At 39.5% G+C, this 72,089-nt stretch overlaps 1 protein-coding gene across 1 annotated transcript; it reads right to left on the reverse strand.

Moving 5' to 3' along the window:
- Positions 1–5,875: 5,875 nt before the first annotated feature.
- Positions 5,876–56,478, reverse strand: RP2 (RP2 activator of ARL3 GTPase). Its single transcript, XM_004754970.3, has 5 exons — positions 56,182–56,478; positions 36,203–36,868; positions 31,589–31,703; positions 9,677–9,762; positions 5,876–7,832 (listed from the first exon to the last, which is right to left on the reverse strand). Exons 1-5 carry the CDS (start codon positions 56,281–56,283, stop codon positions 7,749–7,751), a joined length of 1,053 nt encoding a protein of 350 aa, XP_004755027.1. The 5' UTR covers positions 56,284–56,478; the 3' UTR covers positions 5,876–7,748.
- Positions 56,479–72,089: the final 15,611 nt, after the last annotated feature.

Below are 72,089 nucleotides of genomic sequence, written 5' to 3' on the forward strand. Positions count from 1 at the left end.
TTCAAATATAGTGGGAGGTACTACTTCCCACAAATTTGAGGTGTGGGGGAGGGTGGAGAGAGGATGCAACCTTTTCCCATAAAAATGCACTCATTTAAAACCTAAGAGGGTAGCTCTCATGCTGTGTTCTTTCTCACAGCTTAAAAAAGCTCACTCGGGGCGGGGGGGGGGGGGCACCTGGGTGGCTCAGTTGTTGAGTGTCTGCCTTTGGCTCAGGTCATGGTCCCAAGGTCCTGGGATTGAGCCCTGCATTGAGCCTTACATCGGGCTCCCCGCTCTGCGGGAAGCCTGTTTCTCCCTCTCCTACTCCCCCTGCTTGTGTTCCCTCCCTTGCTATGTCTCTATCAAATAAATAAATAAAATCTTTTTTAAAAAACTCACTCAGAGAAACGAGTTTTATAAGGGTGAAGGAAGGGCACTGTAACATTCTGAGCATCTGTTTACTACATGTCCTGTGGTTTACATTTTTCCTTATGCAGCAGACCCCTGAACATTGGAGGGATTAGGGATGCTGACCCCCCCCCACCTAGTGTAACTTTTGACTCCCCAAAAACATAACTACTAATAATCTTAACTGTTGACCGGAAGCCTTACTGATAACACAGTAGATTAACACATGTTTTATATGTTTTATGTATTATATACTATATTCCTACAATAAAGTAAGCTAGAGAAAAAAATTAAGGAAGAGAAAATACATTTAGAGTACTATACTGTATTTATTTTTTTAAAAAGTCAGCAGAGTACTGGACCTGCACAGTTCAAAGCCACACTGTTCAAGGGTCAACCGTACTTTCTGCTAATATAACCATAACCAGGACAGTGCCTATACGTAGTGTTGCTGGATTCAGTACATAGCATACCATATAGGCCTCAAATGCTGCCCTATTTGGGGGCCTTCAATCATTTAAATTTGCTATACAAGTACATGTTAGCACCAAAGGATTTATAATGCAGTATTATTTTTTTAAAGATTTTATTTATTTGACAGAGAGAGAGAGAGAGATCACAAGTAGGCAGAGAGGCAGGCAGAGAGGGGGGGGAAGCAGGCTGTCCACTGAGCAGAGAGCCCAATGTGGGGCTCGATCCCAGGACCCTGGGATCATGACCTGAGCCAAAGGCAGAGGCTTAACCCACTGAGCCACCCAGGCATCCCTATAATGCAATATTCTTGAACAAAGATGTATTAAGAAGATCAGCATTTTTTTTTTTTTAATTTCGAGCTGAGCCCTGGTTCAAGTTGGAAACCTCTGACTTTTCAATCCTGAGCATCACATTTCTGCACATTTCCTTCTTTTCTGTGTCATATCACCTTTAGAACAGTAATAGGAAGGGAGCGATTGTATGCCACCTGAATCCTGCTCTCCACCGACTAAATGCAAAGAAAGATTTCCTACATAAGAAATTACCATTAAGTTTCATACGAAGACATCGATAGAGTTCTCCCGAGCAAACAGAAAGAAAAATCACTTGAAGCAGATGGTGGGCCGAGTGTGCCATTTAGGGTTTTACCTTTCTTTCAAATTTCACATTTATAATTAAGCCTTTGTTCCAGGAAAGAAACAAGTCATCGTCATCACCCTATTTCCCCCCAGAATTTGGAGCAATACTGATCATTCCCCTGAACAGTCCTGCACGTGACTGGATGATGATGGCCAAGCTCATCCCTGAATGCTAGAAGTGGGAAGATGTCAAGAGATAAAGATCCCAGAGACACTAAGGGACTAACTTTCCACATAAACCCAAAGCAAGTAGTTGATTGCTTTTTTTTTTTTCTTTTAACTCAGCCCTGGGCATCAACAAGTGGCCACGCTGGCTTTATGCAACACGTTGCCTAACTGAATAGGACCCGCTTGAATAGGAAAACGCGTCAGAGGAAAATTGCAGTCAGAAATTGCTGTGCTCTTATCTGCTTCCAGTGAATACTGCTGATGCTCTCAGAGCTCCCCCAGGAGCCTCAGTGGGCAGAGGCCGTGGTTACTATTTCAACACAGACAGTGGGAGAGGGGGGAGTAAGCCCTGTGGAATGTTTTTTATTCCAAAGCCATACAAGGAGAGTAGAACAAGGCACTGGATTGTATCATTCAATTAAAAACGTTTATTAAATATAGATCATCTTACTGGACCCTAAGCTACTTTCTAGGAATACAAGGATTTCTAAGCCTTGGTTCTAGTGCTTGAGGAACTACGTCTCGAGGGCCGAGCGTCCCTTTATTTTCTTTTAAGATTTTATTTATTTATTTATTTGTCAGAGAGAGAGAGAGCAAGCGAGCGAGCACAAGCACGGGGAGCAGCAGAGGGAGAGGGAGAAGCAGGATCCCCACTGAGCAGAGACGGGGCAGAGCTTCTCAAACTTTAATGTGGCGTCTGAGTCCCCCGAACACATTGTTAAAATGTAGAAGCTTATTCAACAGATCTGGAGTAGGGCCCGAGAGTCTACTAAGCTCTAGGTGATGCTGTTACTGCTGGACCACAGATCGCACTTGGAAGAGCAAGGAAGCATGGGGAGAGAACTAGTAGAAGATGTTAGAAGCACCTGGACACCTATACGGCGTACTGTGTGAGCACCGAGGATGAAATGCACCCGAGAGTTCGAAAAGGCTTCATGTGGAAGAGGGGTGAGCTGAGTCTCGTTCTCCTGGTGATCCCAGGGGAAAGTCAAGGGGCCCACACTGTAGTTCAGTGATGAAACTTTCTGACCCTCAGTTTTCTCATCTGTTAGATGAGGGATTGAAAATGTCCAGACCCTTCCAAGTCCTAAAACCAGATCACTCTACTGAGATAAGCTTTAAAACTGCTGAACATATGATCTGTATGGAAGTTAAGGTGAAATAGTAGGAAAGGTTTGACTCTATTTTACTCGGCAAAGGACTTAGTTAACCTGGCTTCAGACTTTCTTTCCTGGCTACTTCAGCTGCAAGAATGAAGCGAGTATAAGCAAAAACTGAAAAGCGGGAAGTTCAAGGGGCTTGGGCTTCAAAATATCCGAGATCTAGGTCTTATCAGATCCAGGAACAACATTTTACACAGCAGTCGTAATATCAAAGAGCAGCTCCCAGTAACTTCCTCAAGTTTTATCTTCTTCAGAAGTGGACTGGGTTTGGTTTGCTTTGTTCTTGGAAGCCTCCTCAAAATTCTCCACAAGATCTGGGAGATAATCTTTATGATCATCCTCCTCTCCGGCAGTGAGGGGTGCTTTTCCATGCACAGATGACCTGGGCAAGGCCTCAGCCAGTCTTCTTCAACCAGTCAGACGGCTGGCACCACGCTGGCTGAAGACCCGGCTTGCACTTCTGTCAGCTGCTTTGTGTCAGCGTGGCCTCTGAGGGCGCAGGCATTTGCTGCCCGGGATGGCCACACGTTAGGGCTTCGAGAGTGGACCACTCACTGTTCCTTGGCTCAGGAACACATTCAGCTCTTCGATATGATCTTGTTTACCCCTAACTTCTTGAAGGAGAGTTGAAATTTTGGTTTGTTTGTTTTTTTTTAACCATCTGCTGTAGTTGTTCCATGAAGCGTCTCCTTTAGGCGAGCAGTTGTCTTCCCACCAATGCGCACTTGTGCCTGCCCAACACGTTCGTGCTAGTTTCTTTGCTCTTGTTGAAGTGGAACTGGGACCGTGTTGGGGACTAGGGCTGCTGCTCAGGGGGTCTCTGGCAGACCAGCTGGGATTAGGTGCACACACACAAGGACACCTATAAAAGGTTTTCCTAATGAGCCTAACAAACTCACCTACATTTTGGTAGGTCATTCCTACTTTACTTACTTATGTTACTACATTACTTTCGTGTGTCAATCATAAGAAAAAAGCACTTAAGTCTTAAGAGACTCTTATACTTGTTTTCTCCCATTCAGTTGCCTCTTTGTAGGTGTGTGTACGGCTCCCCAGCTGAACTCCTTTAAAAGAACGCCATACTCACTTTATGAATACTCAACACTCTGTGTAATAAAATACATTTCAGTGTATTTTATTTTCAAGGTATACTTTATAAACATCATTTCATTACCTGTCATAAATATGCCAGTTACTTTGCATTAGGACAATTACAAGTGGACCTGATTCAACTTAAATGGAGGGGGGTGGCAGGCCCCCGCCCCCAGGGAGGATCCGAGCCCAGCTGACAATGCCGGGGCTCTCACCCACCTGTGCTCCTGCTCTCTCACCATCTCTTGGTAGGTGAGAACCTGCCCTCCCCAGGAAGGCTCCAAACACTGGAAAAGGAAGAGACTGCTTAATGGAACATCTTGCTGAAGTTTGCCACTAAAAGCCAAAATGTCAAAGAGAAAAATGGGGTTTAAGGGCTTACTCCTTTCCCTCCTGTGTAGGACTGATTGCTGACTCCCTCCAACAATATCTACCAAAAGCAAAAACCAAGTCAACAGTGAATTACTCCATTTTCGCCAAAAAAAAAAAAAAAAAAAGGAAAAAAAGGCTTTCATGATTAAAAATTCAAATTTTTTAGTGTTAGGCTTTTAAAGGATAAAGTATTTTCTAGAATGGATTTTGAATGAGTAATCATACCCTAATTACAAAATTACAATATCATTTCTTTCTACAGAGAACAAAGTTAAATATGTCCCTTTTAAATGAGAAAAATAAATTTTAAACTCAGCACAGCAAGAATTATCCAATAAATAGAAAGTAATTTTTCTATTGTCTTATACATTTCTATTTCCCTCTCATGCTCTAAATGTACATGGAAATTCTTCATACATAGAAAAAAATAATAGCAAATGTTATTTAAAAACTAACCAATTTGTAGTTTCAGTATTTCTGATTTTATTTAAAAAACTAACCAAGCTGCAGTTTCAGTACTTCTGATTTATGGGCTAGTAGATGGAGAGGTTGGGTACAAATGGCTGGTAAATTTGGTAAATAAGGGCCATTTGTATATACCTGCAAGAAATTATATCATAAAAAACTCATTATTAAATATGGGAGAAATGTCTAATCTTAGTAAATAAGATTAGCATCCAATATAATTAGCATTATATTGGAAATTCCTTAGATTAAAAACAAGTTTTCTACTACCTTTGCATTACTCTAGAGTGTTTTTGTATACACACACACAAACGCACACATGCACGCACACACAGACACACAGCTCACGTCTCATTAACATAAGAGAGATTAGAAATTTCTATTTTACTTTTGTCATTAAAAATTTTGTGCCACGATCAAATCTTGGCACATGTATGAGTAGCTGAGTGTTATAGAAGTGTACCTCAAAAATTAAGTGATAAGCCATTTTCATTTTATTTATTTATTTTTTAAAGTAAACTACCCCCCAGCGTGGTGCTTGAACGCACAACCCTGAGATCAAGAGTCGCGTGCTCTACCGACTGAGCCAGCCAGGCGTCCCAGCCATTTTTGTTTTAACAACATTTATTACAAATCACGTTTTATAAACACTAAATATAAATTACATACAAAAGCTAGACAGAAATATACAGAAGCAAAAACAGCAGTACTAATAACACAAGAGAAATAAGCTAATGTTTAAACATGTATAACTTAATAAAATTACTAATTTGTCCTTGCTAATAAATGTTCATGATTTCAAAAGCTACAAAAATTCATTTTTTTAAAATGAAATGTAGTACAATTACTATCAAAGTTTGGAATTATAGAAACAACAACCATAGCACTACTTAGTTTTAAAAATCTTTTCAAACATTCAGAAGCCAAATGACTATCCTTAAAGACAAATCAAACTCGGGTAAAAGCTCTTATCCAACTGAAGAATATAAAAGTTTAGGCTTTGGTTGGTTAATAGATACTAAACTTAGTGGGTATTTTAAAATTAACATCTCCCTTATATGTTGTATTCCTGAGTTTTTTGCTAAAATACTATAGATAAAATAAAGAACTCGGTTTACAGTTTTGTGTAATATTGTATTTATTTTTGAAAAACATAAAGTACAGCAATTACTTTTAGTGTGAATAATGGGGTTTAATAATGTAATCAAAACCAGAAGGAATATATTTAATTTAGCTTAACGGTGGGAAAAATCAATGCCCTCTGACCACTAATTGCAAAGCTTATTTGTAAATCATGATTAAAATTATGTTAAATCTGTCACCAAGTTTTATTTGCATCTCATGAAACCATTCTGATTTAAAGAAGAGGTTGATTATGTAGTATAGAGTGCTCTTACAAAAGACTGAAATGATACAAAGCTAATGGTTAGCACGAGGCCAGACACAGGGTAGGTAGTCAATTTTCCTTATTAAAGTGAAAAGTCTTTGAATGCATTATTTCTGAACATTAACACACAGTTCAATATCGTAGTTATAAATTAATCTGATATATTCAAAAGCAGTTTACACATGAAAATACATTTTCAGTAACAATCATAAGAGGGATTTCTATAAGTGGCTATCTTCAGTCTTGGTTTTACCAAAATAGATTTAAATTTAAGGTTCCTTTAAAAAATAGACCTATGAAAGCTAATTTCCTATTAGCTGCTACATACGATGTACATGGCAGGTTCAGTCCCTTCTCTCCAGATCGCCCAATGAACATCTTCTGAGCTGATTACTTTAGGTTACAACAAACTCCTCACAACCGGGTTCCCCCTGGAGAATGAATCAGTGTATCTGGGGACTGGGTCCAAGGATGTGGATTTTTAAATAAATAGCTCTCCCTTGATTCCTGGCAAATTATTACAGTCAGCTTGATTTGGGAAATAATGCTTTAAAGCAGCCAAAAACAATTTCGTCACGCTTGAACATTACTTGATGAATGGTATATCTGCTGGAAATCAAATTTCTCTAGTTTTTAAAAAAAATATCTGCCTAGCTTATCATCATGCCTAAGCATTTCATGACATTTAAATGTCACAAGATTTTGTCCTCATTCTCCTGATAAACCACAAGAGCTAGTGATTTCACTTTTCTGAAACCTGCCGGTGATCAGGTTTCTATACTTTTAAGTACTGCATACACCTTTTCTTACCAGGAAGCAGAAGAGTCACCTAGCAGTTGCATTAAAAAAACTAAACGGTGTGGAATTTATTCACATAATCATACTACTCACAAAGTAGTCTTTAAACAGCTATACCAACATCAGTTAGTAGAGTTAATTGCTGGTTATCAAATCCCTATTAATTAAAAAAAATTCAATTTACAAAGTATTATATCAATTCTGCATACAAAATCTCATTTGCCACATTATGCAACTAGGAAGCAATTACTTAATTGGCTATGTATACACAAAAAAAATGTGTAGAGGTTCATTCTAAATGATCAGCTAGTAACAAATCTCTCGATAAAAAAAGAAAAGAAGCAATGAAATGTATTCTCAAACAATATGGAGCACTGAGGAAAGTTTAAATTCTTAGAGAATTGAAAGAAAAATTAGGATTAAAATCATGACCTGCAAGCCACTTCTATGTTCTAATAATGATCATAAGCAGAGAAACAAAACCACAACCTTATTGAAGTAGGTTAAATAGTTTCTAAGCTGATTAAAACCACTGAATTTAAAATGAACTTTTTTTTTTTTTTTTTGGTAGGCTCCACGCCCAACACAGAGCTTGAACTCACAACCCTGAGATCAAGAACTCTATGCTCTGCCGACTGAGCCAACCACGTATCCCAAAACAATTTTTGAACCTGAAGTAAACGATGCGGTATTCAATCATTTACTAAAAAAGTCATTAACAGTTTCATCATTAGTAAAATTCGTTGCTAATACACAAATTAAAAAGGGCTTAATACCAAGTCCTTGGTTCCATATTGCACTTCATATTCCCATCTGTATGTCAGCAAAGTTGTAGAAGCTGTCTACATCTCCAGATGCTGTCTCCTTGCTTTCTGATACAAACATCTATTTTAAATACAAAAGAAGCAAAAAATAAATACCAGTAATCCCCAAATTTCAAAGCCCGCATTGTCCACAGAATAATGACAAGCTTCCTATTAAAAGAAATTCAAGTATACCATTTATATAATATTTAATCATATTCTGTAGAATCTATACAATATAGTTTCAGTAGCCATAATGTAAACTGAGCTCATTTAAAAGAACTTAGGATATAATCAAGGTCTTTGCTTTCATAATATTTCTGTTACACTTAATCACACTTGGACTTTTACTGTCTTTTAAGTATATGAGAGTCAATATTATGAAAGCTACTGAATAGAGAAGTTTATTTAAAGACTTCTTAGTTTCTTCTACTTCCTAATAACAATCTCATTAGGCTGAGAAGCAAGACTTGAGGTTATCATTTTTAAAGCTGCTAAAGATGTATTACTAGTTTTAAATGAACTATCTGCTAAACATGAAAGCAGTACTCAGTAGAACCCTTCAAAAATCATTTTTACACATGTCAGCCACGAATTAGAGGAGACCTGGACTCTCTTCTAGCTTTATCATAATCTAGCTGTATGATGCTGACAGTTCATTCAATAAACCTCTCTGGGCTCACTTTCCACACCTGTAAAATGAGAACATTGGATTAGATCATCTTTGACTCATTCAGATTTAAAATCTCCAAATCACAGAACCGTTTTCTCTTTGCTCCCTTTTCTATTCAACCTATCATATTTGCCCTTTCCCTTAGTACTGCTGTGATGATAAAATGAGACAAAAGGCAAAGTACTTTAAATTATGCAAATTTAAGAAACTATTAGCCAAGTCAGACAACAAAACCAGATATTTTATCTCAGATATTTATCCAAAAAACTATTAGTTATATCTATACTCACTCAGTACTCCTATGTTTGGTTTTTAAGTTATATTAAGTTATTTAAGTCTGAAATTCTTAGATACACCAACCCCAACATATCTAGAAACGACCTATATGTAATGACTTCTAGATACAGCTCAAATTCATTTTTTTTTTAATGGGCTCTGTGCTGTTCTCAAAACCGTGAGATCAAGACCTGAGCTGAGATCAAGAACTGGACGCTCAACTGACTGAGCCACCCAGGCGCCCCCCCACCCAGCTTCAATGTTTGATGAAGCATTACTGAAGCAAATAAAAATGAACAGTGGGCACGAGGATCATCCATCTAAGGTACATAATCTTAGAAATATGACATTTTTCAACATACACTAGTTTTCAAAAAAGGAAGAACTTAGACATTTAATGAGACTTTTTACTTTCGAAACTCATGTCTTATTGGAGGTTTTTAAATGAACAGATTCTTGGGACACGTGGGTGGTTCAGTGAGTAAAAAGTGCCTGCCTTCAGCTCAGGTCGTAACCTTGGGGTCCTGGGATCAAGCCCCACATGGGGCTCCTTGCTTAGTGGGGAGCCTGCTTCTCCCTCTGCCTGCCATTCCCTCTGCTTGTGCTCTCTCTCTCTCTCTGACAAATAATAAAAAAATAAACCTGGTGATTCACAGACCTGTACCCCTGGGGATAAAAATATATGTTTATAAAAAATAAAAAAATAAAATAAAAAAAAAAATAAAGCACAACAAAACCCCCCCCAAAAAAAAAATTTAAATTAGTAGATTCTTATTTTGTAAATTTTTAAGCAATTAAAATCTTAATTTGGCAAGGAAAAACCAAAGCTTAGCTCCCAACTGTTTACCACAGATTCTAAAATCATGGTCTGTTTAATTCCAAGCAACTACAGGGATAAAAGTACTATTTAATTGTAAAGAAAAGGAAATGACCTGAAAGGTCTGATTGAAATAACAATAATCAATAAAATCTTGTACCTTGGTTCCATTGAATATCTCATTGACGATAAGTTGGCATCCTTCTACAGCTCCATCTCCATTAAACTCCAAGGCAATAACGGGACCTATAAGCAAACCCAAGAAGTGTTGTCTGAATATGAATACAAATTATTTACTTATTTATTTAGGAAAGCGTGGGGAGGGGCAGAAGGAGAGGGACAATCTTAAGCAGGCTCCACACCCACTGCAGAGCCCGAACTAGGGCTCAATCTCACCACCCTGAGATGAAATCAAGAGTCAGATGCTTAACCAACTGAGCCACCCACATGCCCCCAAATCTATTTTGAAATTTATCTTTTTATTCTTTATATTGTAAAGAATCTCTAGTCTCTTCCCTGGGGTGTAAGAGGAAAAGAAGAAGGAAGTAGAAAAAAGACAGTCTCTTCAATAAATGGTGCTGGGAAAACTGGACAGCTGTATGTAGAAGAATGAAACTTGACCATTCTCTTACACTGTACACAAAGATAAACTCAAAATGGATAAAAGACCTCAACGTGAGACAGAAATCCATCAGAATCCTAGAGGAGAACATAGGCAGTAATCTCTTCGATATCAGCCACAGCAACTTCTTTCAAGATATGTCTCCAAAGGCAAAGGAAACAAAAGTGAAAATAAACTTTTGGGACTTCATCAAAATCAAAAGCTTCTGCATAGCAAAGGAAACAGTCAAAAAAAAAAAACACAAAAAACAAACAAACAAAAAAACCAAAGAGGCAACCCACGGAATGGGAGAAGATATTTGCAAATGACAGTACAGACAAAAGGTTGATATCCAGGATCTATAATGAACTCCTCAAACTCAACACACACAAAACAGCCATCATATAAAAAAATGGGCAGAAGATATGAACAGAGACTTCTCCAATGAAGACATACAAATGGCTATCAGACACATGAAAAAATGTTCATCATCACTAGCCCTCAGGGAGATTCAAATTAAAACCACATTGAGATATCACCTTACACCAGTTAGAATAGCCAAAATTAGCAAGACAGGAAACAACATGTGTTGGAGAGGATGTGGAGAAAGGGGAACCCTCTTACACTGTTCATGGGAATGCAGGTTGGTGCAGCCTCTTTGGAGAACAGTGTGGAGATTCCTCAAGAAATTAAAAATAGAGCTTCCCTATGACCCTGCAATTTCACTCCTGGGTATTTACCCCAAAGATACAGATGTAGTGAAAAGAAGGGCCATCTGTATCCCAATGTTTATAGCAGCAATGGCCACGGTCACCAAACTGTGGAAAGAACCAAGATGCCCTTCAATGGATGAATGGATAAGGAAGATGTGGTCCACATACACTATGGAGTATTATGCCTCCATCAGAAAGGACGAATACCCAACTTTTGTAGCAACATGGACGGGACTCGAAGAGATTATGCTGAGTGAAATAAGTCAAGCAGAGAGTCAATTATCATATGGTTTCACTTATTTGTGGAGCATAACAAATAGCATGGAGGACATGGGGAGTTAGAGAGGAGAAGGGAGTTGGGGGAAATGAATCATGAGAGACTATGGACTCTGAAAAACAATTTGAGGGGTGTGAAGTGGCAGGGGGGTGGGAGGTCGGGGTACCAGGTGGTGGGTATTATAGAGGTCACGGATTGCATGGAGCACTGGGTGTGGTGAAAAAATAATGAATACTGTTATGCTGAAAATAAATAAATTTAATTTTTAAAAAAAAAGAAGGAAGTAGACGGATGGGATATGTCACTTTTTTTTGATGTTTCACTTTCTTTTATTAATTTTTTATTTTTTATAAACATAGATTTTGTCACTTTTGCTACTTCTTCCAACTGTAATCATGCAATAAATGAACACAGTCTTATCTTATGATGTGTAGTTTGAGTGCTATTACAGGACTACGGTCACATTTTTAAGTGTTGTAAATAGTCTGACTTTTCTGGTTTTCATTCTATAAAAACCATAAAAAGTCCACTCACTTAGCAGTACCAAAAAATCGCTGATAAGATGACAAATAAGATCAAAAGCAATTCAAGTCACCATAAGTAGGTTTTGCCAGGCAGCCCATCTTCCTTGCAATTCTCCTACTTATCAGCCAAGTTCTGGGTCACCGATAATGAAGCTAAACCGAGCAGGAATTGAAGCCAGGCACCAGAGGTAATGACCATCTGAAAGTAGTTTTCCTGAGTGTGCCTTACAGCAAATTCTAGAACCAAAGACTAAGTTTTTATTCTCTGAATAGGATATTTGTGCCTTCTTTCCTATACATTAATTTGAATACTTTTAAACCACCTGTACTTTAAATTCTAGTGTAAAGATTTATGATTAAGTTCGGCTTAGATTTAAATATAGCATTGCTACTACTGGTGTCAAGTTGTTGGTAAATGTGGCCATAAGTTAGCCAAGCAAAATATGTCCTTCAATTCAATTAATATTTCAGTTATCACTATATTCCTTAATAGATTTGCTTTTTTTTTAAGATTTTATTTTTATTTGTCAGAGAGAGAGACAGAGAGCGAGCATAGGCAGACAGAGTGGTAGGCAGAGACAGAGGGAGAAGCAGGCTCCCTGCCTAGCAAGGAGCCCGATGTGGGACTCGATCCCAGGACGCTGGGATCATGACCTGAGCCGAAGGCAGCTGCTTAACCAACTGAGCCACCCAGGTGCCCCAGATTTGCTTTTTAACTTCTAAAGTAATGCATATATCCTAACCTCTAGAAAATGATTAATTTCTTGAAAAAGACATAAGCCCAGGGGTGCCTGGGTGGCTCAGTGTGTTGAAGCCTCTGCCTTCAGCTCGGGTCAGATCCCAGGGTCCTGGGATTGAGCCCCACATTGGACTCTCTGCTCCGCAGGGAGCCTGCTTCCTCCTCTCCCACTTTCTGCCTGCCTCTCTTCCTACTTGTGATCTCTCTCTGTGAAATAAATAAATAAAATCTTAAAAAAAAAAGACATAAGCCCATTAAACAAACATGAGCAACAGAGACTAAGAAGTAGGAATGAAATTCTAAGGTTAAGGAATACGAAATACTAAGTTGAATGTAGGCATGTGCCATAGGACAAGACACAAGAACAAGGGAGAAGATCACTCTGCACTGGGTACCAAAAGAACTGAGGGTTTGTGATTTAATATAAACAACAAATACAGAAAAGGCATGACATGTAACAGTAAATTATACAATTAGATACAGAGAACAAAGTGTGAGTTTTTCAGGATCACAGTGTACAGATCAAGATAGGTGCTGTATAAAGAAAAGAAGATAACTAGGGAACATTTTCTCAGAAAAATGCATGATTCTCTGTCTGGGGCAAGAAATGGATAAGATTATCCTGTAATATCTTGTTGAGCCAAAAAGCAAGGAAGTTATCAAAGGCCGATACAATTGTACCAAAAGGACATAGGATCCAGTTTGAAGAGGTTCCCAATGGCCAAAGATGAGACATGGTCTCAGAAGGAATAATGACCGCAGTTTATTAAAACATACTGAATATATAAAAAGTCATGGGCTTAAAATGATATTTAGAAGAAAGAAACAAAATTCACTGGACACCACTGCAGGTTGCTAATGCATCAATTCACTATTCTGAAAACTGATAATTATTTTGTTTATTTATTCGGCTTTTCTGATATGAAGCATATTTCAAGTTAACTGAAGAGCTCTGGTATATAAGAGAAGTTCTGTTAACATCCATTAACATATACAGAGGTAGTGACATGGTTAGAAAATGATCATTTTGCAACTCCTAATAAAACAGTTGGATCCTGGGGTGCCTGGGTGGCTCAGTTGGTTAAGCAGCTGCCTTTGGCTCAAGTCAAGATCCCAGGTTCTGGGATCGAACCCCACATCAGGCTCTCTGCTCAGCAGGGAGCCTGCTTCTCCCTCTCCTACTTCCCCTGTTTGTGTTCTCTTTCTCTACCAAATAAAGAAAAGAAAAAAGTAAATAAAATGAGCAAGGGACAGAAGATTAAGACTGGAATTAAAAAAAAAAGAAAAAGTTGCTAATAAAAGTAGGGTTTTCAGTTTTTATGAAAGTGGAAAGTTTAAGGTAGAATATAGCATGCTTTTATTCAGGATCACTACAAGGAAATACAACAGATAAATTTTTTAAAGTCAAACAGCCAAACATTTATTACTGAAAGTTCCTGTATTCTATAGAGAGAACATAATATAGAATTCAGGAACACAATTTGGTGGAATTACCCATGCATGTAACTTGGTTGATAGTCATCTTTGTTTGTTCGCTTGTTTAAGTAAGCTCTATGCTCAATATGGGGCTTGAACTCAGGACCCTGAGATCAGGTGTCACATGTTCCACCAACTGAGCCAGCCAGATGCCCCAACTTGGTTGTTATTCTTTAAATAGAATATGATGAACTTCCAGGAATTGACCTAATAATTTACCAATATAGAAACACCAACAAAAAAGGCAGACAAGGGGGCACCTGGGTGGCTCAGTGGGTTAAAGCCTCTGCCTTTGGCTCAGGTCATGATCCCGGGATCCTGGGATCCAGCCCCACGTCGAGCTCTCTGCTCAGCAGGGAGCCTGCTTCCTCCTCTCTCTCTCTGCCTCTCTGCCTACTTGTGATCTCTGTCTGTCAAATAAATAAATAAAATCTTTAAAAAAAAAGGCAGACAAGTGCATCAGTTTTGATTAACATGTGTAGATAGTCCTAAATTTAAAAAAAACCTACAGTAGCTGACAATGCATGTTTTAAGCAGTCCTACTTGTATAATGATGCTGACTACAATTACTGTGATTATTTCAAGCTGAACTATGAGGTCAATAAAGATCACTGGTTAACTTTTTTAGAAGTATTTTGGCATGATCATCTTATCAAATAGTTTGCAGTAGCTTTGGGGCACATGTACCCCAATGTTTACAGCATCAATATTCACAACAGCCAAAATATAGAAAGAACCCAGATGTCTATGAATGGATGAATGGATAAAGAAGATGAGGTATGGAATATTAGTCAGCCATCAAAACTGAATGAAATCTTGCTATTTCCCACAGTGTGGCTGGAACTAGAGGCTGCTATGCTAAGTGAAATAAGTCAGTCAGAGAAAGACAAATGTCGTATGATTTCACTTACATGTGGAATTTAAGAAACAAAGCTGATGAACATAGGGGAAGGGAAGGAAAAATAAAGTAAGGTGAAAATGGAAAGAGGCAAACCATAAGAGACTCTTGACAATAGGGAACAAATAGAGGGTTGCTGGAGGAGAGATGGGTAGGGGCATGGGGAAACTGAGGAATGGGCATTAAAGAGGGCACTTGATGGGATGAGCACTGGGTGTTGTATGCCACCCATGAATCACTAAATTTACTCCCAAAACTAATACACTATATGTTAACTAAACTGAATTTAAATTTAAAAAAATCTAAATATTTGAGTTGTCATGAAAAACTGAAATTTTGAAGTAAACAAAAAAGATTCCTGGATGTCCTAATACCCTCGTTCTAGATTATCTAACGTGACCTCGGAATAAGTCACTATCACATTTCAATTAGAGGACAGCAAAAGCCTCCCAGGTAGTCTCTCTGCTTCCCCTTAGTAAAAGTTACATTTTAAATGGACCATGACATTCCTCTGCTCTAAAACCTCTAGTAAAATATGATCTATATTTTTAATTGTTCTAAAATAAATGAGTTTTTCAGATTTTTATTTTCATTGATGTATAGTTTACATATAGTATTTTATTCATTTCAGGTATAAAAAATAGTGATTCAGCAATCATACACATTATAAAATGCTCACCATAAGTGTAGTTACCATCTGTCACCTTACAAAGTTATTATAATATTAGTGACTATATTCCCTATGCTATACTGCTTTTCATGTCTGTGATTATTTTATAACTCAAAGTTTGTACCTCTTTATCCCCTTAAAAATAACTATTTTATTTTTTTAAAGATTTATTTATTTTTGAGAGAGAGAGAGAGAGAGAGCAAGTGAGTGCAGGAGTGGGGTAAGGGACAGAGGGAGAGGGAGAGCATCTCAAGCAGACTCTCTGCTAAGCACGAAGCCTGACACAGGGCTCGATCACACAACCCCAAGACCATGACCCGAGCTGAAATCAAGAGCTGGACACTCAATAACTTTGCCCCGAAAATAACAGATAGTTTAAAACATTAACAAAGCTATAACAAACTAACAAGGTATTTAGGTGTTTATAGCATATATAATAGTAAAATATACAACAATACAGGAATGGGATGAAAGACTTGAGAATATGTTATTAAGTCCTTATATGCAACAGATAAAGTGTTATTCTTAGAAGATGGATTCAAATTATTTAAACATGCATACTGCAAAACCTAAGGTGACCATTAAATAAGTTTTAGAAATAGTATAAATAATAATAGAGGAGATTAAATGGAATAATAAAAAATGCCCGATTAAACAGTAGAAGAGGTAACAAGAAACAAAGAACAAATGGAACAAAAAGCAGCAAGATGGTAGATGTTTGTCAAGGCATATCATAGTCAAATTCACAAAATACACAGACAAGGAAAGAATCCTACAAATAGCAAGCAAGGGAAAAAAGGGAAGACAGATCAGGTTCTCAGCACACCTGTCCACAGATAAGTAGGCCAGAAGATAATGGCAGGAAATATTCAACGGGCTCAATGGTAAAAAATATGCAGCCCAAAATTCTTTATCCAGCAAGGCCGTCATTCAGATAAGAGAGATAAAGTTTCCCAAATAAAAACTAAAGGAGTTTGTGACCACTAAACCAACTCTATGAGAAATTTTAAGGGGGAACTCTTCGAGTGGAGGGGAAAAAAACCCCTAAAAGCAACAAAGACTAGAAAGGACCAGAGAATAACACCAGAAACACCAACTCTACAGGTAACACAGTGACACTAAATTCATATCTTTCAACAATCACTCTGAATGAAAATGGATTAAATGGTCCAATCCAAATATATAGGGTATCAGAATGGATAGAAAAACAAGATCCATCTATATGCTGCCTACAAGAGACTCATTTTAGACCTAAAAACACTTGCAGATGGAAAGTGAGGAGATGGAGAACCATCTATCATGCTAACGGATGTCAAAAGAAAGCTGGAGTAATCATACTTAGATCAAACTAGATTTTTAAATTTTTTTTTAGATTATTTATTTATTTATTTCTCAGAGTGAGCACAGGCAGAGTGGCAGGCAGAGGCAGAGGGAGAAGCAGGCTCCCCTCCGAGCAAGGAGCCGGATGCGGGACTCGATCCCAGGACGCTGGGATCATGACCTGAGCTGAAGGCAGCCGCTTAACCAACTGAGCTACCCGGGGTCCCTAAAACTAGACTTTAAAACAAAGACTGTACCGGGTGCTTCAGTGGCTCAGTGGGTTAAAGCCTCTGCCTTCGGCTCAGGTCATGGCCCCAGGATCCTGGGATCGAGCCCCGCACCAGGCTCTCTGCTCAGCGGGGAGCCTGCTTCCCTTCCTCTCTCTCTGCCTGCCTCTCTGCCTACTTGCGATCTCTGTCTGTTGAATAAATAAATAAAATCTTTAAAAAAAATTAAAAATTAGAAAAATAAAACAAAGTCTGTAACAAGAGATGAAGAAAGGCATTATACCATAATTACGGGGTCTATCCATCAAGAAGATCTAACAATTGTAAATATTTATACCCCCAACTTGGGGGCACCCAAATATGTAAACCAATTAATAATAAACATAAAGAAACTCATTGGTAATAATACAGTAACAGTAGGGGACTTCAAGATAAAAAGCTTCTGCAGAGTGAAGGAGACAATCAACAAACTAAATGGCAGCCTACAGAATGGGAGAAGATATTTGCAAATGACATACCTGATAAAGAGTTAGTATCTAAAATCTATAAAGAACTTAATCAAACTCAACACCCAAAAACCAAGTAGTCCGCTAAGAAATGGGCAGAAGACATGAATAGACACTTTTCCAAAGAAGACATCCAGATGGCTAACAGAAACATGAAAAGATGCTCAACATCACTCATCATCAGGAAAGTGCAAATCAAAATCATGATGAGATACCACCTTACACCTGTCAGAATGGCTAAGGTTAATACAAGAAACAACAGGTATTGGTGAGGATGCAAAGAAAGGGGAACCCTCTGGTACTGCTGGGAAAGCAAACTGGGGCAGCCACTCTGGAAAACAGTATGGAGGTTCCTTAAAAAGTTAAAAATAGAGCTACCCTATGATCCAGCATTTGCACTACTAGGTATTTACCCAAAGAATACAAAAATACAAATTTGAAGGGGTACATTCACCCTGATGTTTATAGCAGCATCATCAACAAGAGCCATACTATGGAGAGAGACCAAATGTCCAATGACTGATGAATGGAAAAAGAAGAGTGGTATATGTATACAGTGGAATATTACTCAGTGATCAAAAATGAAATCTTGCCATCTGTACTGATGTGGATGGAGCTAGAATGTATTATGCTAAGTGAAGTAAGTCAGAGAAAGACAAATACCATATCTCACTCAAATGTGGAATTTAAGAAAGGAAACAGATGAACATACAGGAAGGGAGAAAAAGGAGAGAGGGAAACAAACCATAAGAGACTCTTAACAATAGAGAACAAACTGAGGGTTGATGGAGAGGTGTGGGTGGCGGATGAGCTAGATGGGTGATGGGTTATTAAAGAGGACACTTGTGATAAGCACTGGGTGTTGAATATAAGTGATGAATCACTGATTTCCACCCCAGAAACCAATACTGCACTCTATGTTAACTAAAATTTAAAATTAAAAAAAGATGGTAGATGCTGATCCAAGTATATCCGTCTCTTTTCATGTGAATGGACTAAACACAACTGTTAAAAGACAGGGATTATCAGACTGAATTGAAAAGGAAGAACCAAGTATATGCTATCTACAAAAACTCACTTCAAAATTAAAAAAAAATTTTTTAATTAAATATTGTGTGTGTGCGTGTGCGTGTGTGTGTGTGTGTGTGTGTGTGTCAGAGAGAGAGAGGAGGAAGAGGAGGAAGAGGAGAGGGAGACGAGAGAATCTTAAGCAGGCTCTCCACAGAGCATGGAGCCTGATGTGGGGCTCAATCTCATGACCCTAAGATCACAACATGAGCTGAAATCAGGAGTCAGAGGTTTAACCGACTGAGCTGCCCAGGCACCGCTAAAAACTTACTATAGATATACAGAAATCAGTAAATTAAAAGAAAGGGGATAAGGATATATGAGACACTAAAGAACCAAATGAAAGCTGGAATGGCTCTATTTCAGACAAAGTAGATTTCAGAACAAGTAAGATTATCAGACGAAGAGAGACATTACATAATGATAAAGGATTCTCCAAGAAGGCATAACAATCCTAAATATGTATGCATCTAACAACTGTGTTTGACAATTTTCAAGACAAAATCTAATAGGATCTGACAAGAGAAATAGACAAATCCAGTTAACGTTGAAAACTTTAACACGCCTTTCATTAATTCACAGAAGAACTAGGCAAAAAAAAATCAGTAAAGACACAGAAGCACTGACAAGCAGTATGAACCAAATTGCCCTAGGGGACATTTATAGAATATTCCACCAAACAACAACAACAAAACAGGTTATACATTCTTCTTGCATGCAAATAGAATAGTCACCAAGATGGGCTACATCTAATTAAAGAAAAGAGAAATTATACGTGTGTTTACTGGGCCATAACAGTTTTAATTTAGAAATAACAGAAATACATCTGGACAAAGTCCAAATGTTTGGAAATTAAACATATACCTCTAAATCAGTGAATCAAGTAAAAAGACTCAAGGGAAACCAAAAAAATATTCAGTGGTCAGCACACTTTTTTTGGAAAGGGCCAGATAAGAAATCTTGGGCTTTGTTGGCCATATGGTGTCTATCACAAGTAATCAACTCTGCTGTTGTAGTACAAACAGCAAAACACGATAGATAAAAAGAATGATCCAATAAAACTTCACTTATAAAACACAGTGAGCTGGGCGCCTGGGTGGTTCAGTGGGTTAAGCCTCTGTCTTCGGCTCAGATCATGATCTCAGGGTCCTGGGATCGAGTCCTGCATCGGGCTCTCTGCACAGCAGGGAGCCTGCTTCCCACCCCCACCCCCGCCCCACCTGCCTCTCTGTCTACTTGTGATCTCTCTCTGTCAAATAAATAAAATCTTAAAAAAAAAACCCACAGTGAGCCATATTTTGCCAAAGCCTGAATTAAATAAAAATACATGTCAAAATGTTCAGGATGCAGCTAAAGTAGTCCTTAAAGGAAAATTTTTAACAATGAATATATATACAGTTGATTCTCATTATTCACAGATTCCTTATTTGCAAATCTGCCAACTTGGTAAAACTTATCTGTAACCCCAAATGAATATTTGCAGTCTTCTCATGGTCATTCACAGAGAAACACAGAACATTCAAAAATTTGAGTTGCCTGACACACACACTCCTAGGTGAAGTTGAACAAAGTGATCCTGTGCATTCTTGTTTCAGCCCTCATACTGTAAGCAAGCATCCTTTGTACAGTTTTAGTGCCACGTTTTCCACATTTTGTGGGTTTTGTTAGTGGTTCTGCTATTTAAAATGGCCCCCAAACATAGTGCAATAATGCTGTCTAATGTTCCTAAGTTTAGGAAGGCTGTGATAGGCCTTTCAGAGAAAATACCTGTTAGATAAGTTTCATTTAGGCGAGAGTTATGTGCTCTTGGCTCTGAGTTCAATGTTAATGAATCAATAATATATACTGAGTAAGATGTCTTTAAGCAGAAACAAACAGGCATGCCTGGGTGGCTCAGTCGGTTAAGCATCTGACTCTTGGTATCAGCTCAGGTCATGATCTAAGAGTTCTAAGATCGAGCCCCGAGTCAGGCTCTGTGCTCAGTGAGAAGTCTACCTGAGATTCCTTCCCCTTCTCTTTCCCTTCCCCTCTGCTCCCCCGCCCCAGCTCGTGTGTGTGGGCTCTTTTTCTCTAAAATAAGTAAATAAATAAATAGAATCTTTAGAAAAAGAAAATAAATAAACAGAAACAAACATACAAAAGATTATGTATGGACTGATTGACAAAAATGTTATGACCAGAGACTTGCAGGAACTTAACTCTGTATTTCTCCTAGGAGCAGGAGTTCAGGACTCATTAATTCAGTGTTCACAGTGACTTTACAGAATTTAATAACTGTGAATAATGAAAAGAAACTACATTAGAAAAGAAGATATATTTAAAATCAGTAACCTAATCTTAAGAAACTAGAGAGAGAAAGCAAATCAAATGTAAAGCAAGTAAAGGAAGGAATAATAATTAGTTGAGCAGAAAATAATAAAACTGAAAAGAGAAAAATAGAGAAAATCAATGAAACAAAGAGCTGCTTCTCTGAAATTATCAATAAAACAATACACCTTTATCCAAGCTGATAGGAGAAGGAGAGGACTCAAATTACCAATAGCAAGGATATTAGTGGGACATCACTACTGATCCACAGATTAGTAGAACTCTATGTCCATAAATTTGGTAACTTAGATGAAATGAAACCATTTCCTAAAAGACAAAAACTATTAAAATTCATTCAAAAAGAGAGCCTTAAGTGCCCTATGAGTAAATAATTTAACAAGTAAATTAAACATACAGCTAAAAATCTTTCTCCTTGAATCTCCAGGCCCAGATGTTTCATTGGTAAATTCTACCACACATTTAAAGAAGAACTGATACCCATTCTCTAAAATTTATTTAAGACCACTGAAGAGGAAGGATACATCCCAACTCATTTTATGAGACCAGCATTACCCTAATAGCAAAGCCAGACAAAGATATGATGAAAAAACTACAGACCAATATTCTTCGTGAACAAAGGTGCAAAAATCTTCAATAAAATATTTGTGAATTGAATTTGGCAATATATTAGATAATATATCATGATCAAGGGGTCATCTCAGGAATACAAGGCTGGTTCAACATTCAAAATTAACAAGTCATTCACCAGATTAAATGACATACCCAGATTTTTAAAAAACATATTATCTCAATAAATTCAGAAAAAAATTCAACAAAATTCAATATCTATGCATAATAAAAAGTCAACAAACTAGGGACAGAATGGAAATCCCTTAGCCTAATAAAAGGCATATATGAGAATCCTATAACCAACATCATTCTTTACAGTGAGACTGAACACTTTATGGTGAGACTGAAATCAGTAACAGGACAAGAATGTCCTCTCCTCATTATTCTATACAAAATGATACTGGAAATCCTATCTAGCATAATGCAAAAAATAGAAATAAATAAATACAAGGCATGTCAAAATGAGAGAGGAACCAACCTAAAAGAACTTTCTCAATGGCTACAACTGGAACAATTTGATAGTACTGGATTATAACCCAAAGAATAAAATCCATATTCATGAGTCTCTACTGATAGAAATAAATGATTCAGTAAGTAAATGGGGGAGAAGGGCCAAATATTTCTTACAAAAGAATTCCAAATAATGTGAGTAGATACTACCCTCTCCAGGAAGTGTAGCTTAATTCTCCTTGCCTTGAGTGTAAGCTGGTCTTAGTGACTCAACTTCCAAAGAACAAACTATGAAAAGGAAAAAGCAGGAACTTTACAGTGTTTGGGAAACTGGGCAGATAATACCTGAACCAAACCACTAAGGTCAATGCCCCAGTGATAAGTCATGTTGATATCCTGTACCCCCAGATATGATGTGATGAGAAGAGCATTTCACCTCTTCCCCCAAAACCTCAATTGAACCAGAGAAACATCAGAGAAACCCAAATTAGGGTACATTCTACAAAACAACTTACCATACAGTGAAAAATTTCAAGGTCATGAAAAAGAAGGAAAAACTAAGGAAGTATCACAGATTAGAGGAGATTAAAGAGACATGACAATTAAATGCAATGTGGGGTTTTAAATTGAATTCAGGAATAGAAAAAGGACATACCTGTAAAAACTGGTGAAATTGGAATAAGGACTACAGTGTAAGTTAATAGTATTTTACCAGTGTATATTTCTTAGTTTTGATAAATGTATCATACACTAACATTAGGGGATGCTGGATAAAGGGTATATGGAAGCTTTCTGTACTACTTTTGCAAGTCTTGTATAAAACTATAACTAAAATTATTCCAATAATACAAACTGATTCCAATATAAGAAGTTTATTTAAAAAAAACAACTGAGGGGCACCTGCCTGGCTCAGTTGAAAGAGCATTTAACTCTTGATCTTGGGGTCATGAGTTCAAGCCCCACGTTGGCTCAGAGCTTAAAAAAATGGGGAACCTGGGTGTCTCAGTCTTAACCATCCAATTTTTGGTTTTGGCTCAGGTAGTGATCTCATGGGTCATGAGACTGAACCGTGCATTGGGCTCTGCACTCACTGGGGAGTCTGCTTTAGATTTTCTCCCTCTGCCCCTCCTCCCACTGGTGTGTGCACTCTCTCTCTCCTAAAATTAATAAATACATCTTTAAAAAACACAAATGGGAGAACATATTTATAAGTCTTATATCTGGTAGGGGGTTAATATTCAAAATATATAAAGAACAGATATAACTCGGGGCACCTGGGTGGCTCAGTGGGTTATGTCTCTGCCTTTGGCTCAGGTCATGATCTCGGGGTCCTGGGGTTGAGCCCCGCATCAGGCTCTCTGCTCAGCAGGGAACTTGCTTCTCCCTCTCTCTGCCTGCCTCTCTGCCTACTTGTGATCTCTCTCTGTCAAATAAATAAATAAAATTTATATAATAAAAAAAGAACACACATGTAACTCGATAGGAAAAAAAAACACCAAACAATCTGATTAAAAAATGGGCTTGGGGTGCCTGGGTGGCTCAGTGGGTTAAAGCCTCTGCCTTCGGCTCGGGTCATGATCCCAGGGTCCTGGGATCGAGCCCTGCTTTGGGCTCACCGTTCGGCAGGGAGCCTGCTTCCCCCTCTTTCTTCCTGCCTGCCTCTCTTCCTACTTGTGGTCTCTGTCAAATAAATTAATATAATCTTTTTAAAAAAATGGGCTTAGAGGGTGTCCAGATGGCTCAATCAGTTAAGCGTCCAACTCTTGATCTCAGCTCAGGTCTTGTTCTCACAGTCATGAGTTTGAACCCTGTGTCGGGCTCTGTGAAGCCCGTTTAAAAAAAATGGGTAGAGGATATATGAACAGACATTTTTCCAAAGACATACAGATAGACAACAGGTATATGAAAAGGGGCTCAACATCACTACTTATTAGGGAAATGAAAATCAAAACCATGATAAGACTGATCATCTCACACCTGTTAGAATGGCTATCATCAAAAAGATAGAAACAACAAATGTTGGCAAGGATGTGGAAAAAAAGGGAAACCTTGTGCATTCTAGCTAGGAATGCAAATTGGTGCATCTACTATGGAAAACGGTATGGAAGTGCCTCAAAAAATTAAAAACAGGAGGGGGTGGTGGCGTTATGGTCATTAGGGAGGGCATGTGCTATGGTGAGTGCTGTGAAGTGTGTAAACCTGGCAATTCACAGACCTGTACCCCTGGGGCTAAAAATACATTATATGTTTATAAAAGAAAGAAAAGAAAAAGAAAAAGAAACATTTCCTAAACTTAAAAAATTTTTTTTTAAAAATAGAACTACAGTATGATCCAGCAATTCCACTTCTGGGTATCCATCTGAAGAAAATGAAAATACTAACTGAAAAGATATATGTAATTTCATCATCACTGCAGCATTATTTACAGTAGCCAAGATACAGAAACAACCACTGATGTCCATGAGTGGTTAATGAAAATGTGTCATATTTATACACAGAGACAATGGACTATTACTCAACCATAAAAAGGAAACTTTTCCTTTTGCAACAAGGCCCATGGATGGCCCTTGAAGGCATAATACTAGGTGAAGTAAGTGACGGGAAAATAAAATTCCACATGATCTCATTTATACTTGGAATCTGAAAAAACAGAAACAAAAAACCCTAAACTTACAGGTAACAGAGACTTACAGGTAAGTTATAGAGAACCTAAACCTGTAAGTACCTTATAGGGAACAGAATGGTAGCTGCCAGAGAGGTCTAGGGTGAGGGGTGGGCAAAATGGCTGAGGGGGGTCAAAAGGTATAAGCTTCCACTTATAAAATACATAAATCATAGGGATATAATGCATAGCATGGTGACTACAGTTAATAATACTGTAGCACATATTTGAAAGTTGCTAAGAAAGTAGACTGTAAAAGTCCTCCTCATAAGAAAAAGAATTTTATAACTATATATGGTGACAGATGTTAACTAGATTTATTGTGGTGATAATTTCACAATATGCACAAATATTGAATCATTATGTTACACATCTGAAACTAGTATGTTATCTGTGAACTATACTGCAAAAAAACATCTAGTAGCTTCTCATCTCAGACTAGAAGCCAGTCTCTACAATGGCCTACAAGGCCCTCTGTCATTGGACTCTTCTCAGACTTTATGTATGCTTATTGAATAAATGAATAGATGACCCTCTAAAACAAAGGAACACAAGTCTGACTAATCATCAGAACCATCTGGAACTTTTTAAAAAGCAGATTCCAGCAACATTGAGGACATTAGGAGAAGGAAGGGAAAAATGAAGGGAGGGAAATCGGAGGGGGAGATGAACCATGAGAGACTATGGACTCTGAGAAACAAACTGAGGGTTTTAGAGGGGAGGGGGGTGTGGGGAGGTTAGCCCAGTGATGGGTATTAAGGAGGGCATGTCCTGCATGGTGCACTGAGTGTTGTATGCAAACAATGAATCATGGAACATTACATCGAAAACTAATGACATACTGTATGGTGACCAATATAACATAACTTAAAGAAAAAGCAGATTCCAGGGGTGTATCTCAGAAACTTTTTAGTCAGTCTTTCTGGGGTAGGAGATGGAAATTTGTATTTTTAAAAGCACCCTAGGGGCACCTCAGTGGCTCAGTGGATTGAGCCTCTGCCTTCGGCTCAGGTCATGATCCCAGGATCCTGGGATTGAGCCCCGCATTGGGCTCTCTGCTCAGCGGGGAGCCTGCCTCTCTGCCTACTTGTGATCACTGTCAAATAAATAAATAAAGTCTTTAAAAAAAAATAAAAGCACCCTAGATGGGGTGAATCTTAGAAGATTCTCAAGATGGAAAATACAATGAATTTTCTCACCAAGCAGACAAAAAGCTTTACTAACTGCAAGCAAGTAACTGCATGCAACTGCTTTAACTGAAGAGGAAAATTTAGAGACTCTGAGGTGCAAAGTATTCGACATAAAAGTGAAGTTTTGAAAGAAAAAGTACACCCTTGGCTCAGAACAGTGGCTTGCAACGAGGAGCAATTTTGCCTCCAAGTGGGTATTTGGCAATATCTAGAAACATTTTTGGTTGCCACCACTGGGGGTGTTTGCTACTGGCATCTGGGGGACAGAAGCTAGGGATGCTGCTAAACATCCTGTAATGCATGGGACAGCCTCCTCCATCACAATTATCTGTCCTAAAATGTCAATAGTGCTGAGGTTGAGAAACCCTCCTTAGAATAACTGATGGCCATTTTTAGATAAGGTCCCAATGGACCCAAGTCCTGTTACAATATTTTCACTGAGAGCCTACTCACTATTCCATATCAGTCAATGCAATATTGGACAGCTAAAAAATTGTCCCCTATTTTTTATTTTGAAAAATTCCAAACATTATAGAAAAGTTGAGGGGCCGCTGTGTGGCTCAGTCGGTTAAGCCTCTGCCTTTGGATGGGGTCATGATGGGACAGAGCCCCACACTGGGCTCCCTGCTCAGTAGGGAGTCTGCTTCTCCTTCTCCCTCTGCTCCTTCCCCCCAACTTTGTGTTCTCTCTCTCTCTCTCTCCCAAATAATACACAAAATCTTTAAAAAAAGAAAAGTTGAAAGACTAACATTAACATCCATTTGCCCTTCACCTACACCCATCAAATGTTACCATTTGACCCCATTTGCTTTATTCCACACTACACATACTTTTGTTTTGGTTTTGCTGAGTCATTTGAAAGTAGCAGACTTTATGACACTTCAGCACGAATCTCCTACATAACCATAATACCATTATCATACCTAAGGATACTAACAGTCATTCCCTAACATCATCTCCAAACTTCCCAAATTTTCCCCCCAAATGTTGTACAGCTTTAGAGTTCACCACATCCTAATCCAATAAAGGTTCATTCATTGTGCCTAGTTGTTATGCTTCTTTTAATCCACAATAGTCTCCTGTCATTTTTGTCTGTTTTCCAGGACACTGTCTAAAGAGTCCTAGCCAGTTGTCTTGTCGAATGTCTTCTTTTTGGATCTGAGTCATCATTTCTTCATAGTGTGTTCAACATGTCCCTAAATTTCCTTTCTTTCTGATAAACTAGAAGTGAAGTCTTAGCTTGATTAGATTCAAATTAAGTATTTTGGGGAAGAATTCTTCACAGGTGATGTTGTGTATTTCTTACCACAGTGCATCAGGAGGAACATAATGTCAGGCTGTCCTGCCTTCAGTGATGCTATGTTTGAGGAGAATGATCACCAAATCTCTGCTGCAAAGGTACATTTCCCCCTTGAAAGAGAATGTACAAATATCCTATTTCTTAGCAACTTTTACCCCAGTAGTTTTAGCATCCACTCATAATCTTTACCTGAATTAATGATTACTGTGGATTGGATTGGATTTGGAAATCACAAATTTGGGTTTTTCCAAAGTCTATCATTCCTTCTACATTTATTAGCTCACAGTATTCTGTAAAGAGCAAAAGATCTTTCCTTTATTTCCTCCTCCCCCCTTTTTTATTATCACTATCGATGCATGGATTTCTGTTGTTAAATCAATTCTCTTCATTATTCTCTGTGATGCCTAAATTATCCCAAATTTGGCCAAGGGATAGGATTTAAGCCTGCTCCTTGTGACCTTTTGGTATGACCTCCTTAGTTTTTGAGTACTTCCTATGGATATCTCTGGTTTTAAAAATTAATTATATGATGTTTATTTGCTGAAATTCCTGTAACATCTGCCCATTGGTTTTAGTTCTATTTTTAAAAAATTTTTTAAATGTTATTTATTTATTTGACAAAGAGAGCGAGAGAACCCAAATAGGCAGAGCAACAGGCAGAGGGAGAGGGAGAAGCAGGCTCCCTGCTGAGCAAAGAGCCCAATGCGGGGCTCCATCCCTGGGACCATGACCTGAGCCGAAAGCAGACACTTAACCGTCTGAGCCATCCAGGCGCCCCTACTTTTTTTTTTAGTTCTACTTTTACTTCCTCCATGTGGAATGTTGTGTTACTTAAACAAAGGTATTATATTTGGCGTTGGAGCATTTCTATGAAATCACTCCACTAACATTGCATGAGCCCATAAATCATTAATTCACACCTACTCATATACCTATTTCCCTAATCACACACATTAGGATGTCCATTACATCCTAATTTTACTGGATTCAATTTCTGAAACCTGTTGAGAGTTTAAAGGCTTGGTTTTTGTTTTGTTTTTTAAAGATTTTATTTATTTATTTGACAGACAGAGATCACAAGTAGGCAGAGAGGCAGGCAGAGAGAGAGAGGAGGAAGGAGGCTCCCTGCTGAGCAGAGAGCCTGATGCGGGACTCGATCCCAGGACCCTGAGATCATGACCTGAGCCGAAGGCAGCGGCTTACCCCACTGAGCCACCCAGGCGCCCCTAAAGGCTTGTTTTCAAGGATCCATCAGAAGGCTCCCATGTCAAAACAGCTGTATCAAAGGAGCCAGGACATCTGTACTCTGGAAACTAAAATACCGATGAAAGAAACTGAAGATGAAACAAACAAATGGAAAGATATGCCATGCTCCTGGATTGTTAAAATGTTCATACTACTCAAAGCAATCTACAGATTTCGTGTAGTCCCTATCAAAATACTAACAACATTTTTCACAGAACTAGAACAAATAACCTTAAAATTTGTATGAAACCACAAAAGACCTTGAGTAGCCAAAGCAATCTTGAAGAAGAAGAATAAAGCTGGAGGTATCTCAATCTCAGATTTCAAGATACCTTACAAAGCTGCAGCTAACCAAAACGGTATGGTACTGGCCCCAAAACAGACACATAGAGCAATAAAACAGAATAGATTCCAGAAATGAACTCACACTAACAAAGTCCACTAATCTGTGACAGAGGAAGCAAGAATATACAATGGGGAAAAGACAGTCTCTTCAACAACGGGTGTTGGGAAAACTGGTCAGCTACCTTCGAAAGAATAAAACTGGACCACTGTTTTACACCACACACAAAAATAAATTCAAAATGGATGGAAGGTCTAAAGGTGAGACCTGAAGCCATAAAAGTAGTAGAAGATATATGCTGTAATTTCCTTGACATTGGCCACAGAAACATTTTTCTAGGCATGTTTCCTCGGCCAAGAAAAACAATAGCAACAAAGTAAAAAGGCAACCTCTGAATTGGAGAAGAAATTTGCAAATGAATATCTGATAAGGGGTTAATATCCAAAATATATAAAGCTCTTATGCAACTCAGCAGCAAAAAACCAAATAATCCAATTAAAAATGGCAGAGGATGCTCAGCGGGGAGCCTGCTTCCCTCTCTCTCTCTCTCTCTCTGCCTGCCTCTCTGTCTACTGTGATCCCTCTCTGCCAAATAAATAAATAAAATCTTTTAAAAAAATAAATAAAAAATAAATAAATAAAAATGGCAGAGGACCTGAAGAGACATTTTCCCAAAGAAGACATACAGGTGGCCAACAGACAGACGAAAAGATATTCAATATCACTCATCATCAGGGAAATGCAAATTAAAACCACAATGAGATATCACCTCATATCGGTCAGAATGGCTAAAATCAAAAACAAGAAAAAGGAACGAACCCTCACGCACTGTTGGTGGGAAAGCAAACTGGTACAGCCACTGTGGAAGACCATATAGAGGGTCCTCAGAAAGTTAAAAGTACAACTACCCTACAACCAGAAATTGCAGTACTGGATATTTACCTGAAAAATACAGAAACACTAATTCAAAGGGATACTTGCATATCTATGTTTATAGCAGCATTATTTACAACAGGCATATTATGGAATCAGCCCAAGTGTCCATCAATAGATGAATGGATAAATAAGATGTGGGGTGTGTGTGTGTGTGTGTGTGTGTGTGTAAAATGGAGTATTATTCAGCCATAGAAAAGAATGAAATCTTACCATTTGCAACAACATGTATGGTGCTAAAGCGTATAATGCTAAGTGAAACAAGTCAGAGAAAGACAAATACTGGAGTGAAATCACTAACTTGAAAAGATATATATATATACACCACTAAGTGTACTGCAGCATTATTTATAAAACTCAAGTTTTGGAGTCAAGCCATGTCCAGCTACAGATGAATGGATAAAGAAGGTGTGTGTGTGTGTGTGTGTGTGTGTGTGTATACACACACAATGGAATATTACTCAACCATAAAAAAGAATGAAATTTTAACATCTGCAACATGGATGACACTAGACGGTATAATACTAAGTGAAATAAGTCAGTCAGAGAGAGACAACTACTATCTGATATCACTCAATATGTGGCATTTAGGAAACAAAACAAAGAAAAAAAAAGACAAAAAAGTCAGACTCTTAAATACAGAAAACTGGTGGTTGCCAGAGAGGAGGTGGGTGGGGAGAGGGTTGAAATAGATGAAAGGGACTAAGAGTACATTTATCTTGATGATCCCTGAGAAATGTATAGAATTGTTGAATCATAACATTGTATACCTGAAACTAATTATAACACTGTATGTTAATTATACTTCAATTTAAACAAAGGAGCCAGGTCAAAATTTCCAGTATATATTCTAGAGGAGATTCACTTACTGGGTTAGAGCAAGTCCTTCATACTGCTGCAATAATCACAAAGGTATATGAAATACTGTATGAAGGCTGAGTCATACCCAGCATTAGTTATTAAAATGATCCCAACAAGCCTCCAATGTTTTCTCTTTTTTTCTTAAGACATATTTACTTATTTTAGAGAGAGAAAGCATAGGGGAGTAGAGGGACAGGGAGAGAATTTCAGGCAGGCTCCCCAGTGAGCACAGAGCTGGACATGGGGCTCGATCTCACAACCCTGGGATCATGACCTGAGCCAAAATCAAGAGTCTGATGCTTAACTGACTGAGCCACCCAGGTGCCCCTCCTCCACCACTTTCATATAGGTTTTACAGTGATTATAATTCACACATAAAAAGCGTGTAAATGCAGAGGTGCCACCTTTTTAGGGTATACTCAATCAGCATTGTGTATTACTCTATGTATTTGTTCAGGCCAGTAAAGAAAAGCCTGGTGAACCTTGAGCAAACAATGTCCCTGCTCTGACATAACCAGAACTTTATCCTCTAGAATCAGTAGACCTTCAAACACATACAGACAGATGTAACCCTTCCAGAGGGCACATGAATTCCAGTTCCTCTTTTTGCAGATGTATTTCCAGTATCTCAAATTTGTTGGTGGCATTTGCCCACTGGGGAAAACAATTCTAATTATGTGTGAGAAGTTAATCAATCACATTCAATACATAAAATAGTATACCATTTTATTTATATTTCTTATTTCCTTTCCAGTATGGTCAAAACCCACTGAAGGCAGAAAGAATCCTTATGAAGTGCTTTGTAACTCTCTCTGGGCAGGGAGAATGGAACACTCATTATAGTATAATAATATAACAACAATAAAATAATAATTAAAATAACAAAAATACATAATAATCGAGTGTGACTTTTAAGTATTAAGATGACAAAATAGGAAAGAAAACCTAATGCCTAGTTATGTAGGAATTTTTGAATGATATGAAATTTTGACATTTTTGAATAGTAACAGGAAAAAAACATAAAACAAGCAAGAAAGAGAAAGCAAGGTAAGAGAAATGTTAAAGGCAAGAGCAGATCGAATCACATGTCAAGAGGATAAACACACAAGTACACCAATCATCCAGAATGTACCTTTGTTCAGAAGAGGAAGGAAGTCAGGTGCTTTTTCCCCAAAAACCCTTTGAGCATCCTCAGCTTTCATTGATACTTCCTTTGTCTGAACTAGGAAAAAGCCTTTACCGACCATCTGTGGAAAATAAAATTTCATTTAGAGTTTAAAATGAACTTCTGAGATTAAAACAGTATTTTTTTTTCTAGTATTTTTCTGTATACAATGAGACGCAGCATGCTGATTTTTGTTTGAATCATCCCTCTAATTCAAGGCTTTTGCTCTGACAAGTTTTCACATACACAAGATTTTTCCAGAAGGGTGGTTCTGGGTAAGAATTAGTGTGCACTGCCTAGTTTGTTTGTCCAACGAGAAGGGAATGGTTAAGGAGGTAAACTAGGGGACATTTATCACATGATGAAATAGCACAGTTCATTAAACATAACAAATAATACAATGGGGAAAAGCTTACATAATAATTTTGAAAAGCATGATACAAATATATATAGTATAGCCCAATAGTCATAGTCCATATTTATGAAGCCCTGCTGTGCGCCACGCAGTTTTATGCACTTAACGTGGATAGCACATTTAACCCTCTCATGAGGTAGGTACTATTATTACCCTCATTTTACAGGTGAGGAAATGAAGGCACAGAGTGGTAAAGAAACTCAGTCAAGGTCAGACAACTATCAAGTAACAGAACTGTGACTGGAACCCAGTTAATCTGATAATAGACAAAATAAATGAAAGAGTATTCCTAAAAAGACTTTTCAAGATATACTATGTTATGGAGGATTTTTTTTTTGTTATGGAGGATTTTTTTTTTGTTATGGAGGATTTTTAAACACTTCCATTCTTTATTTCTACAATTCTATATGATAAGTATACATTAATTTTTAAAATAATGATGAAAGTCATTTTTAAAAATGCGAAGTATTCAACCACTTGATTTTTTTTTTTAGCACACCTATTGGATTTTTACGTATAACCATGACAGACTATGGACTCTGGGAAACAAACTGAGGGTTTTAGAGGGGAGGGGGGAGGGGGTGGGGAATGGGTGAGCCGGGTGATTGGTATTAAGGAGGGCACGGATTGCATGGAGTGCGGGGTGTTCCATGCAAACAATGCATCAGGGAACAAGACATCAAAAACTAATGATGGACTGTATAGTGACTAACATAACACAATACAAAATAAATGAATAAAAGTAACAAACATATAGGCTCAACACAGAGCACCTGAAAAATGAAAAAACACAAACAAATATGAACCAAGGTGCTACCACTCAAAGGTGCCACTGCCATTTGGTTATATGTCCTTTTACCCTCCCAGTTGTCTTTTTCCCCCACTACAGAAATAACAAATGTTCATTGTAAAATCCATATAACCACAAAAAGAAAAGAAAATCCTGCTCTTAATCCAACTCCTAAGAATAACCACAACTGCTAACATTTTAGTATATATATCTTTCCAGACTTAGATCTCGTAAAAAAAAAAATTTGGATACTTATATAATATTCTAAAAATTTCACTTACTTGACTGTGAATATTTCCCAGCTATTCCACTATAAAATTATTTTTAATGGCTGATAGTATTTCGTCCAATCAGCTACGTTATCCCATACCATTCCTTCAAATTGGATTCAAACTCAAATCCTTTCTCAGAGGCCTCAGTGCTGCCTCAGAAAAAAGAAACATATGTACAAAGGTAGCAAAAAATTGCATGGACATCCACTGCCAGGTGATGACTATGAAGTTACTTAAAATATCAGAAATAATCCTTTACCTGTTTCTAATTTTCTAGATGGCTCACTACCTCTGATTTTATAGTTAGACACATAAACTGACAAAAGGTGATTAATTCAGAATACGGTTACCTAAAAACAAATACTGAATTATAAAACTTGATCGATTTTGATATCCCACTGCAGCTATCTGGAGACTCCTTTTTCATGGAAATTCTTCTACTTCTAAAGACTTGAAAATAGCAGTAACTACCCAACTTAAATTATGCAATATGTTACTTCCGACCAATTCAAACTACTTTTACTCTAATTTATCCTGTGCATATCTGTGATGTAGCTAAGAGGAAGCAAGAAATCTGATTTTCAGGAGAGAAAACTGAGGCCCAGTAACTTCTCTTGATTCCCTTTGGACTGTGTTTTCTGCTTTATCCAGCTTTTCCGGACTTCCTACCTAAAAACTATTATGATACATTTAGTTTATAAAAACAATGGGAAACAAAATTCTATGATACTCCTAGGGTTTAACAAAACCAGAGTCAGCAATCACAGTTCCAGTCGAAGCTGTCTTAAGGTATTCAGGTTGTGATATGAGAAAGACTTGAGTTTTGGGTGGGGTTTTCTTTCTTTTTTTTCCCCACTTCAGTATTAAATAGCTCCTATGCATCTTTTCCTGGGAACGTGAGCTTCATTTTTTTGAAAACACAGGTAAGCTCTCCTTTAATATGTGTGTAAGAGAGTGATCTTTTAGCATGTTTTGATACCCTCTTCATGTGCACTTGCATTTTCTTCTTTTTGTTCTCTGTCATTCCTGCTCCCCCAGGCCCTCATCAACCTTCCTTTCCCATTGAGGCAGATTAGCATCATGCTTAAGGGCTCAGACTGTGGTTTAAAGCCAGACTGCCTGGATTTAAATCATGGCTCTGCTGTTTACGCTGAGTGACCTTTCGCAAATTGCTTACTCTCTCCGTGGCTCATTTTCCTCTGTAAAAAGGGGAATAAATGCACCTACTGCATAGGTTCTTCTAAATTGAGTTACTTCATTTAAATCCCTTATAAGAATGCCTGGTACACAGTTAACACTACGTAAGTGTTAGCTATTACTATTGCTGTCATTACATTTTTGTTATACAATGTCTTGTAATCCGGAAGGACGTCTAAAGACCATCATTCTTCCTGCTCATGTTGTTTTTAAGTGCACACAACGCTGCCATTTCACGCATCAGACACCAAAAATTAAAAGATTAAGAACATGTGATGACCCACAAAGAAAGAGTGCTCATTTTGATGCCTTTTTAAAACATTTAAACATGTTATATACTCTTTATGTCCACTTCTCAATTCCTACCAAAAAGGAGTTTAACCTGAATAATTATATCACCTGAATACTGTACATAGATTTTTTTCTAAGTCACCATGATGTAAAATGAAAATGCTGACCTTTCAGATGTTGGATTAACATGTGATTAGATAGCTCAAAGGCCAGAAGTGCTTTTTCTATATCTTACCAATGTGTTCAGCAGATTAGCATGAACAACAACAACAAAAATACCACAGTCTTCAAATTATACTTTGGCTTCTGTTGTTTTGAAAACTAGACTTCAGATATACTTTGTAGATTTCAGACATGGGTTTTCGACATTGTAGGATATATAGCTACAGAGAGGAGATCATTTTTAGTTTTTTCTCCCCCTATAATCTTCCTTTGGCAGAACAGTTACAATTTTTTAAAAAATCCATTCAAAAGGAGACTTGAGGAGTTTTCCATTCACTTTTTCATTTCTGGAAGCCTGACTTTCTTTTTTTCTTTTTTTTTTTTTTATTGTGTTATGTTAGCCACCATAGTTTTTTGATGCAGTGTTCCAAGATTCATTGTTTATGCACCACACCCAGTGCTCCATGCAATCCTTGCCCTCCTTAATACCCACCACTGGGGTTACCCATCCCCCCCACTCCCCTCTAAAACCCCCATTTTGTTCCTCAGAGTCCACAGGCTACTCCTTCTGAAGAACATCTGATTAATGGGTGACCAATACATCCCACCACCGCCTCCCCACTGGAGTGCCCTCCAACATAGGAACTGGTGCTTCTGGAATGCCTCATCTCTATGTCCCCAGTTATTTTTCCAGTGGAAGCTGCTTCTGCTAGAAGAACTCTTCTCTAGTCCCAAACTCACCGAGTCCCTGCTCCTGAGTCCACCACCTCTGCTATTCCAGCTCCCACCTCATTCTTACGCACCAATCTCCCCTTCATGTAGCAACAGAGCAAAGGGAAATACTGCGGAGGGGGATCTCACAGTTGCCCCAGTGGCCGAAAGCTGCACTCCTAAATGTCTTTCCCACTGCCCTCCAACCAATTAAAACTCCAAATAAGTATTCCCAACTAAATAAGCTCATGCTTTACTGTGCAATACTACTTTTGTAAGCTTCCTTGGAAATCACTCATTAGAAAGAATGGAAGTTCTCTGAGGGCAGAGAATTTTGCCCATGTATCTCCATCTCCAGCATATACCCTAGGTCATCAGCTTTAAGTTGCCATCACTTTTAAGACACATTTCGGATGAGCAAAAATGTGCAAAACAAATGTGCATCCTACAGTCGATGAAATATGGCAACAGAAGTAACTCTTCACATAGTAAGTGCTTAATAAACGCTTACTGACTTATATTTTTTGAAGTTTCTGTGGGAAAATCTTTTGAGGGCCAAACAATTAGCTTACAGATATATCTGCAGGGGGCAAGGGACTAGAACTTGAGGATTGCCTATATTCCTAATAGCCAATTGTGAATTGTGAATAGCCAATTGCCAATTGTGAAAAGAACAGAAGTTCTCCAGACAATGATGTGTTCCTATCTGTGTGTGTGTCTGTCTCTCTTCTCTCTCTCCTTACCTCATCAATTAGTTTTCTGGCATTTGCGATAGTGTAATCACCAGCAAATAATACCACTAAGCATGACTCATCACTGCTCTTCTGCCTCTGACCCCGAGATACTGGAACGATACTTCTATTGGCTTCTGTGGAAACGCGGACAGCTTTGAGCTCTTCGGTAGTAGGCAGAGGAACATGGTCTTGAACTACAGCATCCTCAGGAAGAAGGCTCCAGTTGAGCTCTCCTGACACGGGTGTAAAGTCATGAATGTTGCTCCAGGTATTATTGAAGATACTCAGCCCCGCATCCTTGAACTGGAACGCTAACTCGGGGTAGTACCATTGGAAGCAGCCAAACTTGATGTTTGTGGAAGACTCAATGATGGGTTGAGTGGCACAGCACAGAAAGACTTCCAGCTTTCTACAATCCCGCACACGAAACTGTTGGCAGGCTAGCGTACACTTGCAATCTCTGCAATTCCGAAAAAACACACTGCCTTTCACAGGTCCCAGAAAAATCACACAATTAGTACAGTCATCGATAGTAATCGTAGCAGAGTGATCAAAGATATAGATGTTACAGTTCTCACAGTCTTGAATGAGAAACTGTTGTCCCGCCACTTGGCCAGGTAGGCGACCTACTGTTTCATCCTTCAGGCCACTGAACATGTAGTCTTTTGGATCAACCTGCAGGGACAAAACACAGGCCTTGAGTATTACTAACATCATTCAACAACTATTAGTCAAGTGTCTACTGGGTACCAGGCCCAATTCTTGGTGCTAAAATAATAAGTTCCTACTCTCACCGACTTTGCAACATAGTAAGAAAATGAAAAGCACAAATTATTTCTTCCAGTAGTTAAGAAGAATGCGGGCAGGGAAAGGGAGAGGAAACTGTGATAAAGAAAGGCTCAAGGACGTATCAACCAAACAATGTGTGGACATTGTGTGGATCCTGTTTCAACACACCAACTATAGAAACACATTTTTGAAACAGTTGGGGACATTCTCACGCACACAACATTTTGGATGATATTAAGGAATATTTCAGCTCGGACCCTTTTTCTGATGTTTCACTTTTTAAAATTTCTTAATTCAAGTATAATTAACATTACAGTTTTATATTAGTTTCAGGTGTACAGTGTAGTGATTTAGTAATTCCATACATCACCTGGTGCTCATCACAAGTGCCCTCCTTAATCCCTGTCACCTATTTCACCCATCCCCCTACCTACCTCCAGTTTGTTCTCTATATTTAAGTGTCCAGTCTTCTGACTGCCTTTTTCCTTTGTTCATTTGTGTTGCTTCTTAAATTCTACGAGTGAAAAATTTTAAACCTTCTGAAATTGGAAATACACCCAGATTGAAATATATTTCTTTATCCTTCAATAAACGGATGTGTGGGTCTTGGTTTCTAAGCCCCGACTGATTTCTGCAATATGCTACAGAAAATGGAAGAACCTGAAGGCACAAGAATTACTATATGGCATAACTCCCATCTGCAAATTTGATTTGAATATTTATTAAGCTCTTCCTACAAGGCAATTCTTCAAATGCCACCATTCCCAACCTTAGATATTCTAAACTAAAGCACACATAACCTTTTAAACACTATGCCTGTAATTTGTCACATTATATATTTTAAAATTCTAACTGACCTCTAAGAGTCACAGAAAGGCCGTTTTAATTTTTCCAAATTAGTCTACTTGCATTGTTCTACCTCTTTGCAAATACTATATTTCATATAAAACTATTTGTGTGCCAGAAACAGACTCCCATATAGTAGGTAAATTTTTGATTACTCACAAAGGATAATTTATGCATCCCAACCATCACTAACTTAAAGTGGCTTATTCAGTAATGTACAATAAATGTTGTACTTAACCAGTTTTACATAATGTACTAGAAGGAGTACTGGTCTGTAGCATGAAGCGATAAAAGAGGCACTTTGTTTCCCAGTCTTAATTCTGTCACCTATGAGCAACATGATCTTGGAAAGGCAATTGAACTTTCCAGATCTTCAGTCATTCAACCAACATCTGAACACCCAATATGAGCCAGATAATCTCTCAGGCACTAACGTGAGTATGACCAGCTTTTCCCATAAAAAAGTAAACACTAACCTAAACAGATGATTTAAAAACAACTCGGCTGTATAATGCAAGATGCCTAGAATATTCTGGAAACAAAGAGGAAGGAAACCTGGGGTGGAGGAGGTAGGGTGTAAGAATTTACTAACAAAGTGAGAATGAACCAGCTGGAGTTCACCACATAAAACAGGTAGGAGTAAAAGATCCTCTTTTTCCACACCAGGCAAAAGTGAAAGAATTAACAAAATAAAACTCTTCAGAGAACATGAGGAAAACCAAACTTGGTTTGGTGTTTACCAGTGATACTAGAATGGGAGCAGATGAAGCTAGAGAGATAGGCAGGGGCCATATTACAAAGCCTGGAAGTTATCCGTGGGCAATAGGGTACCACAGGAGGGTTTTAAATAAGAGAAATTTACATTTCAGGAAGTTTACTCTGTAAGAATAAGGAGGTGGGCATGGATCTGAGACTCTTGCTGTCAGCAGTGGCTAGAAGAGTAAGATGGGATAAATTTGAGAAATACTGAGGAAGTAGAATCCATCAATTCGGTAATTCAACAGCTGTTGGCAGAAGGGTGGGTCCAAAATGATTCTTAGTTCTCTCGTCAGTGTTTTCCGACTGTTTTGGACTATAACGTGCATTAGCAGATTCTTCAACACAGCCCAGTACCACTACTGGTGAGTATTTTTGCACATGTACACACACCAAAGAAATGAAAGCTTCACGAATAACATTTACCCTGATTTTGTGGCAAGCCCCCCAGCACACACAAAATTTTCTATTATGCCCTGAAGGGTTTGAAAAAACACTACTCTGATTTATATGATTGGATGTTAGAGCGCCATACCTCAGAAAAAGTGAAAAATACAGGGGGCAGCACAGGTTTAATGTGGAAAGTATTATTCAAGCAATTGTTTCTAGGATTTTACAGTGATGCATGTATATAAAGGTACTGGGGCGCCTGGGTGCCTCAGTCAGTTGGGCAACCCTTGGTTTCGGTTCAGGTCGTGATCTCATGGGTTGTGAGATTGTGCACCGTGTCAGGCTCCGCACGTGTGGAGTCTGCTTGAAGATTTTCTCCCTCTGACCGTCCCCTCAAATAAATGAACATACCTTAAAAAAAAAAGTACAGTATTCCAGTTTGGTCTCTAAAAAGAAACCCAATCAGCATAGTTGCTGGTTCTCTATTGCCTAAGCTCAACCCCAAAGGGACCATGTAAGGAAAACACCAAGAAAAGGGGAAACTATGAGAAGTCCCTGTGGGGGCGTGTGGGAGGATAAAACAAAAAAGGAACCTCTGGGATTTCTGCTCTTGCTTCTCCCCCACCCTAAATCTTGAGACAACTGTGCTTCTCCCACAACTGCTGGGACTCAGATCTCTGGTCCAGACTTCCTTTGAGTAAATTTAGGGCAGGACAGAAACCTTGTGCTGGTGAAGAGGTGGGAAAAAACAGGGGGGACTAACTCTGACAGTTGCTCTGGACTTCTCCAAACCCTTGTAACTGGCGGATTAAAATCTAAGCAGTATCTTCTAATGCTGCTTCTCCCAACTACTAATTGGTCAAGTAGACCAAAAAAATTAACAAAATACAGAAGCACTGAACCACACAATGAGAACAAGCTTAAGTTCTGCATCCAGGAAGTAGAGTGCACTCACAATTTTCTTAAGGACACCCTAAAGCTTTTTAAAAAATCATATAGTAGATCCTAAGGCCTAAACAAATTTTAAATAATAGGTAACATACAGACCATGATATGAGACTAACATGTAATTAGGTTAAAAGTTAATAACAAAGGACACTTTTAAAAATTCTTGCCTACTTGAACATTTTAAAAACACACTGCTAAATAACTCATGGGTTAAAGAAGAAATCATAATCAAATCTAAAAATACTTGAATTAAATGTTAAGGCACCACATTTGGGATGCAGCAAAGACAGTGCTTTGAAGGAAATCTCTAACCTTAAATAGCTATAGTAAAAACACTCAAAATCAGTTAAATGTCCATCTTAAGAAATTAGACAATAAACAATAAACCTGCAGAAAGTAGGAGAAAAAAGATAAATAGTAGAAATGAGTAACTTAAGTATTAAATATATAAAACAAAACATCAGCAAAGCTAAAAATATGCTTTGGGGGGCAAAAAAGAGGCAAACTTCTGGCAAGAATGACCAGGGAAAGAAGAACAAAACACGAACAGTATGAATAAAAAGGGGGATATTACCATAAATAGAGGTTAAAGGAGAATAGTATCAGTAACCATATACCAACAAGTTTTAAGAGATTTTTTCTATGAAATGAACAAATCTCTTAAAAAAATAACTTAAAAAAAAAAAAAAAACCACAACTCACTCCAGAGGAAGTTAAATGCTTAAATAAAATGCTATTACTACTAAAGAAATACAACCAGTGGGCTAAGTGTTCCCACAAAGAAAACACCAGGCCCAGATGGTTTTATAAGCAGATTCCAATTTTATTTATCCCAGGTTCATGCAAACCCATAAAGGCAATAGAAGAAGAAGGAACAGTCCTAACTCATGCTATTAGCCTGTCTGGCTAGACCCTAGTAAGAAAAACAAAGACATAACGAAAGAAGATTTTAGGTTCATTTCACCCACATCTATAGATAGGGGAAAGAAAAAAAAAAACCCTGCAAATTAAATCAATCCTATAAAAAGAGAAAGCACCACAACCAAGTTGAGTGCAAATGGTTCAGTATTAGAAAATCTTTCAGTGTAAGTCACTATTATGTGATAACAGCTTACATTTTACTCCTAAGTCCTATTGATCTCCTATGGGAATTTATTCTTCAGTAAACTGGAAGCACTTGCTGTGACCTATGTCCTCCAATTCCCCTTTGCCCAGATGGCCTTCCTTCTCCTAGTTCTTGTCCACCTGTCAAACTTCTGTGAAGTTTTCCAGTTTCCTCAATCAGAAGCCTGCTCTCCCTTTTCAGAGTACCTATATTACATTAAATACCAGTGTCCGTCCCTTCCTGTAACCAATCTATTTAAAACTGAAACACCTCCTCCAATACTACCTCTTTACCCTTCTTTATTTTTCTCCAAAGCACTTAGCTTCCTTTTAATGCACTATGGATGCATCATATTTATCGTCTTTATTCTACCAATCCTCCATTATGGATGTAAGCTCCATGAAGAAAAGGATTATCTGTTTTGCCCACCCATTTCCCCCGAACCCAGAACAGTGCCTGGCAGCCAGAGGCACTCCACACACCAATAGTGAATCCATTTTAACTACTTAATCTTGATTACCTCAGCGTGTGTAATCTAAGGTAGGTGGTCCCCACGTGTCTCTTTAATAAACAAACGTGAAGAGTTAACTAGGTTTGGTCATCACACACTTCTCCACTGCCCATTCTCCAGAAGAGAGACCCTGATAATGATCAAGAACAACATGATATTCTCAGGGACATTCAGTCAGGTCACTGATCGAGTTGGCCAACTTCTAAGTAGAAAGATAATTACACAGAAGGAGGTGGAGGCACTCTTAATATCAGGGCTGGGGTTCTCCTTTTTACATTCTCTTCTCTCCCATACCTGTGGTAAAAGCAAGCTGCAGCTGCCTTCCACTTGGAAGAGCCAGTGAAGGGAATGGGAATGTGGGCATGGAGCAGGCTAATGGGATCTGGATCTAATCCAGGCCTTAAAGTGGAGAAAAGGGAACATCCGAGAGTTCTGCTTTAGGCCTTATGGAGCGTAAGAACATTGTCTGGTCTTCTTCAGCCTGTCACCTTGGCACCAGTCCACCCCCCACAGTGGGGCTGAGAAGATCAAGAGCACCAGGATTAGGTGTAGGCAAAAGGGGCCCAGGAGTTGGCCTGTCTCTACCAAAGCCTCAAACCCACTGGGCAAGTAGAATCTTCAAGGTTCAGCTTATGGTTTATCTTACTGTACCAGAAACTCCTTAAAACTCTGATGTAAAACTTTGTGTGTATTCTCCTGGGGAATTAATTTAGGGTTCAAGATTCTGGCCAAATCATCTTTGCTTGAGATATGGATAACAAGTTCAAACATTTGCAAGCACATTTATCTGAGAGTTAAGTAGGGAACAAACCAGTGTTTGGATAAAAATTTAAAAAAAATAATGAAACAGTAGGGGCGCCTGGGTGGCTGAGCTGGTTAAGCATCTGCCTTTGGCTCAGGTCTTGATCTTGGGGTCCTGGGATCCGCAGATCAGGCTCCTGGCTCAGTGAGGAGTCTGCTCTGCTTTTCTCATTCTCTCTGCCGCCACCCCCATGTGTGCTCTTTCAAATAAGTAAAATTAAAAAAAAAAAAACAGTTAATACCTGTTACTTAAAGGAATTTAGTGAATTTGTTTTGCATGGAAATGATACATAAGATGTATAGCATTTGAGAAATTTCAACTAGGTTGTTTATAATACAATTAGTACTCTATCAGAAGTTGCAGTTAAGACTTGTTGCAAATGCTGAAATAATAGCCACTTTTACCTTCGAAATCACTGAGCTGCTACCTGAGTCGGCACCTTAAGTGTTATGTACAGAATACCTATAGCTTCTCCAAATTCAAACGCTGAAGCCCTAGCCCAGGAAGTGATGGTAATGGGGTACTGGGGAGTTAGTCCGCTCAGGTTTAAAAGAAGTCACAAGGGCAGGGCCTCATGATGAGATTAGTGCTCTTAGAAGAAAAGACCTCCCTCTCTTCCTCCCTCTTTCTCATCTCCCTCCCTCCCTGCGCACACAATAGAGGAAAGGCTGTTGAATGCAGCAGAATATGAGCCAGAGAGCAGGCCCTCACCAGTGAGAACTGCAGAACTCTGGGCACATTACAATTCTGTCCAAATCCCTGCTGTAAGAGACTTGACCAAACTCCAGCATGGCTTCTAGCAGCACAAGCCATGTCTCTAGAAGGACTCTACCCCCCTACCCCTGGGGGGTAAAATTTTCCTGCCAGGGAAATTTACTATGTGTTCTAGCTAATACCAGATAATAGGCCCCTGACCTTCCTTTCTTAGAGCATTGATTAAAAAGGGCTCCACAGTTGTGAATATGTAAATCTTAAAACACAGAAATATCTTTTCCAAGGACCTGAGAGTCATTCCTTTGAAATATAACTACCAGGAAGGACAGGGCCTCTGTCTACCAGTCTCTGTGGGAGGATAGAATTCTAACTTTGATAACTGTGAGTGAACAAACACAGCTGGTGTAATCACATTTACACTGACCAACTTTGTAATTTTCACTACTCTGACTCTCCCTGCTCCCTCATTTTCCTGATAAAATTGCTGAAATCACCTCTCCACAAACTGGAACGCAGCTCAGCTCTGTCCCCTACTGTCAGCAGTTACTGAATAAAATCTCTTTTCAATGCTTTAACTAATGTCCAGCAGTATTTACCTTTGACACCAGATGCTCCATCTGCTAGTACCTTGATCTTGGACTTCTCAAGTCTCTAGAACCATCTAATAAATAAATGTCTGCTGTTTAAGCCACCTAGTCTATGCTATTTTGTTATGGCAGCCTGAGACAGACTAAGAATGGTTGCCACAACAAAATAACAGACCAGATGGCTTAAACAACAGAAATTTATGTCTCTCAGTCTGGAGGCTGGGAAGTCCAAGATTAAGGTGCCATCACAGTTGGTTTCCTGTGAGACCTCTCTCTCTGGCTGGCAGACAGCAAACAGCTGCCTTCTCCCTTATATCCTCCTCACATGGCTTCCCTGGTGAGTGCAGGGCAAGCTCTCTGCTGTCACCTCTCATAAGGACACTAATCCTATCAGATAAGGACCCCAACCTATGATCTCCTTTAACCGTAATTACTTCCTTGGAGGCCCCATCTCCAAACACAGCCACACAGAGAGTTAGGGCTCCAACATGGGAATTTTGGAGGGACACAAATACTCAGGCTTTAACAACTGCCAATGATGACAAGTTAAATGTAATTTTACTATTCTTCTAAGTACTTTATCTGGACACCTCAGTTCTTCTAGTTATGGGGAGAAATTCATGCTATAGTTAAAGATCCTCTAAGCAAAAGAGTTCTAAAGTATAAAATTATTTGGACTGTCAATGCGGTCTACAAAGGAGAAATTTAGGATTTATGTTGCTGTACTTTCTCAACAAATCCTGAAAGTTCTTCAAAACAAAAAGTAATAATAAATAATCTGAAGCTTAGTACCATAGTCATTTTGCAAGAGTTACTAGTTCTCAAGTAAAATGCCCCAAATCACAAACATGGAAAGGTCATATTCCAAGCTACCTTTTCACGAGAGCCACTTATGAAGTGAGCTTAGTTTAGGCTGTATTTCTTACTATAATCCATAAAAGACAGTAGATACACTTTCAGAATCAAAGAAAACACTTCAACAGCTGCAATTCACCTGAGACAGCTAATAAACTAAGTTAAGCAGTATTTTCCTAACAGAAAATGAAAGTAAACATCTTATTGTTTTACTGAGTAGCAATCCGAATTTTCCATTAAAATTCATCTCCACGGGTAAACTTCCATAATGATAATCTGAGATGAAATGATGAATTTGTCAATTTCAGTGGAAAGCCTGTCTGCAAAGAAGTCCAACATAAAGCTCTGGAGTGTAAGAAGCACTGTTATAGGTATGAGATACCATTCTCACTGCTTTATAATCATTCACTCAGTATCACAAAAACCCCGGGACATGATGGGTTTTAGTTGATTGAGCACCTGACTCCTGATTTCAGCTCAGGTCATGATCTCAAGGTGGCGAGATCCAGGGCAATGGGCTCCGCCCGCTCCTTCCCCCTTTGCCGCTCCATCCTCCCAGCACACAGACGCTCTCTCTCTCTCAAATAAATAAAGAACATCTCTTTAAAAATACTCATAAAAATCCCCGTAAGAGTTGTGTACTATTATTTCTGTTTTACAGATGAGAAAATTTAGCTATTCAGAGGCTAAATGACTTGGCCTAAGTTACACAGTTAGTAAGTGCTTGAGCTCAGTCTCAGACCTAGGCAGTCTGGCTCCTAAGTATATTTTCTCGGTTGCTTCTTCACATTTAACCATATTCAAACAGAAACCAATGTTTACTGGCACTTAAATCAATGGAACAGAGTAGAGAGTTCAAAAATAGACTTATGTTACATTGGCAAAGGTGCAAAGGCAATTCAATACAGAAAGGATAGTCTTTTCAACAAATGTTATTGGAACAACTGGAAATCTGTATGTAAAAAAAGAAAAAGAATCTCTCATATTTTGCACCATATATAGCAATTAACTCAAAATGGATCACAGAACCCAACTGTAAAACCAAAACTCTACAACTTCTAGAAGAAAGCAGAGGAGAAAATTGTTGTAATCTTGGTTAGGCAAAGATTTTCTAGATGTGAAACCAAAAACACAATCCACAAAAGAAAAAATTGAAAACTGGAGTTTTATCAAAATAGAAAATTTTGGGGGGTGCCCGGGTGCCTCAGTCATTAAGCATCTGCCTTCAGCTCAGGTCATGATCCCAGGATCCTGGGATCGAGCCCCACATTGGGCTCCCTGCTCAGCAGGAAGCCTGCTTCTCCCTCTCCCACTCTCCCTGCTTGTGTTCCCTCTCTTGCTGTGTCTCTCTGTAAAATAAATAAATAAAATCATTTTTTAAAAAAGAAAATTTTTATTCTTCAAAAGACACTGTTAAAGAGAAGACAAACCATTAATTGGGGTAAAAATCTGCAAAACACACATATGACAAAGGATTTGTATCCAGGATATATTAAAAAAAAAGCCATTAAAAATGTCATTTAACATTTAAGAAAACAAACTAGTAAAAAAGGGGCAAAAGATTTTAATAAGCACTTCACCAAAGTAAATATATGGACGGCGGGGCACCTGGGTGGCTCAGTGGGTTAAAGCCTCTGCTTTCGGCTCAGGTCATGATCCCAGGGTCCTGGGATCAAGCCCCGCATCGGGCTCTCTGCTCAGCGGGGAGCCTGCTTCCTCCTCTCTCTCTGCCTGCCTCTCTGCCTACTTGTGATCTCTGTCTGTCAAAGAAATAAATAAAATCTTAAATATATATATATATATATATGGATGGCAAATAAGTACATGGAAAAATCCTCAACATCATTAGTCATCAGCGATATGCAAGTTAAACGACAATGGAATACCACTACATGCCTATTAGAATGCCTAAAATTAAAAAAAAACAAAAACAAAAACCTTGACCATACCAAGTGCTGGTGGCATAGCAACTGCCACCATAGCATCTCGTATGTTGCTTGTAAGAATGCAAACTGGCATAGCCACTTTGGAAAATAGTTTGGCAGTTTCTTATAAAGTTCAATATAAAATGTCCATGTGAGTCAGTAATCCCACTCCTAGGTATTCACCCAAATGAAGTGAAAAATTATGTTCACTCAAAAACTGCATGCAAATGTTTATGGTAGCTTAATTCATCATTACCCAGACTGAAAACAACCCCAATGTTCCTCAACTGGTGAATGGATAAACAAACATGGTATACCCATATAATGCAATACTACTCAACAGTAAAAGGGAACTCCTGATACATGCAACAACATGGCTGAATTTTAAAATTATCATGCTAAGTGAAAGGAGGCAGACTCAAAAGGTTACACACTACATGATCCCACTTATATGACATTCTCAAAAGACAGAACTATAGGGATAAGGATGCCCGGCAGGTTTAGTTGGTAGAGGGTATAACTCTTGATCACCAGGTCAAGAGTTTGAGTCCCACGTGGGATGGTAGAGATTACTTAAATAAATAAAACTTTTTGAAAAAAGACAAAACTGTAAGGATAAAAAACTGATCAGAATAACTCAATCAAAGAAAGACAGCTATCATATGATTTCTCTGGTATGAGGGAATTTAAGAGGCAGAGCAGGGGTCATGGGGGTAGGGAAGGAAAAAATGAAACATGATGGGATAAATAAAAAAACTGATCAGAAGCTGGGGGCAGAGTTGACTATAAAAGGAACACAAGGAAATTTGGAGGTATGACGGAACTGTTCTATATCTCCATTGTGGTGATCAGTTACTCAACTACTTTCATTTGCCAAAACTCATAGCTGTACACTTTATTTTTTTAATTAAAATTTTTAAAAATTAATATATACTATACTATTAGCCCCAGGGGTACAGGTCTGTGAATCGCCAGGTTTACACACTTCACAGCACTCACCATAGCACACACCTTCCCCAGTGTCCATAACCCAACCACCCTCACCCTACCCCCTTCCCCCCGGCAACCCTCAGTTTGTTTTGTGAGATTAAGAGTCTCTTATGGTTTGTCTCCCTCCCAATCCCATCTTGTTTCATTTACTCTTTTCCTACCCCCCCCAAACCCCCAATGTTGCCTCTCAACTTCTTCATATCAGGAAGATCATATGATAATTGTCTTTCTCTGATTGATTTATTTCGCTAAGCATAATACCCTCTAGTTCCATCCACATCATTGCAAATGGCAAGATTTCATTTCTTTTGATGGCTGCATAGTATTCCATTGTGTATATATACCACATCTTCTTTATCCATTCATCTGCTGATGGACATCTAGGTTCTTTCCATAGTTTAGCTATTGTGGACATTGCTGTTATAAACATTCGGGTGCACGTGCCCCTTCGGATCACTACATTTGTATCTTTAGGGTAAATACCCAGTAGTGCGATTGCTGGGTCATAGGGTAGCTCTATTTTCAACTTTTTGAGGAACCTCCATGCTTTTCATGAGCGTTTTCCAGAATGGTTGTACCAGCTTGCATTCCCACCAACAGTGTAGGAGGGTTTCCCTTTCTCCACATCCTCGCCAGCATCTGGCATTTCCTGACTTGTTAATTTTAACCATTCTGACTGGTGTGAAGTGGTATCTCACTGAGGTTTTGATTTTCATAACTGTATATTTTAAAAGGGTAAATTTCACTGTATGTAAGTTATACTGCTTTTAAAATAAAATTACTTAAAATTTCAACATTGTGGGGCACCTGGGTGGCTCAGTGGGTTAAGCCTCTGCTTTTGGCTCAGGTCATGATCTTGGGGTCCTGGGATCAAGCCCTGCATTGGGCTCTCTGCTCAGCAGGGAGCCTGCTTCCCCCTCTCTCTCTGCCTGCCTCTCTGCCTACTTGTGATCTCTCTGTCAAATAAATAAATAAAATCTTTAAAAAAAATTTCAACATCGTTAAATCAGTTTTAGGACTACACAGTTACATAGCTGAAAGGTTATTTCATAAATGAAAGTGGCAGTGCCATGAAATTATAGAAATAATAATAGGGGCACCTGGGTGGCTCAGTGGGTTGAGCCTCTGCCTTCGGCTCAGGTCATGATCTCAGGGTCCTGGGATCGAGCCCCGCATCAGACTCTCTGCTCAGCGGGGAGCCTGCTTCCCCCTCTCTCTGCCTACCTCTCTGCCTACTTGTGATCTCTGTTAAATAAATAAATAAAATCTTCTAAAAAAAAGAAATAATAATAAATACCAGTACCTTGATCTTACGTACACTGAGGACAAAGAAGGTGAAACACTGTATATTAGTTCACTGTGTTGCTAAATTCATAACCACAAAATAGAATTATGAAATTTTAGGTTTGAAAAGGATTTTCCATACCATCTAACCTAATCTTAACCTAATTTTACACCCTATCACATTCCCTTTCTTCACCCTGATTTGCCTGAATGCATCTAGCCATGCTTACCCTCCCTGCGCAGAGACGCTCAAAGAATTCGAGAACTGGAGTGGATGTTAAGAAATTGAGGGCTGGAAAAGCTAAAAGCCTTCCCCAATAAGGTATACTGGTGAATAGAATACAAATTAAAACCCCAGTCCCATATACTTTTCACTCTCTGTGCTTTTCCCCTTTACCAAAACTTTATGTAAGTGAAGAAATTTGAACCCTCTGCACACTCTTGGTAGAAATATAAAATGGTGCAGACACTTTAAAAAAGTTCAGCAGATCTTCAAAAAGTTAAACATAGAATTACTATATGACTCAGGAATACCATGCCTAGGTATATTCCCAAGAGAAATATTATGTCCACATAAAAAATTGTACACAAATATTCATAGCAGCATTATTTGTAATGGCCAAAAAGTGAAAACAACCCAAATGTCCATCAATTGATGAATGGATAAATAAATTGGACAAGTAAAATTTATAAGTAAATATCTATTCTGTGGAATAGTATTCACTAATAAAAAGGAATACTGCACTGATGATTGTTACAATATGCATGACTCTCAAAGACATGCTAAGTGAAAAAAGCCAGTTAACAAAAGGCCAAATACTGTGTGATTCCATTTATATGAAATGTGTAAAATAGGCAAATCTGCAGAGATAGAAAGTAAAATTGTGGTTTCCCAAGGCTGGTGGGGGGGGTGGAGAGGGAAGTGGGAAGAACTACTAATAGGTATGGGTTTCTTTTGTGGGGAATGAAAATGTTCTAAAATTTTAGTGATGGTATCATAACCCTGTGAACTTACTAAAACTACTGAACTATATACTTTAAGTGAGTAAACTGTATGGTAGATATATGTCAATAAAGCTATTTTTTATATTAAAACTGTTCAATTTTATTAGTTTCATACTTCCATGTGCCTCAATTTTTCTTTTTATTTAATCACTTTAGGATGGTGTAAACATATGGGATTTATGCCTGGCTTCATGCTTATACAAATTCGAATAGTATTATAATAAAATAAGAGTCAAGCAGAAATCTGTATTAGTCTTTTATAGGTATCCATTCATTAATCACATATTTTCCCCCAGAGATCACATTTTTATTAATATTTCTATTTACATACACTGCAAGTATATCTGATTATAAAAATAAGGTGTGCTTCTTACCAAAACTTTAGATAATTTAGACATTTATTTCTAGTCCTTTTTAGGACACCAAGATACATTTTTCTGGTTTTCAAATTTTCATTCCAGTGTAGTTAACATACAATGTTATGTTTCAGGTGTACAATATAGTGATTCAGCAGTTCCATACGTTAGCCAGTGCTCACCAAGGTAAGTATATTCTTGATCCCCTTTACCTGTTTTACCCATGCCCGCCCACCCAACCTCCCCTCTGGTAACCACCAGTTTGTTCTTTACAGTTACAAGTCTGTTTTCTGGTTTGTCTTTTTTTTCCTTTGTTCATTTGTTTCTTAAACTCTACATAAGTGAAATCATATGCTATTCGTCTTTCTTTGACTGGCTTATTTCGTTTAGCATTATACTCTCTAGCTCCATCCATGTTTTTGCAAATGGCAAGATTTCATTTTTTCTGTGGCTGAGTATTATTCCATTACATGGACACCACATCTTCTTTATCCATTCATCTATTGATGGGACACTTGGGCTGCTTCCATAATTTGGCTATTGTGAATGATGCTGCAATAAACACGGGGGTGCAAATTAGTGTTTCGCATTTTTTGGGCAACTACCCAGTAGTGTGATTACGGATAGTGGGGTAGTTCCACTTTTTATTTTTTGAGGAGCTTCCACCTTGTATTCCACCCCAGTGCACGTTTCCACCAACAGCAACGGTGCAAGAGGATGCCTTATGCTCCACATCCTCGCCAACACTTGTTTCTTGAGTTTTTTATTTTAGCCATTCTGGCAGGTGTGAGGTGATATTTCATTGTATTTTTTTTAACGATTTATTTATTTATTTGAGAAAGAAAGACCACGCTCTCAAGCAGGGGGAGGAGCAAAGTGAGAGGGAGAGAATCTCAAGCAGACTCCCTGCTGAGTGCCAAGCCCAACATGGGGCTCTATCTCATGACACTGAGATCATGACCTGAGCCTGAAATCAAGACTCCTGAGGCTTAATGCACTGAGCCACCCAGGCACCCCTCACTGTGGTTTTAATCTGCACTTCCCTGATGATTAGTGATAAAGCTGTTCATAAAATGAATAAACAAAGAGCTACTTACCACCTTTAAAAAACAAAGTAACCAAGTAACAACAACTTTATGTAAAAGATTTAAAAACCTGTAGACAAATTCTTTGATCCTCCTCCCATGGAGGAGGGCCACAAATGGGTGGGCATTTGTGACTACCTCAACCAAGAGAATGTGGCAAAGTAAGGTACATCACTTAAGAGGCTAGTTTGAAAAGCCATGCAGCTTCTCCTGGTCTCTCTTAGAGGACACCTGCCCTTGGAACCCAGCCATCATGCTGTGCAGAAGCTTAGACTGCATGAAGAGGCCACTGGCCCTCAGCCTAGCCAAACTCCAGGATCGACTTGCCAGCCAGCACTGCCATTAAGCCGTATTGAAAGGAGATCCTTGGGCCCCCAGTCGAACTGCTGCATCTGATATGGCAGAGAGCCAACCTTGCTATACCCTACCCAAATTGCCAAGTTGTGAACAAAATAAATACTTGCCATTAGTCTAAGCCACTGAGTTTTAGAGCAGTTTGGTTTGGTAGGCAGCAATGGATACCTAGAATATGTACTTTACAGATTTAAAAGGCTAAAAACAGCATTTAGCCCCCTACTCAGAGCAGATACTTCTTTCTAATAAGTGGCCATCGAACCACTGTCTGAATCTTTTGACTAATGTGGATATCAGTTCCTCACAAAGCCATGCCTTCCACTGAGGAACAACACCAAGAATTATGATCTGCTTTTATAATAAGACCAGTTGTGTCCTGTCCAATCTCTGGTCTGAGTTCTATCTTCACAGGTGATTATTACTGTCTAACCCCCTTTTGTCAGGACAGTGCTTCACCCTGTAAAACAGTAGAGAAATCTTGGGCACGGTCGCATTTTATAGCCAAGAACCTGAAATGTATGAATGGACTGCTTTATCCAAAGTCATGAAACAGACACCAAATAAAATGCAGTTACTTGAATCTCTGGTATAAAGCTTTTGTTCAGTTTTATTTCTATCAAATATGAGACAAATGTAATGGATACATGATGTGTTGCCCATACTCAAATTCACAATTTTCATACTTATGCCATCATTGTTTAGAGGACTAATCCTCATTGCTATTACCTAGGAGAAGTAATGGTATGAATAACTGGAAAATGAAAACTACTTTTCTGTACCACTCATATTTTCCTTGTTTGCACTTAAATATTTCCTGTTTTAACTCAATAAAAGCAGTCAGCTCTTTAAGAGCAGGGATAATTTTTATAATTTTGAGTCTTCCTTGGTGTTTGAGTACCTATATATTGAATAATTTGCCTAGCCATGAGAGGCAGCATACAGATAAAAAGGATAAAAGCATTTCTTTCCAAGTAATTTAAAAATGGATGGAACTAGAGTAATACCCTCTATGCTAAATGAACTAAGTCAGAGAAAGACAAATACCAAATGGTTTCACTTATATGTGGAACTTAAGAAACAAAACAGATTAACACAGGGGAAGGGAAGGAAAAATAAAATAAGGTAAAAATGGAGAGAGAGGTAAACCATAAGAGACTCTTGACAATAGTGAATGAACAGAGGGCTACTGGAGGGGAGGAGGGAGACGGGATGAGGTAATTGGGGAATGGGCATTAAGAAGGGCCCTTAATGGAATTAAGCACAGGGTGTTATATGCAACTGATGAATCACTAAATTCTACCCCTGACACTAATAACACACTATATGTTAGGACTTTTTAAAAAAGATTGTATTTATTTATTTGACACAGAGAGAGAGATCACAAGTAGGCGGGGGGGGGGGGAAGCAGGATCCCTGCTGAGCAGAGAGCCCGATGTGGGGCTCAATCCCAGGACCCTGAGATCATGACCTGAGCCGAAGGCAGAGGCTTAACCCACTGAGCCACCCAGGCGCCCCATATGTTATGACGTTTTAAAAAATCTTACAATCTAAAAATATTTCTCATGCCAATGTAGTAGTTGTACAGTAAGCTTTTCACTTTTTCAAAGTTAGCAGCGATAGAACATAAGCTTCATATACTGTTGATGACAGTATATCAGTCGCCATGACAACACTTAGTCTCCAAACATTCTAATTGAGACAATTGCTCCTAGCTTCAGTCCCCCAAGACTGACCCAATTACACAACTCAAAACCCAAAGCCCAGAGGGTGCCTCTTGACAAAGATACTCTGATTACACAACCTAAGGAAAAATTTAAACACCACTTTTCCAAATTGCAAGGAAACTTTTCAGGCAATGGATTATGTTTTTAAGTTGAATGGTAATTATCTGATGTAAATTTAAAACATATCTCACTTACATTCTCTGGGCTGTATTTGCATTCTGTTCCTTTTAAGGTACAACTAAGATCTTTTAGGACCAAGCAAGACTGTGCTAAACTCAGTAGAAGTATCCCTGGACTAATACAGAGCATTCGTACACTAGCCTAAATTGGCCTCATGAGAGATGAAGAACTAGAAAAAATATCTTTAAAAATCATATAAAATGAGGCACCCTAGGGTATGCTCCTAATAATTCCAAAGGAAGGGATGCCTGGGTCACTCATTCGGTTAAGCGTCTGCCTCTGGCTCAGGTGATCCCAGGGTCCCACATCGGGCTCCTTGTTCAGCGGGGAGCCTGCTTCTCCCTCTGCCTGCTGTTCCCTCTGCTTGTGCTAGTGTTCTCTCTCTCTGACAAATCAAACCAAATCAAATCAAAGTAAAATAGAATACTCCTAAAGAAAAATCCCCAAAAGGAAAAGCAATGTTGGGTAATGTGGTACCTCCACGGTCTCAAAATGTAAACTAGTAATTCTCTTTCTCCAATGATCCAATAGATTTTTTTTAATTGGGTTGTTTTCAAAATATAATAATGTTCATTTAGTTAGAAAAATTCTGACTAGGTGAGTTGATCAATACTTTAACTTTTATTATGCACAGTATCAGAAGCATGAACTTATTTTACATACCCAGTAATATGTCTTACACCTCTACAACTACAGTACCTACTAGTATTCTCCAAAAATGTTCCCTGTAAGCTCAAAACTGTCTACAAATGAAAGTTTACTATATGCTCATATGTAAAAAGTTTAGAAGTTGGTAAAAGAAAAAAAAATCACAGAATACATCCATGTAACTAAAAGGAGAAAGCGGAGCCTGGGTGGCTCAGTCAGTTGGGTCTCTGGCTCTAGATTTTGGCTCAGGTCATGATCTTAAGCTGGTGGAAGAGCTCTGCATTGGCCTGTGCGCTCAGCCCAGAGTCTGCTCGTCCCTCTCCATCTCTTTATCTCAAATAAATAAATAAATAAATAAAATCTAAAAAAAAAAATACAAGGAGAAAGATTAACATGAGATTCTAACCAACCTGAACATTATGTTAATAAAGGTTAACTGTAAGACCATCTTTATGAAGTAATGAGTCAAAGGCAACTGAGACTACTCGAAATAAGTAAATAAATAAAAGCACTTTCGTTTTAGCCTATGGTTTCAAAACAAAAAGCTAAAGTAAAAATCAAATACACAAGCCTCTCTATGACAGAGAATTCAAGGTTAAAGAGTATTGTTAGAAATACTAAGGTTGAGGGTGCCTGGGTGGCTCAGTGGGTTAAGCCGCTGCCTTCGGCTCAGGTCATGATCTCAGGGTCCTGGGATCGAGTCCCGCATCGGGCTCCCTGCTCAGCAGGGAGCCTGCTTTCTCCCCTCTCTCTCTCTGCCTGCCTCTCTGCCTACTTGTGATCTCTCTCTGTCAAATAAATAAATAAAATCTTTTAAAAAAAAAAAGAAATACTAAGGTTGAGGAAATCAATCTTTTAAAAACTGTCTGCCAAGTAACTTCGAATGATAGGTGCAATCTTCTATGACAGAGAGCATAGTTCTTTCCATTCTTATGCAGTAAAATGATGCTATCAAGTACAGATAAGAGAATTAATATACCATGCAACCCAAGAAAGATCTGAGAAACCGGGTAGAAAGATGCAGTTCAGAATTCTGCAAAAAGCTTCCCATTGCTTAAATCTGACACTTGGAGAACTGAGTTTCCATGAATAAATCATTCTGGCGACTGAAAATCATGCAGGAAGATCTATGAAATCATAACATGAATATGAACTTCACTATAAAGTATCCATGGGTCAACATATGTTGCATCAAGCAAGGAGGTAATTGTTCATAACGTTTATTTAAACATCCTTTTGCAGTCAAATGCTCTACCACTGAGCTATACCCCCTAAACATCCTTTTGTTTGGAAAAGAAAAGTAATTGCCAAACCTATCAAAGTATTTTACTAAGCACAAAATGCAGAACTATGAGGAAAGAGGAAACATTATGAAATTTATGACTAAGTGTGTTTTGTGCAACACTAGGGGACGTTTCAAAGCTGTCTCATTGCTGGCTATAATACAAAAGTGAAAAGAAGGGCGTTTTCATTCATTGAAAACAATAGCAAAATATTGCTTGGTTTATGCTGGTTATTTTCACCATACAGTCCTGACATTCGTGTCAAGACTGACTTTGATTTTCATTATTCCTTTTGGGTAACTGGAAGAGGAGGAAAAAGCAAAGCCATACGTTCAAGAGTCCACTTTGTTAACTGAGAAAATTCAGCAGTGGAATATACCATTAGGCACCAAAGAGATTTACCGGCTAGGGCAGACAAAAGAGAAAACAGTCACAGACGAACATGAGCTGCGAATAAAGATGAGAATCGGTCCCACGCGTAACTCGAGGACTGGACAAAACCCCGCTGGGCGCTGCGGGTGAAATGAGCAGATTTGAGATTCGGGGCATTCACGACCTCTTTCCCTGGAGTCCATCCTGGGACCGCAGGGAAAGCCCCCAGGGCTCTGACAATGAGCTCTAAGGCCCCCTGCACCGCTTCACAATTCCCCGTGACGCCCCCTCCAGCGGGGTATTGCACCGCACCCCAAAAAGTCACTCCCCCCGACTTCAACTACTCGCGTGGGAGAGGAGAGCGCACGCAAGAGAGCTGCAGCTGCTGGGTCGGCCCCCTCCGCGCTCCCGGGCCGCAAGGGACCCTCGCCGAGCGGCTCTGGAAGGGCTGAGACCAGGGGCCACCGGACTTTGGTTACCTTCTCGCGCTGGTCCCAGCTGTACTGCTTCGGCCGCCCCTCCCCGCCCTCGGGCTGCGACTCCTTCTCAGCCTTCCGCCTGTTGGAGAAGAAGCACCCCATGGTCCCGGACACTCCCCGCCGGCCCTCTCGTTCAGGTATCCCCTGGGAGTGTGGTGTGAACCCCGGGCGCCCGGGCCCCGTAGCTCTCCGGACACCGCCCAGCGAAACGGCCCAGCCGTCCCCAGCCCGGGTTAGCCCGCCAGGCCCAACACCCCCTTCTTTTTTTCCTCTCAGTCGCCCAGACGACCCATTGCAGCCAATGACCATTCAGCGCCCAGTGAGCCAATCAAAGCCCCGAGAGCAGTCCTGCGCTGCCTATGAGGAGAGGTCGACGTACGCACACAACCAATCCACGCCCCGCTCCGGCGCCAGCCCCCAGTGGCGGGTCCTGGGGGCTCTGGCGCACGCACAGCCGACCCCGCCCCCTAGTCCGGCCCCGCCCCTCCGAGGACACCGTGGGGCTCTCTAGCTGCTCAGGGTCCGGCTTTGGCAGGCTTGTCTTTTTGCCCTTGGTTCTCAGTTACCAAGTTCTAGGCGCGGGAAGGTTCCCTAGTTGAACATTAAGCTTCAGTTTTATGATGCAAGTGGTGAGGGAACAGGAATTGCGGCTGACACAGGAAGAGGCCCTGAAATTCGTAGTTTTCTCCCCTCCCTCCCGCCACATCGTTTGAGTAGTGTCGCCCCTCCGGAAACTTCCCCCAACCACACACCCCCTTTTGCCTCCTCTTCTGAGCTTTCTTAATATTCCTACATTTCACTCTGAAATTGCACAAGTACTTAGTAAAATAATTATTTGTGTATTCATTCCCTTTTGAAAATGTGAATTTCTTGAGGCCAAAAGGCCTTTCTTAAAAGAGCATGTATCTTTGAATTCCTTAGGCCTGGCTCAGCTCCATGGTAGACGCTCAGTAAAACGTTTGTCAGATGAATGCATGAATGAATGCATGCTAGTGAAGGAAGTATTTATAACCTCTTTTCTATATTCCTTATCAAAGAAAGTGAATTAAGTGTGTGTGTCGTGAAGGAGGGGGGTTTTATAGTAAAGGGTTCTTGTGAAATTTATAGCCTAGTGGAGGACATAAGCATTGCCATATAAGCAGTCAGCTCTAAGCAAATGGTATAGGGTTTGTATGAAGGTATTAAATATATATACACTAAATATTAACATTTGTTTCATTTGGGCCAAGTTTACTGCAATACACATGTATTGCTTATGTGATAGAAAAGGGTGCCTCGGTGGCTCAGTCGGTTAAGCGTGGGACTCTTGATACTGGTTCAGGGCATGATCTCAGGTGGTGAGAAGGAGCTCTCTGCTGCCCCAGGCTGCTCTGGGGTGTAGCTTGCTTAAGATTCTCTCTCCCTCTCCCTCTCCCTCTGCCCCAACCCCCGCTTAAAAAAAAAAAAAAAGGCAAGTTCTTGCTTCGATTGTCTGAGTATTTTGACATCTTGGTAGGACACCAAATGTGGATCAGGTCAGGTTCAAATTTGGTTATCTTTTTACTTTCCCACACTTATTCACACTAGTGTATATCCTAAATGAGTCTCTGACTTAACTTGAGCATTAAGAATGTTCCCTTTTTCACTTCCTGCTTCTTATTACACAATCAGGAAGAAAAGGGCATGTGCTCAAGTATTAGAGATTACTGCAAATTTAAGTTCTAGATCTTAGGCAATAGGGCCTTTAAGCTGTACATACTTTTTCTTCTTCCAATTGAAATGAAAGGTGTATGTGTGGGTGTTTTGGATAAGACACCTAGATATTTTATTGTCATAGAATGTTAAAATTGTGACCATTATGTCGTTGCAGTGGGGGAAACAGGTCTATGGAGATAAAGGGACTAATCTGTGGCCACAATGAGAATGATTGACCAGGTTCTAGAAAAACCCAGAGCCTGAGTTGTCCAGTGCTCCCTCCTACCCTGAATGCATTCCTTTCTGATTCATCTGAATTAAAAAAGTAAAGAAGTATCTGTTTAGGCCTTCTGATGCCTATGGGAGCTCTGTCCCCCAGTGATGCTCTTCCTCTTAATGAACAAACAACAAAACCAATTTTACAGAAACAACCCTGAAAATTCTCCTAGTTTTGAAGTATTCATTAATGAGAAAGTCAAACCTAAAACAAAAATCTATATCTGACAATGATCTTTTCAGGGACCCTAAGCAAAAGGGAAGATAAAGTCCTCATTCTGTTAAACACCATCCCACCAGCACTGCTGCCCAAAAATAAAATAAAGAATCAAATTAAATTAGAATTTTAAAACGGGGGACTAGAAAGCCAAGGAACAGAGCTAATAATAGAGCTCTGTCATGCTCTTTTTTTTTCTCTTTCTTACTCCTCTTTTTCTGCTCCTTTTTTTCTCCCTCCTCCCCACCATAGATTCTCATCACCACTTTTCTATGCAAACCAACTCCCTTTACATACTCATCAGCATACACCATATATGTGGCTGAGAACGGCTATCCTACCCTGATTCCTCATGGCCTTTCTGTCCAAGTGTATGCTACAATCTCTTTATATCTTAGTTCAGATCCTCTAGGAAGATAACCACATAAGTTGCTGGCCAGTCAATACTAGAATGGTTCTCCATCGGTCAAGTGCACACCTTTGGTCTAACTGCTGCAGCTGCAAGGATGAACTTCTCATCACAAACATGGGTGGGGAGCAGATCCTACGAAGGGGACATGTGCTGGCACCTCTTAACTCTGAAGAGTCCAGACAGAAATTGGTTGATCCTTTGGCCTATCCCCTTCTGTTACTTACTCCCTTGTGACTTCTTTTCTGTGGAATGCTGCCCTTCATATTCAGCTTAATAGATATACTCAGCTACATTAAAAAGTTGGGTTGTGGGTTTACACCTGGCCACAGGTTCCTGAGAGAGTCTGGGTTCCCATGTGTCTTGACCACAGAAGTGGCACAGTACTTCTCAGAAGACAGACTTGAAGACGTCTGTCTATGCAGCATGAACAAGTCAACTACCCCAACAACAGCAGCTGGAAAAGTCCCTGTTCTTGAGTTGACCTGACACATACTTGCTCACTCTGCACTCAATGAAGACCACTTGACAAGTGAAGGAGAAGGGACAGGAAGGAGTGCCCCCATCACTTATTGCTGCTCAACAAATTGCCTGAAACTTAAACTGAAACAAAACAATTACTTGCTTTGCTTACAAATCTGAAATTAAGGCGGGGCTCCACAGGGACAATTGAACTCTGTTCTATGCTACATGCAGAGCCTCAGTAGGGAAGATTCAAATGGCTGGGGAACTGGCCAGAAATCACTGTACATGAAATCTCAGGGCCTCTCCGTGTGCTCTCTCCAGCAAGGTGGCCTTCGGATGTTTGGGCTTCCTCTATCGTACTGAGAGCTCCAAGAGTGAGTGTTCCAAGAGACCAAGACATAAGTTGCTAGGCCTCTTAAGATGTGGTCTCAGACGTCATGCAGTATGGCTTCCCCTGAATTCTATTGGTCGCATGGGGATGGCCTTAACTCATGAAGGGAGGCGACTGAACAAGGGAATGAATACTGAAAGGAACAGATCTTTGGGGTGTCATCTCAGAGGCTGGCCACCACAGCGGGAGTGAACTACATTAGTAGTACTACATAATGTACCAAAGAAGATGATTGGAAGGTTAAAAAAATTGCATGGGCAAATGACTTTCTTTATTTTCATTGATTTTTGAGCCAGCATTCTTCTCATACTTTAGCTTTTAGGTACTTCTTACCAAATTTCTTTTACTACCTTATTGACTAATTCTATTTCTAAAAGCATCACAAATTGTGTGTAATCAGGTTATAAAGACTTTTTTCCCACCGCTCTTAGCATGGGATATCCTATTCACTGTTGTTGGTAAAATTCTTAATGTAAGCCAAGTAAAAAATATTCAAACGTTAGTACAGGAGAGGAATAACAGGAGAAACAGACTTCTAACTCAGATTGGGGGGCGGATGGAAGAGTCTACAAAGACTTCTCAGAAGTCAATGGATTTAGCAGCATAAAATAAAAATAATTCCAGTAACTTTTTACAGCAAAGCAGTTCCAATGGAACTATTTTTTAAAAAAATAGCTTCTGGACTAAAACATTTTTTTCTAGTGGAATTTCCATCTTCTAAATACCCATTTCAATACTTTTTAGGAAAGGGACAAACTATGATAAAACTAAGAGCTAATCAGAGTGTGTTAGTTAATGAAATTTATTTTTATTCCTGGGATTTTATTAACAAAAGAAAGCTGCTTGCTCTTTCACCCAAGCTAAATGAGATATAGTATTTTCTACTTTCCTCTACACATGGAAATAACAAGTAAGTCTTAATCTGACATCTAGAAGATCCCAGCCCACATAATTGCTACTCATCCACATTTGTATGGTATAAAAATAATTCCAAAGTAGTGAAAAAGAAAGATTTGGGCAACATAACTGATGCCACATGGCAAAAGTTTAAGTAAAATGATATCTAATAACATTTTCTAAATCTTACACAAGAAAATGGTTATTATCCCATATATGGCCAATAGCTAGGTAGGCCTGACACTTCCTGCAACTTCTAAGTATGGATTTCTTTCCTCCTTCACCACCTCCTCCTCCTCCTCTGCCTCCTCCTCTCCCAGTTCCTGACAAAAGTAGAGAAAAGTAAGTGTTCATTCTAGACAAAAATCTTCCCTAAGAGCTGCTCTGCTGCTTTACTATGATGCCCACCTCCTCACCTCCCTTCTGCAACTCCCTAGCTGCATAGTACATTCTAAGTCCAGGATAAGAAAATGACCCAGGGGGGCACCTGGGTGGCTCAGTGGGTTGAGCCTCTGCCTTTGGCTCTGGTCGCAATCTCAGGGACTGGGGATTGAGCCCCGCATTGGGTTCTCTGCTTGGCGGGGAGCCTGCTTCCCCCCCTCCCCCCACCTGCCTCTTTACCTACTTGTGATCTCTCTCTCTCTCTGTCAAATAAATAAATAAAGTATTTCAAAAAAAAAAAAAGAAAGAAAGAAAGAAAGGGGAAAAAAGTGACCCAGGGAGGAAGCGTTCTCTTCTGCATTTCTTTCACGTGTTCCCTAATTCTCATGGTGTCAAGGATGGCATCGAACAAACAGCAATTCACTCTAAAACAGGGAGAAACCCAAGTTTCGCAAGGTTTGAAGTTTATACAATTTGGGTTGAGTCCTTTTTTAAAGTGAGATATAATTGGCATACAACATTATGTTAGTTTCAGAGGTATAAGGTAGCGATTCGATATTTGTATACATTGTGAAATGATCACTGCCATAAATCTAGTTAACATCTTGCCAAATTTACTGTAGAATTTTTTATTCTGATGATGGGGACTTTTAAGATGTACTCTCTTAGCAACTTTCAAATATGTAATACAGTATTGTATACATAGTCTACATGTATGACTATAGTCACCATGCTGTACGTTACATCTCCAGAACTTTTTCAGTTTATAACTGGTAGTTTATACCTTTTGACCACCTTCACCCATTTTGCACATCCCTTTACCCCCCTCAACTCTGGCAACCATCAGTCTAGTTTTTTGCATATGAGCTGGATTTTTGGGTTTTGTTTGTTTGTTTGTTTGTTTAGATTCTACATATGAGATCATGTGATATCATGTGATATTTGTCTTTCTCTGACTTATTTCACTTTGCATAATGATATTAAGTTCCATCCATGTTGTCACAAATGTCAAGATTTCATTCTTTTTTATGCCTGACTAATATTCTTCTCTGTGTGTGTATTCATGTGTGTGTGTACACATCTTCTTCATCCATTCATCCATTGATGAACACTTAGGTTGCTTCCTTATCTTGGCTATTGTAAATAATGAAGCAATGAACGAGAGGGTGCATATACCTTTTCAAGTTACTGTTTTCATTTTCTTCAGATAAAATACCCCAACGTATGATTGCTAGATCACATGGTAGTTCTATTTTTAATTTTTTGAGGAACCTGCATTCTGTTTTCCATACTGGCAACACCAATTTACACTGGTTTGGGTCCTTTTAAGAAAGATAATACAAAATTATGAATAGCAAATTTCTAGGACCCCTACGTACAAGACTTATACAAATGAAGGGCTCTACCGTTTATGTTTCATTATACTTACTATAAGCTGCCCGTCCAAGGATATTAGGGATATTATTAATTTTGGTGAGTCAGGATCTAAGTTTGCATATACTACATCTCTTTCATGTACTAGTAGGCTTCAGAATGTATATATGACAGCCCATTATACAAGGATTAAGAAGACCATACTTTCCTGGCAGTTGTAGATCTGTCACAACTTATGAAAACCTCCAGTGGGAACAGAGAAGTCAGCCAGCTCAGGCTGACGAAAGCCAATCAAAAAGCAGCTACTAGAGTCAGATATGCAAAGAACAAAACTCCCAAACTCCTAATGCAAACTATACCAACCTGTTAACAATCCTTGGAGACTTTCAGACAACCAGAGGTACCAGTTTGGTCCAAGTCTTAAAAAATTTTTCAACGAGAAAGAAAAGTTAAGAACTTGACATTTACATGTGGACCCAGGGTTTCAATTCTAAGTTGGGTTTGACTTCAAATTTTTCTTTTTTCAAACTGTTCATAAGACTGATGCTTACACTTCCTGTTGAGACACTGTAAGCTCATATCGAACCTGCCACATTGTTCTTTCTTGGGAGCCCAAATAAATTCAGTTCCTATATCCCTTGCTCAGCTTTTTATTTTAACAATGGTAACATTCAATTTTATAGTCGCTTACCCCATTTTCTCCTTGTTGATAAGAAACCCTTCCTTGAAAAGTATCCTACCAGAGGCGCCTGGCTGGCTCAATCAGTTAAGCATCTGCCTTGGGCTCAGATCATGATCTCAGGGTCCTGGGACTGAGCTCCTCAGACTGCCTGCTCAGCGGGGAGTCTGCTTCATCTTTGCCCCCACCACTTGTGTTCTCTCTCCTTCTCAAATAAATAAATAAAATGTTTTTTTTTTTTTAAAGGAAAATGGGCACCTGGGTGGCTCAGTGGGTTAAGCCTCTGTCTTTGATTCAGGTCGTGACCTCAGGATCCTGAGATCGGGCCCCCGCATTGGGCTCCCTGCTCAGTGGGGAGCCTGCTTCCCCCCCTCTCTCTGCCTGCCTCTCTTCCTACTTGTGATCTCTCTCTGTGTGTGTCAAATAAATAAAAAATAAATACATCTTAAAAAAAAACAAATAAAAAGGTACTACCAAAGTGTAATTTTCACAATATTGAAAACACAATTCCTATACCAATTGACAGTGACCCAGTGTCCAATATTTATCTAATTAATTAACGAGGAAGCCCAATGGTCAGCAAGTTGGTTCAAAGAGGATATGAGAAGTAGGGCATTGTAGAGTTTCATGAAGAAAAGGGACTATTGAAATAACATTTCCAGCATGGATACAAACATGGTTCACGTCCTAAATGGAAAAAGACACAGGAGATGTGGGATCTTTCCTATCAGGCAGAAAAGAAAATCATCACACTTTACCAGTTTTCTACAAGCTGACTTCTAACTTTACAGACTCATCCAATATCTGAGTACTAATCAGTTTCCTGGATGCCAAGCAAGTTACGTTCCCTCAGAGAGTCAGCTGAACCTTAGCCAAGCTTATAGGAGAGAGCTTCCAGAACAGCACTTAAACGCCATGAAACCATCTTGCTTCTTTCCAGATTTTATCTCATTTTTCTTAACATTATCCCAGAGCGGTGTGATTGTCGACTACTGGTTTCCAGTAGTCAACAGTGAAATCACAAGATTCACAGTTTGTAATTGGTATGGCCCTCAAGAATTCTGGTCTTGAATTCGAAGCCTTGTCGGTTGTCTTCTTTGGGTTTTAGGCTTCCAAAAGAACGTTTCTTCATGATTCATCTTTTAACCTCTTGGTCCAAGAGTAGACTTCCAAATTAGCCAAAGTGAGCAACTGGTGATGGAATGAGTGGGAACACCTTAGGCTGGAAAAATCTTGGGCTGGATGTATGGGTTGAACTGCATTCCTTCCAAAGTCACATGTTGAAGTCCTAACCTCCAGTCCCTCAGGATGTGACCTTATCTGGAGGTAGAGTTTTTATGGAGGTAATTGAATTAAAGTCAATGGCTTCGGGCCTCCAGAACTGTGTGACCAGGCATTTCTGTCGTTTAAACACCATGCCCCAACCCCCAGGCTGTGGTCATTTGTCCTGGCAGCCCGAGGCTGACTGTAGGAGTTTCCCTTCTGCAATCATGTGGAATGAGGATCTGATCTTGTTCAGACTTGTGATCAGAACGTGACTTCTCCCGGTGGGAGAGGTTTAGTATACAGCTATCAACAGGAGTCACGGGATGGTGCTTTCAACTTCTGAAGACCGTTTCACTCCATTTATAAGGAAAAATGTTCCAGTTGGCACATTAGCCATGCTATCCTCCATCAAGATAAGTCCTAACATTCTCAGTGCACACTAAGTCCCCAGGAACCTCCCTGAGAATACCAGAGGCCTTTGCGAGGCCAGTGGATATGATGCGCTACTCTTGGTTCTGGCTGCACACACCTGTTCTCTGGGCCATCTCAAGGCACAAAGACATGGAAAGATCTGAGGAGGGTCTAGTGTTAAGCAGGTTCAACAGGTGCTGATCAGCAACAATTAGGGCAGCTCTGGCAACAGAATACTTGCTGGAGGTGGAGAATGTTCCTTGATCTTCTTGTACGTAGTGAAGACACTGGCTTGTTTAAAGCTAGTGAGGCTCCTGTTCTCTATCTCTGTCTCAAAATAAATACATAAAATCTTTTTTTTAAAAAGGTCTCTTTCCTTTGATTGAATAACTTTATTTATAGGAATCTGATATGAGGAAATGACCAGAAATGGGGATAAAGCTTTATGAACAAAAATTTTTATTGTGATATTTTCAGCAATAATTAAAAATAGATACACAAAACATTCATTAATTTGTGATTATTGGGAAATTAGGACATAGCCACCTAATGCAAGCATTTATATGTTTATTTATTATTATTATTACATAGGCTCCATGTCCATTGTGGAGTCCAGTGGGACTTGACTCACGACCCTGAGACCAAGACCCCAGCTGAGACAAGAGTTGCAAGCTTAACTGACTGAGCCAACCAGGTGCCCCCAATGTAAACATTTAAAATTAGGTTAACAGGGGCACCTGGGTGGCTCAGTGGGTTAAAGCCTCTGCCTTCGGCTCCGGTCGTGGTCCTGGGGTCCTGGGATCAAGCCCTGCGTCGGGCTCTCTGCTGGGCGGGGAGCCTGCTTCCCTCTCTCTCTGCCTGTCTCTCTGCCTACTTGTGATCTCTATCAAATAAATAAATAAATAATCTTAAAAAATAAAATAAAATAAAATTAGGTTAACAAAATTTTTAAACTGTGTGTGAGAAAATACTCACATATGATGTAGTGAAAAATAGAACACAGGTTGCATATTGTTAAAAAACAATGGAAAATTCATATAGGCACAGAAAAATGTGCAAGGAACTATGTTAAAATATTAATTGGGTGGTGGGAATGTAGTGATTATCATTTTATTACTTGTATTTTCCAAAGAAAAATAGGCTATGTATTATAGGTATAACCTGCTTCACCAAATTATGTTAAAAAACTTCTCAGTTATTCTCTTTCCTCTGTCCTTATAAGCAGATACACCAGTATCTTCCCCCATAGGGAGTCCCCACTCCAGCTCCTACGCTTCCAAGAATCCTGAGGCTTACTCAGAGCAAAGGGCATTACTCCTGGGTTAAAAAAAAAAACCTACATAGAAATCATAACAATTTTGAAACCAGATATAGAAATAATAAGTATTACTTATTAAACCTGAGTGTGCCAAACACAATTCCAAGTTATTAAATCATTGACGCTTCCTAATGGCTCTATGAGGAGGGACTCTTATTATCCTTGTCTTGCAGATGAGAAATTGAAGCACAGAGAATAACTTGGCCAAGGTTCCATAGTAAGTAGCTCAGCTGAGGTTTGAACCCTGACAGGACAGCTTTGAGCTTGCTCTAAACCACTATATAGGATGCATCCAGCAAGAACTGAAAAATGGGATCCATTCCCTGCTGCTCTTGCTTCCCAAATCCCCCTCCTCACCCAAGAATGGCTTCTGAAGTCTGGTTCTGTCTAGGCAAAGATGCTCATTTTTGGATGGGTCCCTTACAGGCCTTGGTGATGTCCTATCCACAGGCTCAAAAGTTGTGACTCCATGGTTCATCTTCACATCTGGGCAACTCTCCCCAGCAGAACACCACACCAGGGAGCTTCAGCCTTGCCTACCTTTCTTTACCCTATAGTTCTGGGCTTGGGTTTCGTGCCAATTTCCCTTTCTTCCCAGTGAGTTCTTTCCTGGGATCATTGGTGTCCTCTCCCACAAGTTATTCGTGTGTGTGTGTGTGTGTGTGTGTGTGTGAAATAATTTATTCTATGCAATTTCCCAAATGCCCCCTCTCCATTAGGTACACATTATCTGAAGCAAAGAGCCCATATACTTCATATCAGCCTTGTTGGTTACTGCACCCGCAGCACTTACTGGGTCATAATAGAATTCGAGGGTACATTCATTGTGTTAATTTTCTTTAATTAAGCACCTGGTTGACCTATTATGTGATTGGTAGCCTAGGGTTCTGACTACCAGAATGTGTTGCAATTGATCTAGAAATAATTGAAGATACTTCTTCAATATTAACTAGAATTCACACACACACACACACACACACACACACACACCCCAAAAACAAAATACAAAAAACTTTACCTATGAGAGCAGGATCATGTTGGTGTGAATGCAAGTTGGTACAGCCATTTTGGAAAACAATATGAAGGTTCCTCAAAAAGTTAAGAATGGAGCTACCCTATGACCTGGCAATTGTACTACTGGGTATTTGCCCCAAAGATACAAATGTAGTGAAAAGAAGGGCCATATGCATCCCAATGTTCATAGCAGTGATGTTCACAATAGCTAAACTGTGGAAGGAGCTGAGATGCCCTTCAACAGATGAATGGATAAAGAAGATGTGGTCCATATATGTAATGGAATATTGCTCAACCATCAGAAAGGATGAATACCCAGCATTTGCATCAACATGGTTGGGACTGGAGGGGATTATGCTAAGTGAAATAAGCCAAACAGAGAAAGACAATCATCATATGGTTTCACTTATTTGTGGAACATAAGGAGGACATTAGGAGAAGGAGGCGGGAAATGAATGGGGGGATATCAGAGGGGGAGATGAACCATGAGAGGCCATGGACTCCAGGAAACAAACCGCGGGTTTCAGAGGGGAAGGGGTGGGGGAATGGATTAGCCCACAAGTTATTCTTAGTTGGAATCACCCAGGGCCTGAGCGACAAGCTTCTATAACCATCGATCTCAGGGAGCCAAAGCTGAATTTGATCCATACACCAAGGAGTATTAAGAGGGTTCTAACTTTGACAAGTCACAAAAAGTTCCCTCACACCCTTGCCTCAATGGAAGGGACAGCTTCTATGACTTTCCCCAACATTGACATAATGTTGGGAGGTTGCTGGTCTTAATTAAGTCAAGGTGCGTAGGAGGAGGTTTCTGATACACTTTTACATCAAATGAACACTGTTGCTAGGTGTTACAGCCTGAATTATGTCTTCCTAAACTTCATATGTTGAAGTCCTACCCCCAGTACCTCAGAATGTGACTGTATTTGGAGACAGGGCCTTTAGAGAGGTAACGAAGTAAAATGAGGTCATATAAGTAGGCCCTAAATCTGATAGGACTGGTGTCCACAAAAGAAGGGGAGATTAGGACATAGACAACCTTCTGCATAGAGGAAAGACCATAGGAGGGCAAAATGAGAAGGCGCCCATCTATAAACCTGGGAGAGATACCTCAGAAGAAACCCAACACCTCCGTCTTGGACCTTCAGCCCGCGAACTGTGAGAAAAGAAATGTCTGTTGTTTAAGCCACCCAGTCTGTGGTATTTTGTTATGGCAGCTTGAGCAGGCTGATGCCCAAGGAAGAAGAATGGATGATGATACCAGCAGATGGCATGCAATCCTGAGGGGCATTGTGGGTAGAAGTAGGGAGAAGGTACTAAACCTGGACAGCCAATGACCATGTTGCCTCAGAAGCTTCCTTTCCTCAAGCTTCCTGCATTCTTGTCCTTGCTCTCTGAAGTGGAAGGAGGAAGGAGGCAAAGGGAGGCCTGTGACAACTAACGTCCTCAACTTGAGATCCCCCCGAGATAGCTTTTCTCTCACAGTTGTCTTACAAGGTGTGTGTGTGTGTCTGTGCATGTCTCTGTGTTTGTGTCTCTGTGTGTGTATTTGCCAATAATACGGCCTCCCCTTGACCTCTGCCTTTCCAAGCTTACAGAATCCTTGATTTTTGGTTTACATTGTCCAGTTATTTCTATTTCATGCTACTGCAGCCTTCACTATGAGACATAAAGTAGAGAGTTTTGTCCTGCTTGGTTTTTACACTGAGGTCTGAAAATGACATGGGACTTTTGAGTCTTGGGTGGATTGATTCTGAACAGCAACAAAAGGCAGAATATGTTAATATGTACAGTGGCAAGACCTAGAAGACGGGTTCATCGCTGATTAATAGCCACACCCGTCCCAACCTCCCCAAGGGAAAACAAGCCAAGTCAGCATATCCCAGTCCAGAGCTAGCTGTTGTGTGAATCAGTATTCTGTGCATAAACTTGTCTCTGCTGGCCTCCAGGCAGTTGGCATGGCAGCTATGACGGTCGCCAGAGTTCTCTCGTGGGGTATCCAGGAAACTCTCATAAAATCCTGGAAAGAAGTGCATTTTCTCCCTTGGTGGCACTGTTGGGGTGTTGTCACCCTCAGGGGGCAGTAAAAGGGAAGAACTGAGTCCAGTAAATACAATCACTTCCAGCCAAAATAATCGAATCTTCATTTTCATCCCATATTTCTCTTTGTTGGCTCAAGGTTGAGGGGATACAATCTGACTTGCACTTCCTTTTCTTACTCCTGGGAACCGTACCAAGAGGCTATGCTTTTTCTCTGCTCTTCTGGTGCTTAGCAGGATTGGAAAATAAGCAGAAGAATTTATTTATTTATTTGTTTGTTTGTTTGTTTGTTTATGGGCAGGCAGGGAGGGAAAGATCACAAGCAGGGGGAGCAGCAGAGGGAGAGGAGGAATGCAGGCTCCCCGCTGAGCAGGGAGCCCGATGATGACGACACGGTGCTCGATTCCAGAACCCTGGATCTTGACCCGAGCCAAAGGCAGACATTTAACAGGCTGAGCCACCCAGGCGCCCCCCAAGACCACTAGTTTAAATACTCCAGTTCTAATAACAAGAGAATTTCCTTCATGCATTGTTTGGGAACACGGGAAAAGCTCCTCCCAACACAGTCTTAAAGCATGAGCCTCAAGTTTCTATCAGGGCTTAGAAGGAATCTCAGATAGTAGGAGGTACAGCAGGAGCTTATGGCCCTTCATCCTAGTACTCTGCTCTTATTATGCTGAAGCTACTTTCATATGTCTGCTTATCTCTTTTTTTTTTTAAAAGATTTTATTTATTTATCAGAGAGAGAGAGGCGGAGAGAGCGAGCACAGGCAGACAGAATGGCAGGCAGAGGCAGAGCAAGGAGCCCGATGTAGGACTCGATCCCAGGACGCTGGGATCATGACCTGAGCCGAAGGCAGCTGCTTAACCAACTGAGCCACCCAGATGTCCCTGCTTATCTCTTTTTTTAAATTAACACACAATGTATTATTTGCTTTAGGGGTACAGGTCTGTGAATCCTCAGTCTTATACAATTCACAGCACTCCCTATAGCAAATACCTTCCCCAATGTCCATCACCCAGCCACTCCATCCCTCCTACCCCCCTCCCCTCCAGCAACCCTCAGTTTGTTTCCTGAGATTAAGAGTCTCTTATGGTTTGTCTCCCTCCCCAGTCTCATCTTGTTTCATTTTTTCCCTCCCTGACCCCCACGACCCCCACTCTGCCTCTCAAATTCCTCATGTCAGAGAGATAAAATGATAATTGTCTTTCTCTGATTGATTTATTTTGCTTAGCATAAACCCTCTAGTTCCAACACGTCATTGCAAATGACAAGATTTTGGTTTTTGATGGCTGCATAGTATTCCATTATATATATATACTACATCATCTTTATCCATTCATCTGTTGATGGATATCTGGGTTCTATCCATAGTTTGGCTATTGTAGACATTGCTGCTGCAAACATTCAGGTGCACATGCCCCTTTGGATCACTACATTTGTATCTTTAGGGTAAATACCCAGAAGTGCTATTGCTGAGTCGTAGGGTAGCTCTATTTTCAACTTTTTGAGGAGCCTTCATGCTGTTTTCCAGAGCGGCTGCACCAACTTGCATTCCCACCAACAATGTAGGAGGGTTCCCTTTTCTCCGCATCCTCGCCAACATCTGTCGTTTCCTGACTTGTTAATTTTAGCCATTCTGACTGGTGTGAGGTGGTATTTCACTGTGGTTTTGATCTCTATTTCCCTGATGCCGAGTGATGTTGAACACTTTTTCATATGTCTGTTGGCCATTTGGATGTCTTCTTTGGAGAAATGTCTGTTTATGTCTTCTGTCCATTTCTTGATTGGATTATTTGTTCTTTGGGTGTTGAGTTTGAGAAGTTCTTTATAGATTTTGGATATTAGCCTTTCATCTGATGTATCACTTGCAAATATCTTCTCCCATTCTGTCAGTTGTCTTTTGGTTTTGTTGACTGTTTCCTTTGTTGTGCAAAAGCTTTTTGTCTTGATAAAGTCCCAATAGTTCATTTTTGCCCTTGCTTCCCTTGCTTTTGGCGATGTTTCTAGGAAGAAATTGCTGTGGCTGAGGTCGAGGAGGTTGCTGCCTGTGTTCTTCTCAGGGATTTTGAGGGATTCCTGTCTCACATTGAGGTCTTTCATCCATTTAGAGTCTATTTTTGTGTGTGGTGTAAGGAAATGGTCCAGTTACATTTTTCTGCATGTGGCTGTCCAATTTTCCCAACACCATTTGTTGAAGAGACTGTCTTTTTTCCATTGGACATTCTTTCCTGCTTTGTCGAAGATGAGTTGACCATAGAGTTGAAGGTCCATTTATGGGCTCTCTTTTCTGTTCCATTGATCTATGTGTCTGTTTTTGTGCCAGTACCATATTGGCTTGATGATGACAGCTTTGTAATAGAGCTTGAAGTCTGGAATTCTGATGCTGCCAACTTTGGTTTTCTTTTTTCAACATTCCTCTGGTTACTTGGGGTCTTTTCTGGTTCCATATAAACTTTAGGATTATTTGTTCCATTTCTTTGAAAAAAGTTGATAGTATTTTGATAGGGATTGCATTAAATGTGTAGGTTGCTCTAGGTAGCATAGACATTTTCACAATATTTGTTCTTCCAATCCATGAGCATGGAACATTTTTCCATTTCTTTGTGTCTTCCACAATTTCTTTCATGAGTACTTCATAGTTTTCTGAGTAAAGATTCTTTGCCTCTTTGGTTAGAGTTATTCCTAGGTATCTTATGGTTTTGAGTGCAATTGTAAATGGGATCAACTCCTTAATTTCTCTTTCTCTTGTCTTGCTGTTGGTGTATAGAAATGCAACTGATTTCTGTGCATTGATTTCATATCCTGACACTTCACTAAATTCCTGTATGAGTTTTAGCCATTTTGGAGTAGAGTCTTTTGGGTTTTCCACATAAAGCATCATATCACCTGCAAAGAGTGAGAGTTTGACTTCTTCTTTGCTGATTCAGATGCCTTTTGTTTCTTTTAGTTGTCTGATTGCTGAGGCTAGGACTTCTAGTACTATGTTGAATAGCAGTGGTGATAGTGGACAGCCCTGCCATGTTCCTGACCTTAGGGGGAAAGCTCCCAGGTTTTCCTCATTGAAAATGATATTCATTGTGGGTTTTTCATAG

The sequence above is a fragment of the Mustela putorius genome, unplaced genomic scaffold (genome assembly GCF_011764305.1).
Source record: "Mustela putorius furo isolate JIRA1106 unplaced genomic scaffold, ASM1176430v1.1 tig00003903_pilon_pilon_pilon, whole genome shotgun sequence".
NCBI lineage: Eukaryota > Metazoa > Chordata > Mammalia > Carnivora > Mustelidae > Mustela > Mustela putorius.

What these genes read in the sequence shown, in the direction of transcription:
- RP2 (XM_004754970.3), bottom strand. Translation starts at nt 56,283, where the DNA reads ATGGGGTGCTTCTTCTCCAACAGGCGGAAGGCTGAGAAGGAGTCGCAG. An exon ending in CCTTCCTCTTCTGAACAAAG is followed by an intron (nt 9,763 to 31,588) that starts GTACATTCTGGA and finishes GTTTGCTTATAG; the next exon opens with GTCCCGTTATTGCCTTGGAG. An exon ending in AGATATTCAATGGAACCAAG is followed by an intron (nt 7,833 to 9,676) that starts GTACAAGATTTT and finishes TATTTAAAATAG; the next exon opens with ATGTTTGTATCAGAAAGCAA.